The sequence below is a fragment of the Phaseolus vulgaris genome, chromosome 11 (genome assembly GCF_000499845.2).
Source record: "Phaseolus vulgaris cultivar G19833 chromosome 11, P. vulgaris v2.0, whole genome shotgun sequence".
In the NCBI taxonomy this organism is placed as follows: Eukaryota; Viridiplantae; Streptophyta; class Magnoliopsida; order Fabales; family Fabaceae; genus Phaseolus; species Phaseolus vulgaris.
The window spans coordinates 44,137,514-44,209,602 of NC_023749.2; the positions used below are offsets into that span (position 1 = coordinate 44,137,514).

At 34.8% G+C, this 72,089-nt stretch overlaps 4 protein-coding genes, 1 long non-coding RNA gene and 1 pseudogene across 12 annotated transcripts in view; 2 read left to right on the forward strand and 4 right to left on the reverse strand.

Annotated features, from left to right (window-relative positions):
* Positions 1-6,746: 6,746 nt before the first annotated feature.
* Positions 6,747-9,409, reverse strand: LOC137808236 (sugar transport protein 10-like; annotated as a pseudogene).
* A 10,302-nt stretch (positions 9,410-19,711) lies between these two features.
* On the reverse strand, positions 19,712-20,752 carry LOC137824196 (uncharacterized). The gene is made up of 2 exons (XM_068629713.1): positions 20,128-20,752; positions 19,712-20,043 (listed from the first exon to the last, which is right to left on the reverse strand). The coding sequence occupies exons 1-2, from the start codon at positions 20,599-20,601 to the stop codon at positions 19,804-19,806; spliced, it is 714 nt and encodes a 237-aa protein (XP_068485814.1). The 5' UTR covers positions 20,602-20,752; the 3' UTR covers positions 19,712-19,803.
* Positions 20,753-26,972: 6,220 nt separating this feature from the next.
* LOC137826596 (phytohormone-binding protein-like) lies at positions 26,973-27,636 on the reverse strand. The gene is made up of 2 exons (XM_068632622.1): positions 27,451-27,636; positions 26,973-27,370 (listed from the first exon to the last, which is right to left on the reverse strand). The coding sequence occupies exons 1-2, from the start codon at positions 27,629-27,631 to the stop codon at positions 27,078-27,080; spliced, it is 474 nt and encodes a 157-aa protein (XP_068488723.1). The 5' UTR covers positions 27,632-27,636; the 3' UTR covers positions 26,973-27,077.
* A 17,532-nt stretch (positions 27,637-45,168) lies between these two features.
* On the forward strand, positions 45,169-56,136 carry LOC137819296 (lysine-specific histone demethylase 1 homolog 2). 2 transcript variants are annotated; one of them, XM_068623101.1, is made up of 3 exons: positions 45,169-45,280; positions 45,394-47,156; positions 54,925-56,136. In XM_068623101.1, exons 2-3 carry the CDS (start codon positions 45,623-45,625, stop codon positions 55,623-55,625), a joined length of 2,235 nt encoding a protein of 744 aa, XP_068479202.1. In that variant the 5' UTR covers positions 45,169-45,280; positions 45,394-45,622; the 3' UTR covers positions 55,626-56,136. The 2 variants fall into 2 exon arrangements, with proteins under 2 accessions (XP_068479202.1, XP_068479209.1); XM_068623108.1 differs by having other exon boundaries at positions 45,217-45,280; positions 45,363-47,156.
* Positions 56,137-57,839: 1,703 nt separating this feature from the next.
* On the forward strand, positions 57,840-59,072 carry LOC137808260 (uncharacterized). The gene is made up of 2 exons (XM_068609292.1): positions 57,840-58,238; positions 58,290-59,072. Exons 1-2 carry the CDS (start codon positions 57,840-57,842, stop codon positions 59,070-59,072), a joined length of 1,182 nt encoding a protein of 393 aa, XP_068465393.1.
* Positions 59,073-70,158: 11,086 nt separating this feature from the next.
* Positions 70,159-72,089, reverse strand: part of LOC137822822 (uncharacterized) — a 2,765-nt gene continuing 834 nt past the window's right edge. For 2 of the 7 annotated variants that reach the window (XR_011082993.1, XR_011082992.1), the window contains 6 exons: positions 71,906-72,031; positions 71,460-71,806; positions 71,279-71,360; positions 70,749-70,851; positions 70,535-70,638; positions 70,159-70,250 (listed from right to left, as the gene is read on the reverse strand). This is a non-coding gene — a long non-coding RNA (uncharacterized lncRNA). Of the gene's footprint in view, positions 70,251-70,534; positions 70,639-70,722; positions 70,852-70,946; positions 71,204-71,278; positions 71,361-71,459; positions 71,807-71,905; positions 72,032-72,089 lie in introns of all 7 variants that reach the window. The other 5 variants (XR_011083001.1, XR_011083005.1, XR_011082995.1 and 2 more) reach the window with 5 other exon arrangements.

Sequence of the window (72,089 nt, forward strand, 5' to 3'; positions counted from 1 at the left end):
GCAATGGTTTAAGGGGATCCTAGATGGACACATAACCTCTTTCCCTAAATTATCTAAAATGTTTGAAGAGTAGTTCTCGGCCAATAAGGTCAACCCTCCACGATTGTGTGATCTATTCAATGTCAGACACAATGAAGGGCAGTCGCTTACTTGAATAGATTTTGTGCAATCTCAATAAGACTTTGAACTCAAGATGAAAAGATGGTGGTCGTCACTTTCGTACAAGGGATGACAACAAGCTCGTTCAGCGATTCACTAATTAGGAATCCGACAGAGACGTTATCAGAGGTGCGTGAATGAGTTACCCTCCATATCGAGGCTGAAGAGGTCGTGCTCAGGAAAAATGGCAACTCTTGTCAAAGAAGCCCAGTCACAAGGAAAATAGTCAAGATCGTTCCATCAGGAGCAATGAAGCATCCACCGAGAAGAGAACGGATATGAGGTATGTCTCGTATGTCTCAAAGAAGGATGAATCTAAGACAAAGGCCAGTGAGGAGACGATGATTAGACCTAGATTCTGAGTATACTATAAAAAGCTGTTAAGCATGCCAGGGGTGGCAGATAAGCTAAAATTTCCCCAAAAGACAAATCGATTATTGGGATCATGTAGAGATGCTTGGTGCGATTTTCACATGGCATTTGGGCATAGCATCGAATGATGCATAGCCCTAAGTTACCAACTGACTAGTTTAGTCAAAGAGGGTTTCTTGAAGGAATATCTCGAGACCAACCATGAGGAACCAAAAGAAGAAGCTATAGCCTTGGATCAAACACATGAAACTCCCATCCAAGGTGATATAGTCCAAGAACACAAAAAAATGACCAAGGACTCAAGAGACAATTCACACAGTGAGCAATCATCTCAGCAAACAAGTCAAGACCCCACCAAAGATCCGACAAACCTTATCCGAAGAAGAACACGACATACACCAGAACATCAACTGTTCTTTCTTCTAGTCTTCTTAAAAATAAAAACATGTTGTAAATAATTTGGGCTCACATTGGGGTTCCAAATAGTATAATAGGCTAGAGTAGGTTCATTTAGCATAATAGGAGGGTGTATTTATCGTTTTAGCTTGTGCCTAGTCCATTAGGGTTAGAATGTAGCCCTAGCTTCTAGAAACTATGCTTAAGGGATGGTTTTGACCAAGGTTAACACCGTAGGCAACCCCTCTCCCCTTCCTTTTCTACCCCTCACTCATCTTGCCCTCCAAATCACTCCTTCCTATATAAAGGGATCCTTCCTCCATGTATTGACACATTGAAATTTTAAGTAAAGAAACTCTGCTTGAGTGAATTGAGAGTCTGAGTACTCTTTTTATCTGGGTCTTATCTTAGGTGGGTAGTATCCTAAGTGGCGACTCTGGGTCTTATCTTGAGTGAGTGACATCTCAAGTGGCGGCTCTTGCGCCACGCATCTTGGAGTCCCTTTGCTCCAAGTGGCGTGAATTCCCCTTTCTAATCCATAAGTTCTTTTCATCCCTTCATTTTTTCCTTCTTTATTTGCACCATTATCCATTTCCATTTCATGTTTTTTAATGTACCTTCCATTCGGTCATTCTTAATCATTTTAGACTTGTTTCGTTTCCTTTTTTATGTTCTCTTCAATTCCGCACTTTTTTATCATTGTCACCATATTATTGTATTTTTCTCTTTGCCCTTGTGAAGTGAACTTTCACACTTACTTAACCACTTGGTTAAGTTCGTGTCCAGTGGAGATCTTATTAGGGTTCTCACCTTTAAATTGCTAAAATCCAAAATCTAAACAAAAGTGAAACCTTTAAAATGTGCAATCTAAAATCAACTCACATCATGTGGTATCAAAGCATGGTTCAACTTGTGCTTATATTGCTGAGTAGATATTCTGCCTTTATATTTCTGCACATTTTAAATTCTCGCTTTTATATTCAAGCAATTTAAATTTCGCCTCTAAATTCCTGTCATTTACAATTTTCGTATTTTTATTCATTAAGCACTTTAAATTCCGCTTTGTGAATTACATTTTCTGTCAATTTTTTTTTCTCTTATCGCTTTTGCTTGCGTATGATGTTCTTAGTGTTTTAGGAGTCTTTCATCTTTTTGCTTATTTTTATTTTAATTGTGAAGAACTAAAACCAAATTAGAAGTTGTTAGAGTAACGGTTGATTTAATTCCAAGCGTTCATATAGCTTGAATCCAGTATCTTATCTTTTTTTGAAAATTGAAAAGTGAATCTCATCTACATGCACAAAATCAACTGAAAACTTGAATCCGTCAATCTAGGACAAAAAGAACTTATCTTTTCTTGCTTGTCTTTCTTTGTTTTTTAAGTGTTTTTTGGGGGTACGTTGGTGAGCAAGTGTAAGAGCTTTGTCATCTTTCACTTGAGGTGTTGCTGCAAGTGTAAACCCTTTTGAGTGCGAATCTTTCTTGAGTGATACATGAGAGTGAGAGTTTAACTTGTAATTTTTCACTAATTGTTTGTTTCCTTGTGTAAAATTATGGCTAATTTGTCTTCAGGTGAATCTTCAAAGCTGCAATCACCTCAAAAGGCACATCTTTTGGGAGAGCTTGCGGATGCTAGAAGACGAATGGCCCACAACAACGAGGAAATAAGGCAACTAGCGAAAAGGTTGCAAAGATTAGAAGAGGCTCAAGTGAGACAAACTCGAGAAAGGAGATGGGAGTCGCGTAGAGCTACTAGAAACTACAAGCACTATGGGAGTCAAGAATACGACTAATATTGGAGAGTGCATCACTTTGAAGAGAGGCGTCATCAACACCAACCACCACAACCTTCTTTTACGTTTGTAAAATTACCTAGCTTTAGCGGAGAATGTGACCCCAAGGTTGAATCACAACTTTTAAAGAAAACATCTTTCAAAAATACTCATAATGATGGCTTCTATAACTCAACTTGGAAGGGTAAAAATTAATTTTCAAAACAAGATAATCCTTCCAACTCTTCTAGAATCCAGTCCACAAAAAAGAACATCCTTCTCCTTCTAGGACAAAATCGCCAACCAAAACCTCAAGTACTAAATGTTTTAAATGCTTAGGTTTTCGGCACATAGTTTCCAATTGTCCAATAAAACGAACCATGATGGTTAAGGGGGAGATAGTCATAAGTGACCATAGTGATCAATCTTCTCGATATAACTCCCCTTCCCCTTCAAAATCCCCTAGTGAAAATGAATGTGAATTTTCTTGTGAATGTGACTTATTGGTGATAAGGTGAATGTTGGGAACAATTCCAAAACATTTAGATGACACACAATGAGAAAATATTTTCCACACCTACTGCCTTATAAACAACAAGTTATGTCCCATGATAATAGACAGGGGTAGTTATGCTAATGTGGCAAGTACAAGAGGGTAGTGGAGAAGCTTGGATTACCTGTTATCTCTCATACAAAGCCCTATAAACTTCAGTGGCTTAGTGACGAAGGAGAAATCATGGTAAATAAACAAGTCCTCATAACTTTTGATATAGGAAAGTATCAAGATGAGGTTTTATGCGATGTTGTGCCAATGGAAGCAACACATATTCTTTTGGGAAGGCCTAGGCAATATGATAGACGAGTTCTACATGATGGTTTGACCAACAAAATGTCTTTTAACTTCCAAGGGCACAAGTTTATCTTAAAACCCCTTTCTCCCAAAGAAGTTCATGAGGACCAAATAAAAATGAAAAACAAAAGAGAAAATGAAAAAGACAACGAAAAAAATAGATAAATCGGGTCACAATATATCACCTTACATTGCAAAAACAATCATGTTGACCCGTGCCGAACTGCACCTCTAAGGTGTTCTTCTTCCTTCTCTTTTTCATTACCCAATAAATCTAAATACTTGACATCTGGGACATTGAAGTTTTGGGATGAAATTCAAACCCTTCCTAAAGGTTCTCACCTTCTAAGAGGATTTTCATCAAAAAGTTCTTTCATCCCCAAATATTCTTTCCCAACTTGGCTTGTATCTAGAACTTCCTCTTTTGAACTCCCCACGCTTTTGGAACATCAGTTTACTTCACATACCACAATTCGCAATATCTTATATGTGAACAAACTAACTATGTTATCTGCAGGAGTTCTAAATTTGAGGTCGAATTCTCTCCAACTTGGAGGGCATAATATAATCCAAGAAGACAAACAAATGACCAAGGACTCAAGACACAATTCACACAGTGAGCAGTCATCTCTGCAATCAAGTCAAGGCCCCACCAAAGATTCGACAAACATTACCAGAAGAAGAACGGGGCATACACCAAAACATCAATTGTTCTTTCTTCAGGTCTTCTTCAAAATAAAAACATGTTGTAAATAATTTGGGCTCACTTTGGGGGTCCAAATAATAAGAATATGCTAGAGTAGGTTCATTTAGCATAATAGGGGGTGTATTTATCATTTTAGCTTGTGTCTAGTCCATTAGGGTTAGAATGTAGCCCTAGCTTCTAGAAGCTATGCCTAAGGGATGGTTTTGACCATGGTTAACATCCTAGGTATCCCTTTTTCCCCATTCTTTTCTACCCTCACTCATCTTGCCCTCCAAGTCACTCATTCCTATATAAAGGGTGTCTTCCTCCATGTATTGACACATTGAAATTTTAAGTAAAGAAACACTGCTTGAGTGAGTTGAGAGTCTCAGTACTCCTTTTTCTCTGAGTCTTATCTTGAGTGGGTAGTATCCTAAGTGGCGACTTTGGGTCTTATCTTGAGTGAGTGACATCTCAGGTGGCGACTCTTGCATCACTCATCTTGGAATCCTTATGCTCTAAGTGGCGTGAATTCTCTTTCTAATCCATAAGTTCTTTTGATCCCTTATCTTTTTCCATCTTTATTTGTGCCATTATCCATTTCCATTTCATGATCTTTAATGTACCTTCCATTCGGTCTTCTTTATCATTTTAGTCTTGTTTTGTTTCCTCTTTTATATTCTCTTCAATTCTGCACCTTTGCATCATTGTCACCATATTATTGTGTTTTTCTCTTTGCCCTTGAGAAGTGAACCTTCACACTTACTTAACCACTTGGTTAAGTTCGTGTCCAGTGAGGATCTTCTTAGGGTTCTCACCTTTAAATTGCTAAAATCCAAAATCTAAACAAAAGAGAAACCTTTAAAATGTGCAATCTAAAATCAACTCACATCACATGGAAACATAAACTAAGATACAATAAACTACTCATATATTCTAATATGTGTTTCGTACTGGTTGGACGTGCTCGGCTCTTCGGCCCAAGCACTCAAGTGTAGTAAGCTCGATTAGATAAGTTATACTTATCTCAGCCTGGTGCAAGTATGGGCCCAACGACATGTTGCGAGGTCGACCAAAATGTTTGGTAGTCTATACGAAAAAGATAATTAAAGAAGGAATAACTGAATTAGTTAAAGCATATATATATTTTTAAAACAAATAAAAGTTGTTGGAATGACATGGCACTCGAAGATAAAGATGCACATTAACAAAATGTTCTTATTGTTGACTTATATTGTTAAGATTATATTCTTGTGGTTGAAATAATATTCTGCTTGATGAAAATTGTTGAAGGAATGTCTATAAAAGGGGTTTAAGACCCCGGGTAAAGGTACGCTCTTTCTGAATACTTTAGACTGAAACAAATTTTATAGTTTGAATGCTCTCACTGACTTGATCGTCGGAGTGTGATCAATAGATAGAGCCCCCTTCTGTCACAAATCAACAACATCTCAGAGCATCCATTGAAGACAAATCAAGCGGAGCTCACCATCTAGTCCGACCGAGGTTAACTAGCGTGAACATGTTTATTTCTTGAATTTTGGTTTTGGAATTTTGACTATTCTTAAATCATTTAATGTCTTTCGTATCAAACTAACTATATTCGTAGGTGGGTGGTACCTTTTTCATGGTGCATGAGACCACCTTGTATAAACAAAAAATGTATTAAAGTTGGACACTAAAGTTGATTTGTATTAGGTAATTTGGAGTATAAAAATATACCTTTTTGCTAGTGGGAAACTTTGATTGGCGACAATGTCCTCAATAGCTAATGACTCGATTATTGAGGAAAGGATTTTAATCCATTCCCAAAAGCATACAACCTGCTATGTTGTCTTGATAAGAGTTAATTCCATGATCTATATATGTTTTCTTCTAGTTTGCTAATGGTTAAACACAAAATGAGTTCTTACAAAGATTTTAAGGATGCAAAGAAATTTAGTAAAGTTTTAGCACTTGCAAGTAATGACTCTTTTCTCTTCTTCTCTTTGAAACATGTCTTTATATAGGCTTGAAGAGTGTTGTCGTTGCAATCTCTTTTATAATTTTTAGTAGCTTTGAACTCATTTGACTATATTCTTCTTCTATCTTCTATCAAGTTTGAACGTTAAGAAGCATTACATGCACTTCATGAAACATTAATTGTTCTTCTCTTCTTCATGCAACATCCTTGATAGTTGAACGTACATATCTTCCTCGGTAACAAAACCTTTTGCACAAAACTATGGTAAAAGTGCGCACTGTATTGGACATGTAGTTAGGTCAAGGTTGAAATACGCTTATGTCAGAATAATTGATGAGTAATGTAGATTTTAATACAATAATCGAGCAAAATCCAAGCAATGTTTTAAGAGAATATATCTAAATATATAATAAATAACTCTTTGATGGATTTGGTACAAATTATGAATAAATATAATTGTTACAAACCATAGGAATTACTTAATTACAATGAATTATTTGGAAAATGAGACAAATTTTATTTGTAAGATTAAATGCGTTCTTGGTCAATTCAAGCTGCGGCCATATGAGGATGTGCATTTATGACTACATCATCCGGAATGAACTTACCTCAAAACCAGTGTGACTTCCAAACTTTATTCATTTCTTCAATCCCAACATTTCTTGTCTCGGGCAGGAACAAGGCGACAAAAATGGTCATGATGAGCACAAATCCAGCAAAGAAAAAGAAAATACCAAACTTCAAGTGACAAAGCATGGTTAGGAAAACTTGAGCAATAACAAAGGTAAATAACATGTTTACAGCAACATTGGTGCCTTAACCTGCAGATCGAACCTCAAGAGAACATATTTCACTCGGAACCAACCACCCTAGTGGACCCCATGACCATGCATATGCTGCAACATATGCACATATAAAAAATAAGAGAACAGTAGCTTCTCCATTACTGAAATGTCCTTCACCACTCACTCCAAACTTCAAAGCAATCATGACTCCAACAGCAAGCTACAAACAATTTTTATGGCCTTCAAATTATTTGTTCATGTTAACAAATGACTTAAGACATAAAAATGTTATTCTTAAATATTAAAATAACATACATTGTTTATCGATTAAGATAAGGTTTTTACCTGATAAATAAGCATTTGAATGCCACCTTCGAGGAACAATATCCTTCTTCCAAACTTATCCACTGAGAAAATAGAAACAAAAGTGGCAACCACGTTAACACCTTCAGTGATAACAGAAGACATAAGGGAAGTATCGTTACCAAATCCTAAAGTTTTAAATAGTACAGGTGCATAAAACATTATCACATTGATGTCGGTGAATTGTTGGAAAAATGGAATGATAGAGCAAAATGTGAGTTGAGGTCTATATTTTGGTTGTGTAATGTTCTTCCATGGGTGTTCCACATCTTTGGCTATTTCAGTGGCATCAACAAGGGCTTGAAACTCCTCGTCAACATTATCCATACCACGAATCTTTTGCAACATTTTCTTAGCTGCTTCTTTCTTACCTCTTTCAATTATGGACCTATGATGAACATTTTGTTGAAGATGGTTGCTGCCCCTTCAAGATTGTGTTTGATGAAGACTTTTATGTACATTTCATGTGTATTTTGCTTTGCTTTAAGTGTGTCTTAGGTAGTGCTTAGAGGTTGTCTAAGAGTGGGCTTTTTGTTGAGTAACTCACCTCATAACCACTGGCCATGTGATAAGAACAAGCATAAGTTTTCTTAAACTGTTTTTCACATGTTTTACAAAAAACATGTTTACTGCATAAAAATAAATCTGTTCTTTTCTAAATAAACAGATTCATTTTTACACTGATGCCTTGGCTAAGTCTTGTGAAAATTAGATTTTGTGCATCATGTATTTTGACTAAGTCTTCTATCTTTCAAAACGACTGTGTTTCAAATAGTTAAGCTTTTCTGTTTTCGTTTTGAAAAATAAATCTGTTCATCTGTAAATGAATAGATTCTTTTTGTCTCTGGTGCCATATCTAGCTTAAGCGTTTTTCAGTTTTATCTCCGCACCAGAATGGTTGACTAAGTCTCCTCACTGAACAAATTCTCTAACTGCTTTTGAAAATAAATTTGTTCATTTTATTTTCAATTTGTTCATTTTATAACAACTTTAACAGTTTTTTTAAAATTCTGTTATAAGTTGGTTTTCTATAAAATGAAAACTTGTTTCTGAGTTTAAACATCGTTCATACATTTGTAAAAATAAGTTTTATAGCAGAGAATTAAGAGTTTACAAAGGATTAGCATTTGTTCTTCAAAGATTTCGAAAATCACAAAGTGCTTGTTCTTGGTTTGGTTCCAAAAGCTTGGTGTGAGGTGCTGTTACGGTTCTAGCAATCTTGCCTACTGGTTTAAGGCAGATCTTTGTATCCTCAATCAGGTGTAGTCGTTTCACTTCTCATTTCTTGTAATAGTTTGGTTGAACACCCTTCTTGATAGGTTTTCTTGAAGAGTGTGTGTCAGCTTAAATAGGTTTTTTCAGCAAGAGTACCTAAGTTCTTGTAGGTTTCAAGAACAGTGGGAATTGTGTTTGTTTGTATTGTGATTTAGTGAATTTCACCTTGGTTTTAGGTGAAGACTGGATGTAGCTCAGTTGAGTGAACCAGTATAACTGCCATGTGTTCATTCTCTCTCAATCTCTGCAATTAAGTTTCTGCATAATTGATAAAACAGCAAAGAAATAAATCTGTTCACTCATTAATAAATCTGTTTTTTTCTGGGCTCGTTTCATCCTGTTCTTAATTTCAGGAAAAGTTGTTTGAGTCAGATAAGAACATATAAAATTTGTTAAAAGCTACTGGAACAGATTGATTGTGATAGGTTGCTCAAGAAATTGTCAAAGCTATTAATTGAACCTTAAACAATTGCTTAAAATTGAAGCTTGTTGTTCTGTGATTCATTGTTCTTAATTTCTGGAAAACTGTGTCTTTCAAGAAGAACACTTATAATTTGTTAAAAGTCACTGGAACAGGTTGATTGTAAAGGTTACTCAATTAATTGGCATGCTATCAATCGAACCTTAATCATTTGCTTGAAATTGAAGTTTGTTGTTTTGTGTTTCACTGTTTTTCAAATCTAATATCAATGTGTGTGCATCTGGAAAATCTATCTGCATAATCTTGTAATTAACCTTGCTGTATAAACGCTTTTCAAACAAAAACAGGTCTGAAATAAATCTGTTCATTTTCACATAAATCGATTTATTTTCTGTAAACTGTGTTAAACACTGTTTCTACGAGAAAGTTTTAATAGGTCAATTCACCCCCCCTCTTGAACTTTGGCACTATTAAACCCAACAATTGGTATTAAGAGCTAGGACTTGTATTTTAATCAAGTTTGTTTGTAATAATGTCTGAGTTTAATGTGCTTTTTGCTGAAGGATCTGCTGTTAATAGACCACCTATGTTCAATGGAATGAATTATGCATTTTGGAAAGTTAGAATGAGAATTTTCATGGAATCTATTGATGCATTAATTTGGGAAGCTGTGGTCAATGTACCTTATGTGCCAATGCAGGTTGTCAAGGATGAAGAAGTGGTAAAGTCAAGATCAGAATGGAATGAGACCGAAAGAAGGAAGGCTCAACATGATCATGTGGCCAAGAACATCATAACCTCTGCATTGACAATGGATGAGTTCTTCAGGATATCCCAATGTAAGTCAGCTAAGGAGATGTAGGAAGTCTTAGAAGTCACTCATGAGGGTACTGAAGATGTGAAGAGGTCAAGAAAACATGCTCTCATCCAAGAATATGAACTGTTCAGAATGCAACCCGAGGAGAGCATTGCTGATGTGCAGAAAAGGTTCACCCATATTGTGAATCACCTCACTGGTTTGGGAAAAAAATTTGACAGAGAGGAACTCAACATAAAGATATTGAAGTGCCTCGACAGAAGCTGGCAACCAAAGGTGACTGCCATATCTGAAAGCCGTGATCTGTCAAAGCTGGGAACTTCTGCACTGTTTGGAAAGCTAAGGGAGCATGAGCTAGAGCTCAAAAGACTCAAAGAGCAGGAAACAACAGAGAGAAAACCCAAAGGTCTTGCACTGAAAGCAACTGAACTGGATGAGATCAAGGAGGAAAAAGAAGATGCTGAAGATGATGACACAATCAGCCTTCTTACAAAAAGATTCAGCAAATTCCTGAGGAAGAAAAGCAGAAATAGGAACCAGCAGAAAAGAAGGTATCCTAAACCCAATGATTCAAATTCCTCTAAATATACTTGCTTTGGCTGTGGCAAAACAGGGCATATCAAAACAGATTGTCCAGACAATCAAACAAAGGACAAATCTGTCAGCAAGAAATTTGAAAGGAACAAGGGAAGAAGAGCTTACATCTCATGGGAGGAAAATGAAGTATCTTCAACCAGCTGCTCTTCAACAGAAGATGAGGAAAACAATTTGTGCTTCATGATGAAGGATGAGGAGTCAATCTCTGATTCAGTAAGTGATTTCTCTGTGGATTCAGATAACTATGATCAATTGCTTGCTGCTTTCAAGGAAACTCATGATGAAGCAAATAGGCTAGCTGTAATATGCAATAAGCTGCAAAAGGTAAATAATGTGCTTGCACCTAAAGTAAAAACACTTGAGGAAGAATTTCATAAAGCCAAAACAGATTTGGTAAGCCTTGAACTAACATGCTTGCATGCCTCTATTAAAACCTGTGAAAACTGCAAAAAATTGGAAAAACAAGTGGAATATTTGCTGAAAACCCTTTCCAATTTCACCAAGGGAAGAGAAAACCTTGAGTCTCTCCTTGGATCACAGAATGTTGTTTTCAATAAGAATGGTCTTGGTTATACCCCTGGAAATGTAACCAATGTCAAAAAGCTTTCAAGTTTTTTTGTTCCAGCAAAATCAGTTTTTTTCACCTTTTAACAGTGGCAAAAAGGCATCTCATGTAACCTGTTTTTACTGCATGAAATCTGGTCATACCTTTAGGTCTTGCATTGCTAGAAAGCATCTTGTGCCTAAGAACTTAGCAAAATGGCTACCAAAGAGAAGGTTTTAATCTGTGTTGGACCCTATACTGAAAAGGGTACCATTTGTATCATTTTTATTCTGTTTTGCAGATTGGCAGCAAGAAAAATCAGTGGTACTTGGACAATGGTTGTTCCAAGCATATGACTGGAGATCTTACAAAGTTTACTAGCTTGAAGCTCAAAGCAGAAGGACATGTAACCTATGGTGATAATAACCGAGGGAGGATTTTGGGCAGAGGCACTGTTGGAACAGGGAACTCAACAACCATTGAGAATGTGCTCTATGTAGAAGGACTCAAGCATAGTCTTCTCGGCATAAGTCAGCTTTGTGACAAAGGATACAAAGTGAATTTTGAGTCAAAAGGCTGCATAATCTCAAGTAATTCATCTAGTAAGGTACTGTTTACTGGTAAGAGAGTGAATAACATTTATCTGTTGAATATCATGGAAACTAACTCTTCAAATGAGTGCTTGCTGTCCAGAAGTGATGAGTCTTGGCTGTGGCACAGGAGGTTAGCTCACATACACACAAATCACTTGAATAAATTGAAATATAAAGATTTAGTTTCTGGTTTGCCTAACATTAAATTTTAGGACAACAGGCTTTGTGATGCTTGTGTGAAAGGTAAACAAATCAAATCCTCTTTCAAGTTAAAGGATATTGTCTCTACAAAAAAGCCTTTGGATGTACTGCACATGGATTTATTTGGACCATCTAGAGTTGCTAGCTTGGCTGGAAATTTGTATGCTTTAGTTGTTGTGGATGATTACTCTAGATTTACATGGACTTTATTTCTTGCACATAAACATGATGCTTACACTGCCTTTAAGAAATTAGCAAAGATTCTGCAAAATGAAAATGGTTGCTGCATAAAATCAATTCGAAGTGATCATGGGGGAGAGTTTCAAAATGCTAAGTTTGAGAGGTTATGTGAGAAGCATGGGATAGCACATACCTTTTCAGCCCCTAGGACACCCTAACAAAATGGAGTAGTTGAAAGGAAAAATAGATGATTAGAGGAACTAGCTAGAACTATGTTAAATGAATCTAAGCTTCCTAAGTATTTTTGGGCTGATGCAGTTTATACTGCAGCTTATGTGTTAAATAGGACCTTAATAAGACCTATTCTTAAGAAAACCCCATATGAATTGTATAAGGGCAGAAAACCTAGTGTGAGCCACCTTAGAGTATTTGGGTGTAAATGTTTTGTATTGAATAATGGCAAAGAAAATCTTGGTAAGTTTGATGTTAAATCTGATGAAGGTGTGCACATTGGTTATGCTTTGAATGGTCATGCATATAGAGTCTTCAATAAAAGGTTGCTTATAGTAGAAGAATCAATGCATGTTGTATTTTATGAAACTGATCATAGCATATCTAAAACTGTTGTTGATGACCTTGACATTAATGAATTTAAATCTGTTTTAAATCAAAATGAATCGATTCATTTTGATACTGTTGATACACATGCTATACAAGAATGTACTGCAGCTGCAGGTTTGCCAAAAGAGTGGAAAACCCCAAGAGATTTAACCCTTGATAATGTCATTGGGAACATTGAGAAAGAAGTATCAACTAGGAAATCCTTGAACAACATCTGTGAAGCAATGGCTTTTGTATCTCAAGTGGAACCTAAGAATCTGAATGAAGCTCTCAAGGACAGCAACTGGAATTTAGCCATGCAAGATGAACTGAATCAATTTGCTCTTAATGAGGTCTGGACTCTTGTTCCTAGAATACCTGAGATGAATATAATTGGAACAAAATGGGTATTCAGAAACAAAATGGATGAGCACGGGGTGATTACCAGAAATAAGGTTAGGCTAGTGGCTAAAGGGTACAATCAAGAAGAATGAATAGACTATGATGAGACATATACACCAGTGGCACGACTAGAAGCTGTCAGATTGTTACTTGCCTTCTCCTGCATCAAAGGGTTCAAGCTATTTCAAATGGATGTGAAGAGTGCATTCTTGAATGGTTATATAAATGAAGAGGTATTTGTTTCACAACCACCAGGTTTTGAAGACCATCAGCATCCAGAATACGTGTTCAAACTCAAAAAGGCTCTCTATGGGCTCAAGCAAGCTCCTAGGCAATGTTATGAGAGGCTAAGTGATTTTCTCACCTCACAAGGCTATGACAGAGGCACATTAGATAAGACCTTGTTCATCAAGAAGAAAGGGGATGACTCAATTCTAAAACAAGTATATGTGGATGATATCATTTTTGGATCAAACAATGAAGAATTGTGTGAAACTTTTGTGGAAATCATGAAGAACGAGTTTGAAATGTCAATGATGGATGAGTTGAACTATTTTCTAGGCTTGCAGGTCAAACAACTCAAGGATGGCATTTTCTTGAATCAAGCTAAGTACTGCAAGGATCTGCTGAAGAAATTTGAAATGGACAAGTGTAAACCAATCAGCACACCCTTCTTAACAAGCTGTCATTTGGATCATGATGAAGCTGGAATTTCTGTTGATGAAACCAAATACAGAGGACTCATAGGATCACTACTGTATCTCACTGCCAGCAGGCCAGATATAATGTTTGCAGTGTGCATGTGTGCAAGATTTCAATCTGCTCCTAAAGAATCACACTACAATGCTGTCAAAAGGATTTTGAAGTATTTGCAAGGAACTAAAGAAGTTGGCTTGTGGTATCCAGGTAATATTTCATTAAGTTTAACTGGATATTCTGATTCAGATTTTGCAGGTTGCAAAATTGATAGGAAGAGCACAAGTGGAACCTGTCATTTGCTAGGATCAAGCTTGATCTCATGGCAATGCAAAAAGCAGGCTTGTGTAGCTCTCTCCACTGCTGAAGCAGAATACATTGCAGTAGGGAGTTGCTGTGCTCAAACCATATGGCTAAGACAGCAATTGAATGATTTTGGTATCTTACTTAACCATATACCTCTGCTGTGTGATAATACAAGTGCAATCAACTTAACCAAAAATCCTGTCATGCATTCAAGAACCAAACACATTGAAATTAGGCATCATTTTCTAAGGGAACACATATCTAATGGAACATGTGATATTAAGTTCATTGGTACTGATTTACAACTTGCTGATTTGTTCACAAAACCATTAGCCAAAGATAGGTTTAATTTTCTGCTTAATGAATTGGGTATTATAAATGTCAATTGTGCCTAGCAGTGAAAAATTAAATCTGTTTATTCGTAATTGAATGTGTTTATTTTTTGTACTGATACGCATTTATGACTAGGAAAGAGAAATTGTGATTTTTGACTGCTTGACTGACCTAGTGAGCATTAACCTATGTACCTTTGACGGTTTTGGTCATGGTTATGTAACCGATTTGATGGTTTGGGTGCTCAATAAAGGTATGAATTGTGTGCATCGTGACCCTAAATATTTGCTGCATATTTTCAAAGATTCTCTGCATAAATTCAGAGCATAAAATCTTCATGCATATCCACTCATAACTGCCATATCAACCCATTCATTTCTATATAAACCTGTGTGAATATCTGCTACCCACATTGGCTACCCATTTTCTGTTCTCACCATTTGAAACAAGAGAAAAATTCTGGTTCAACCATGGCTTCTTCTTCAAAGAAACAGAAAAATAAGGGCAAGCAAACCACCTTTCAAGGTGTGCTAGAAGGTTGGTTCGCTGGAAATGAAGAAGCAAACAATGCCTACATCCACGAAACAAGCAGAAAGCAGATTAATATACCCAAGGTGCTGGACTTCAACTGGCTGAAATCTGAAAAACTGGAAGAAACAAGGGCTGTGTTGAAGCACCAGAAACTGAAAAAGCTGCTGGAATTAACGGGTAATGTATATCCTGACTTGGTTAAGGTGTTTTACACTAACCTCACATTGGATGGAAAGAATGATGTCTCTTATGTGAAAGGGACCAAGATGAAGATCACAAGTGAGGTGTGGAATTCTGTGGCTGGAATAAAGTATGCTGGACTAAAAGTAGGAAAGGGAAACACCAGTGGAATCCAAGAATTCAACAAGCTGCAATACTATAAAAGCTGCATGAGGAATCCTACAGAGAGTATAAACAGGTTCCATGCAGGGCACTTGAACCTCACTCCACGCCTAGTTGCCTACATCATAGCATGGCAACTTATTCCAAGAGGAACAAACCATGCTGTCTTACATGAAGAGGATCTAATTCTCCTATATTGCATCATGAACCAGATTAAGGTAAACTGGGTTTTCATTATCAATGAACACATGCTCAAATCAAAAAGGTTGGCTGATTACCGATTTCCCTATGCTATAATTGTTTCCAAATTGATTGATTACTTTGGTATTGATGTTACAAATGAGAGAAACGACCCTATCAAGGTTGTAAGTGAGATTGATACTTCAACTCTCACCAAAATGGGTTTTCACAAAATTGAGGACAAGTGGGTGGTTCTCAAAGGGAAGGACCCTCAAGCAGAACATGAGGCATCAAACCTCCACAATGAGGATGAAGATGAAGCTGTTCCTATGGATGATGACTCACCTGCTACCCAGTCTGTGCATGAGGAAGTTGCTGCAAATGCCATAGTTGCCTATCAAGCTCCAAAATACCGAGGAGAACCAATGTCTATGTTTGAAAGGCAAGTGTTGTATCGTCTTGATGTAATGTCTGCAGAACAAAGGGCATACTTTGAGACTACTCATGCAAGGTTTCAACACCTTAATGATCAGATTGAAGGGGTTCAGGCACAACTTGCAGAGCTTTACTACAAGGATCAGTAGTCATCTGTTTTTAATGCTTTCTTTATCAGCTTTCAAATGTCTGTAATGCTGAACAATATGGTTTTCTTTCTGGACTATTATGGTTATGGTTTCTGTTTTATATTTTTTTCCCTATGCTTCTATGCTGTTTGATGAATCCAAAGGGGGAGAAAAATAGCTGAAAAATAGCTCACCATGCAAGGTGAAGCTAGCAGAAACAGGGAGTTAATTCTGCACCTTAAAACCATTTCTCATGCTATGCAATGTTGCTGTTTTTTTCTGGTTTAAAATCTGGTGCAGTGCAGGTGCTTAAAGCAACAAAGCTATGAGGTTAGCTATGGGGATTTGTCTCCATCAAACAGGGGAGATTGTTGAAGATGGTTGTTGCCCCTTCAAGATTGTGTTTGATGAAGACTTTTATGTACATTTCATGTGTATTTTGCTTTGCTTTAAGTGTGTCTTAGGTAGTGCTTAGAGGTTGTCTAAGAGTGGGCTTTTTGTTGAGTAACTCACCTCATAACCACTGGCCATGTGATAAGAACAAGCATAAGTTTTCTTAAACTGTTTTTCACATGTTTTACAAAAACCACGTTTACTGCATAAAAATAAATCTGTTCTTTTCTAAATAAACAGATTCATTTTTACACTGATGCCTTGTCTAAGTCTTGTGAAAATTAGATTTTGTGCATCATGTATTTTGACTAAGTCTTCTATCTTTCAAAACGACTGTGTTTCAAATAGTTAAGCTTTTCTGTTTTCGTTTTGAAAAATAAATCTGTTCATCTGTAAATGAATACATTCTTTTTCTCTCTGGTGCCATATCTAGCTTAAGCGTTTTTCAGTTTTATCTCTGCACCAGAATGGTTGACTAAGTCTCCTCACTTAACAAATTCTCTAACTGCTTTTGAAAATAAATCTGTTCATTTTATTTTCAATCTGTTCATTTTATAACAGCTTTAACTGTTTTTTTAAAATTCTGTTATAAGTTGGTTTTCTATAAAATGAAAACTTGTTTCTGAGTTTAAACATCGTTCATACATTTGTAAAAACAAGTTTTACAGCAGAGAATTAAGAGTTTACAAAGGATTAGCATTTGTTCTTCAAAGATTTCGAAAATCACAAAGTGCTTGTTCTTGGTTTGGTTCCAAAAGCTTGGTGTGAGGTGTTGCTACTGTTCTAGAAATCTTGCCTACTGGTTTAAGGCAGATCTTTGTATCCTCAATCAGGTGTAGTCGTTTCACTTCTCATTTCTTGTAATAGTTTGGTTGAACACTCTTCTTGATAGGTTTTCTTGAAGAGTGTGTGTCAGCTTAAATAGGTTTTTTCAGCAAGAGTACCTAAGTTCTTGTAGGTTTCAAGAACAGTGGGAATTGTGTTTGTTTGTATTGTGATTTAGTGAATTTCACCTTGGTTTTAGGTGAAGACTGGATGTAGCTCAGTTGAGTGAACCAGTATAACTGACATGTGTTCATTCTCTCTCAATCTCTGCAATTAAGTTTCTGCATAATTGATAAAACAGCAAAGAAATAAATCTGTTCATTCATTAATAAATCTGTTTTTTTCTGGGCTCGTTTCATCCTGTTCTTAATTTCAGGAAAAGTTGTTTGAGTCAGATAAGAACATATAAAATTTGTTAAAAGCTACTGGAACAGATTGATTGTGATAGGTTGCTCAAGAAATTGTCAAAGCTATTAATTGAACCTTAAACAATTGCTTAAAATTGAAGCTTGTTGTTCTGTGATTCATTGTTCTTAATTTCTGGAAAACTGTGTCTTTCAAGAAGAACACTTATAATTTGTTAAAAGTCACTGGAACAGGTTGATTGTAAAGGTTACTCAATTAATTGGCATGCTATCAATCGAACCTTAATCATTTGCTTGAAATTGAAGTTTGTTGTTTTGTGTTTCACTGTGTTTCAAATCTAATATCAATGTGTGTGCATCTGGAAAATCTATCTGCATAATCTTGTGATTAACCTTGCTGTATAAACGCTTTTCAAACAAAAACAGTGCTGAAATAAATCTGTTCATTTTCTCATAAAGCAATTTATTTTCTGTAAACTGTGTTAAACACTGTTTTTGTGAGAAAGTTTTAATAGGTCAATTCACCCCCCCTCTTGAACTTTGGCACTATTAAACCCAACACATTTGAATATTGATTGCAAAACCATTAATCAATGCACCAAGAAGGAAAAATAAACCACCTGCCAACATTGAGGTCTTGCGTCCCATCATTCTTGAGGTGGTGGAAGCAAAGAAAGAAGCTACTAATGCAGCAAGATATAAAGAAGAGGTAAATAAAGTAAGGATCTGGTTGTTGAATTTGCAATATTGACTCTCATGGTTGGACTCATCTTTCATTTGTCTGTAAACACTTGGAAAGAATTTTATCAAGAATGGTTCCATAGAAGTGACTCCTCCCGTAATTCCAAGATCATAACCAAAGACACTAGTGCAGATATGTAAAACAAATGCGGCTATTTTCAATTTACAAATGCGGTCATAGAACCGCATTTGATCAGCACGTATTCGTAAATCTGGAATTTACAAATGCGGTCCTATGACCGCATTCATAAATCACATTTACAAATGCGGTCATTTTAGGTAACCGCATTTGTATATTATTCTGAATTAGGGAGTGGGTTTGGGGTTTAGGATTTATGAATGCGGTCTTGGTAAAGACCGCATTCATAAATCACTATTTACAAATGCGGTCATTTACCAAGACCGCATTTGTAAATGCGAATTCACTATTTACAAATGCGGTCTTGGTAAATGACCGCATTTGTAAATAGTGATTTTTTTTTTAAAATACACTCTGTTTTGTGCAGAAACCATATATTTAAATAACCTGCATAATGATCAAACCCAGCCAGACAAATACAGAAATGTAGTGATCAATTGAAATCATCAAAATGTACATTTACAAGTGATCAAATTACATATAATAAAACCACTATTGTTTACCTATGCTAGAGTTATAAAAATTAATGAAATATGTGGACCAAGAATCTCTAACATATGAAATGCCTTCCTCACTCAATGGTGTTTCTTCTGTGAATAACTGCATTGCAAAGTTGACATAAATTAGTTTCTAGATATATATATGTTCAAGAATTATAAAAATGATTTAACATATACCTCTTTCCAACCAGTTTTAACACCTAGTCTTATAATGGTAATCATCCATTGCATAATGTAATAGCCACACTCATAGCTTCCTGGTTGTTTATTACACTATAATTCAATAAAAAGTAATATGTTAGTATATTGATAAACAATGATAATAGAGAAAGAAAAAAATTACAAACCTTTACTCTTATGTAGTTCAAATTATTTGAACTGGATCGACCTTTTAGGATGTTATATCCACGCCATGAACTGGTTAATACAAAAAACCTCGTTAGTAGATGGTTAATTAGTAACATACAAAGTTAAGTTTATACTATACTTACGTATCAATGATATCCTTAAATTTTGTGGGCATCTTCTTGTGTAGGGAACAGAACCACACAGCAGTCTTATCAACCATTGATAAGACAAGTAACTGCCAATGATGCCTATATGATCATTGAAAAGAGTTAGTAAATATTTAAAACATGAAATAATAATAATTGATGACATATAATTAAACTTACTCATTAATATAAGGGCATAAATAAATTTGTTTTCCCTCTTTTTCCAGGATGTTAGTGATGTATGCTTGAGTCTCAGTTGAGTTTGGTCCAACGGGATTAGTATATGTAGGATCTACGAATCCATACATATTTTCTTTCCCCTCAGTGATACAGACTCTATGCAAAAACCTACAAGTTTTTAGTTAAAGCATAATCAATAATGATTTAACATAAAGTAAATTGAATAATAGGTAAAGATACTTACATCATAAAAAATTGAATTATACTTATATTGAGCTCCTGTTTCCCAGATATAAATTCTGATAAATCTGTGTTGTAAATCATCAGTGGCAGTTCAGTGTTGATTTGAAAAAATGTATTATCCCACGGAACTGGAAAAGGATCATTGCCAATCTGACTAGCAATGAGACGTAGGGAAGCCATAGGATCGTCAACTGGAACCTCACGCTTCTTTTTCGGACTTGGTGGCTGAAAAGGTTTCTACAAGATAAACAACATTTGTATTAAATTATATGTAATATATAAATATAAATAAAAAATAATATAATGAAACGAAATTATTACATGAGGTTCGGGCATAGATCGAATGAGCTCTCTGGGCCAGGCAACGAATGTCTGAAATGCATCGGCCACAGTGGTTACCTCATCTGAAGGTAGTGGAACACGAGCATCAGGAAATCGTACTTTTTCAACTGTTACCTTCGCCACATCAGGGGACAGAGGAACGTTATGTAAGGTGGTGGCGTTTGTATAGACTTTTCCAAGTGCCACCACCCGAGGAAGTTTGCCGCCCACTACCAGTAGCTCACAATCCTCTGTCTGCCCATTGATATCATCCCCTGATGTTGGAGGAGCCGCACAACTCCCCTTTGTGCTCTTGGGAGTGGGACTAACAAGGGGTTCAATCGGCTCAGCACAAACTTGTTGCGATAGAAACTCTTGTCGCATTCGATCATTCTCCTTTTTCATCTCCAGCCACATCAAATCAGTCTCCTTTCTCATCTCCTCCATTATTTCTTCACGTAACTTACTCTTCATTTGAGTTTCCTTCTTGGAGGAGGAGGATGGCTGTCGTTCTGAAACTCCAAAATAAAGTTTAATTCCGACCCCTTGTCCAGCGGCACGAACACGACCAGAGTGTTCAGGTCGTCCAATTGCTTCAACCAGGATATCGTGACGACCTTCAGCAACAAATTTACCATCGGATTCCAAGGAATCCTGCAAGAGTACACAAAAACCATATTTTCAATCATTAATATAATTAATGCTTTAAAAAAATTGAAAATAACAAAAATAACTTACAATTTTTTCGATTATAACCCCGGATTGCTCAGAACTTGGTGCACCCGACTTCTTAATTCGGGCCCTCTTCCATTTTACATGGCGAAAAGGTGGTGATGGAGGAGAAGTGACCCCTGTTGAGATTTCTCCTTTTCCACCATCAGTGTTTGCTCAAGTTTTCTATACCCCGAACGAGACATAACGTGCGGGGTAAGATTCTTCAAAGCTATCTCTTGAGCTTTCTTCCGACGATCCTGTCATAATTGAAATAAACAAACTGAAGTAAATAAGATAAACTTATTAATGTTATATAATCAAAAAAGTTACTTCACTTACCATCCAAGCCTCATTTTCACGGCTTTCTCTAAAAAGACGCCATGTCTCTTCATCAATATGTTGGTACTTTAAACATGGATTTTCGTCTTTAAGGTCGCCAAAAATGTTTCTCGAAGTCAGTCTTGACTTAAAGGTACAAAATTTAAGTGCGATATTGGATAATATCTTTGATCGAAGCGGTTCCACATCAGGAATGTCAAAGTTTGCCTGGAAAATAACATCATCAAATTAAAATTAATTAATCAATATTAAAAAGCATTATATGATAACAATAATAATGTAAAGCTTACCAGAACATCCTCCCATAGCATGTTCCGATCAACCTCTGAAACCTCATCCCATGAATTAATCAAAATGGAGAGCCTCTCACGAGAAACAACTCCAAGATAGCTCATAAACTCATCTGCCTTAGGACCAAAAGCCACTCCAGTGTTGACGTCAATATCAACATGTGTCTTCTCACCAGCAGCACGTCTCAATGCAAGACGCTTCAATCTAGTAGGTCCTCTATTGCCTCGTCCAGATCGAGGTCTGTTTGGAGTCTGGTCGTCATCCATGTCTCTGTTAAAAAAATTAGGTAACAAACATTAGTTAATGTGAATCGAATTAAAATCATATAAAAATAATACAAAAAATTCTAAATGTTTATTTACATGTTGCATATGGGTTGAATGTTTATATGTAAATTCCTTCACTGTGGTCTTTACGGGTTGCATGTACATCATCAAGTACATCGTCATCTTTATTAGTTATCATTGGTGTGAATGAACGAGTTTCGCCATATTCAATATCATCTATGGCTTCCCCTTGTTTTTTCCCGTGTAAAACGACATACCAATGTTCTGACGTAGGATCTTTCACGTAGAAAACCTGAGATGCTTGTTGAACCATTATAAATGGCTCATCTCGATACCCTATCTTTCGAAAGTCCACTAGTGTGAATCCTGATTCATCAATTTTAACCCCACTTTTATTGTCAACCCATTTACACTTGAAAACTGGAACGAAAAACTTAGTGTAGTCAATCTCCCATATCTCTTCTATAAACCCATAGTATGCCATTGATCCAAGTACTGGATTTGTATCTTTCGAAGTCAAAAACTGCATTGACTCGGCTTCAAGAGTAACACCAGAATTTTGAATTGTACTCTTTTCATCCATGGACTTCGTGTAAAATATACAATTATTCACTTCGTACGCTGTACATGAGATGACATCAAACTTCAATCCAGCAGCCAACCAAGTTAAGGTCTCTGATGCCGTTGAATCCTTGAACACCTCATCTTTAAACCAAGGCATGAAAGTTCTATTATGTTCCATCAAGACCCATTTCTCTGCTTGTCTTGGGTTATTTGCCTTCACAATGACTTTATGAGCTTCTATGTAAGGTACAACTTCATCTGTGTTATTCAATATGTACAAATGTGCTTGCAAGACTTCTGATCGAGATTTGCTTACAATATTCACACCACGTAAACATTTAGTTGTAGAACGCCTGTGGTGCCATGAATTAGCTGGAACACCTATTGGATTTGCTTTTGTCATGTACTCTGAACAAAATTCAATACTTTCTTCAGCTATGTACCTTTCAATCATTGAAGCCTCTGGACGATAATGATTTTTCACATAACCTTTCAAAATTTTCATATACCGCTCAACAGGATACATCCATCTTAAGTACACTGGTCCACACAATCTAACCTCTCTTACCAGATGCACCACTAGATGAACCATGATGTCAAAAAAAGACGGAGGAAAAAACATTTCCAATTCACACAAGATAACAACAATTTCATTTTGAAGTTCATCTAGTTTTGAGGGATCAATGACTTTACAACAGATGGAAGAGAAGAATGAGCACAAACGGGTTATGGTGTGTCTAACATTTTTTGGTAAGATCCCACGGATAGCTACCGGCAACAACTGTTGCATCAAGATGTGACAATCATGAGACTTCAACCCAATTAACTTCAAATCTTGCATTGACACTAGGCTCTTCACATTTGAGGAATGTCCTTGTGGCACTTTCACACCCTTTAGACATTGACAAAAACTAATTTTTTCATCTTTTGACATTGTGTAACAGGCTGGGGGCAAATATGTACGCTTACCCATTTCTATGGGTGCCAACTCGCCGCGTATGTTCATCTCAATCAAATCTAAACGAGCATTTAGACCATCCTTCGTCTTCCCGTTAATGTTAAGAAGTGTACCAATTAAGCTATCACACACATTCTTCTCAACATGCATTACATCTATACAATGTCTGACTTCTAACCTCGACCAGTACGGAAGATCAAAGAAGATTGATTTCTTCTTCCAAATATTTGTCACGGATGACTTTTTTTTGGACTTACCAAAGGTGTGGTCTATGTTATTTACCTTTTGGTAAACCTCAACACCGGTTAATGGAGTTGGTGGACCACTACCCTCTTGGTGTCCATTAAAGGCTTTTTTCAACCTCCGGTAAGGATGATGACTTCTAAGAAACCTCCGATGCCGAAGATATACTGTTTTCCTTCCATGTTTCAATTGTTGAGAAGCAGTGTCTTCTTCGCATATTGGACACGCTTTGTGACCCTTAACACTATAACCTGATAAGTTACCATATGCCGGAAAGTCATTGATGGTGCAAAATAACATGGCATGAAGCTTGAAAGTTTCATTAGCAAATCCGTCAAATACTTCGACACCCTGGTCCCACATTAACTTCAAATCTTCAATTAGGGGACTTAGATAAACATCAATATCATTCCCTGGTTGTTTCGGACCGGATATCATCATAGACAACATCATGTATTTTCGCTTCATGCACAATCCAGGAGGTAAGTTGTAAATAACTAGTAATACAGGCCATGAACTGTGATTTGTACTCATATTACCAAACGGATTCATTCCGTCTGTAACTAAACCAAGTCGGATATTTCTTGATTCTTTACCAAATTCTGGAAAGTCATCATCAAATTTCTTCCATTGAATAGAATCAGCTGGATGTCGGTACATGCCATCGCATTTCCTCTCATCTGCATGCCATCTAAGATTCTTAGCATCGTCTGGGTTTGCAAACAAATGCTTCATCCTTGGAATGATGGGAAGATACCACATAACCTTCATTGGGGGTCCATGCTTTTCCATGTCATCAATAGAATCATCATCTTTTTATTTCAACTTATAACGTGATAAACCACACCTCGGACAACTTTTCAACAATTCAAAATCTTTCCGGTATAATATACAATCATTAGGACATGCATGTATCTTTTTGTACTCCATACCCATTGGACAAAGAATCTTTTTGGCCTCGTAATTACGATTAGGTAGACTATTTCCCTCTGGAAGCATATCCTTCAACAGCTGGAGCAATTCCGTGAAGCTTTTATCAGTCCATCCGTTTATTGCCTTCAAATTCATCAATCTTAACACCGCCGACAACCGTGTGAAGTTAGTTGATCCAGGATACAAAGGAGTTTCTGCATCTTTTGACATACTTTCATATCCATGCGCTTTTGCAAAACACTCAGCTCCCACATCACGAATCATGTCCTCCAATCGATCATCATCTCCATCATCGTGTACTGTTTCATCCATGGTAGAACCCACATATTCCTCAGTTACGGAAACACGTGGTAAATTTAATAATTCACCATGCCATGTCCAAGTTGTATAAGATCGAAGAAACCCATCACACAGCAGGTGTTCCCTCATGATATTCACATCCAGTATCCTTCCATTCAAACAGTTAACGCACGGACACCTGATCTTTGCTCCATCATGACCACTAATAATCGCGTTACGCTGCACAAATTGTATAAATTCCTCTACTCCCCTTTCGTACTCATCACTTATACGAACAGCATTAATCCAACTTCGATCCATTATATATTCTGGAATATAGTTAGGATTTTCTAATAATTAGTATTCTATTCAATCTCACACATTTGCCGAGGGTCGAACACCCCCGGACTCAATCCAAACACGATATTTCTATTCTAAAAGTAACAATAACTAACATAACATAAAACTTTTATTAAAATGTAATTAACAACTAACTAAATATATAATATAAATTTAAGAAAATAGAAATTATATAATACAAAAATTCAAAATACACACAAATATATAAATTATTAGTTATTAGTTATAAATTCCAAGTTGTATTAGTTATTAATTAAATATATATTATAATACAGAAAAATAACAATTCAAAATATTAAATATAAATTTAAAATATTAAATATAAATTTAAAATATTAAATATAAATTCAAAATATTAAATATAAATTAAATACAACACCAACCTTTAGGTTGATGGTGATCGGAGTGGCGCAGGCGGTGATCGGAGAGGCACAAAACGAAGACGAGGACGAAGACGAAGACGAAGGCGCAGCGGTGGCGGAAGTTTTCGACTATGACAGTGGCAGTGGCGGAGCTGAAAAAACCGGCGAACCCAATAGAACAGTAACCACCTATATGACAAAAACGAGTTAGGAAACGAAATGACAATGCCAAGGAAGTGAATAATGACAATGACAAAAACGAAAACGAAAACAAACGTTGGAGCGGAAGAGCGGAGAAGCTGAAACTTACAATGCAAAGGGAGAGCTGAAACAGAAGACGAAACGTTGAAACGAAGAGCGGAGAAGACGAAAGTGAAAGTGAAAACTAGTGGCGCGCTTCAATTTTTAGGGTAAAATTGATTTACAAATGCGGTTCTAGGGTAAGACCGCATTTGTAAATCAATTAAAATGATTTACAAATGCGGTCTTTACTATGACCGCATTTGTAAATCATTCTGAATTGAATTACAAATGCGGTCTTACCATAGAACCGCATTTGTAAGTCAATTTAATTACAAAAATGCCACCGCATTTTTTACAAATGCGTTTAAGCGCAAAGCCGCACTAAATAAGGGGTCGTTGTTTTCATATTTTGTACTAGTGAGAGTAAACCGTCCATGGCTGCTACAAAACATGTCACCAACACATACATTGTTATCTTACTTTCGTATTGTCTTCCATTTTCTAAAGTAGCAAAAGTTCCACCAGCCATCTCTTAAAATTTTATATTTTAAGTGGATATTTATATGTCTCAACTTTCCTTTCTTTTTCTACATTCTCATGTTCAGTAATAACTTATTTTATAATATAAAATATGCTAATAATATCAATGAGTTATATCAATGAAATAACTTCTCCAACAATATTATATCTTTTAAGTAATTTAATTATCTATCATGCTATTAATATCCTAATTTATGTGTATTGTTGGTTCAGTTAGAACTAATATGTTATTTTAAGAATTTAAGACATGTTTTATAAAAAATAGTTTATTTTGACCATTAATTAGTGATGTAATCTACTTATAATTTAAGGAATATTAACTAACAATCAATTTATATTTTCATATTTATTAATATTGTGTTCATAAATACTTATAAAAAAATATAAGGTTATAACATGTAAAAAAAACAGCACCAATTACATGTAAATCAATATAGTGGGATTGAGATTTTGAATATGGTAGGAAAAGTTTGTATACACAATTTACTTAAGACGGAAATGAGTATTTTTCATTTGTCTCTAATATAAGGAAACATGTATATTAGACTTCTAGTTGGTGACCAACCACATTTTCTATTGGATAGATGTATTTTATTGATAAAGTAGTACTTTCACTTGTATATATTTCAACTCTTCTTCCCATGTTTATATGCTTATTTTTCTTCCACCATTTTCTATAGTTTCTTATTCATGTAAAACTGTCATGCATAACCATCCACTAATAAATCAAGGTTTGTGGCATCATGAACTGTGATTCTAGTAAGAAAAGAGCCAACAAAGTTTATTTTGGTTACAGAAAACATTGAAATAGTAGAAAGCATAACATAACATTGATCATCATGTTGAAGCATCATTCAACAAATATGATTCTAGGCATCGCAGAAAGAACAAAGCAGACTCCGCTGTCTTCACTGGTTTAGCACTTTCTTCTGTCTCCGACTCACACTCAAAAGAGATCTTCACCTTCACCAAAGTCTTGTCCTCTCCCATTGCAGATAGTTGAAAACTTATTTTATAGTATGAAAAACCTTGCTCCAGATACCCTCCCTCAACCACTTCCAACACAATTTCATGACAATTTTCATCAAGCTCTGTCATCTTCTCCTTCTGGTAACTCACTGGGGTCACACCTACAAAGAGTTTGAGTGCCACAGTTGAATAATGCATGAAATTTTTATGATTAAAGAAAAGCTTGAAAGAAAAATCTCACCAGGGAAAAAAGTGAAGAGAAAGATTGTTCCTATCCCTCCATCACCTTCCACCACTTTCGCATCTTTCACAATATTTGGGATAACCTTCACAATTGTCTCTTCCAAATCCTTTGACAACCCTTGCCACAGGGCTTCCAACCCTACACTCACCTCGGTTTTCTCGCTCAATTCCTTTCTCATGTCTCTTCTCAATGTCGATTCTGTACAAGGAAGGTCGTTTGTATATATATATAGACACTTTAGTTGGCATCACGTTAACTCGAAAATGAAATATAATGTTTTATTAATAAAAGAGTTTATAAAATGAAAGTATGAAAAGTGTCAAATAAATTTATATATATATATATATATATTAGTAGTAGTGTAGTTTTTTTGAGTAATTTTATCCCAAAATTATCAGAACTGATAGATCTGATAAAATTAAAGTACAAGTTATCGACTCTGCTACGCTGAGGAAGTGGACTTTGGTCTCTACACTTTTATGTTTGATTTGTGCCCAAGTTTTGCATAAAAGAAGTGGACTTTGGTCTCTACACTTTTATGTTTGATTTGTGCCCAAGTTTTGGATAAAAGCTTAGGCTTGGTTAGTTATTATGCAGGGTTTTTTTTAGTTTTTGTTTTTATCATGCTTTTTAGACTAGCGGTTGGTGTTTGTATCAGGATTGAGATATCTCTGAAATATCATCTTTCATTTATTTTAATTCTTTGCTGATAAAAAAAAAATAAGTTATCGACTTTTTTAAAAATTTTAGGATTTAGGGTTTAGGTGTGTTTAACATCCTGCAAGTTAGCTTTTTCTGTTATTGAATAAGTCTCCATATTTTTAGGGATTTAATTATTCTGTTTTAACCACTGGTTGGTTTGTTACCATATTTATTTCCTGTTTTTTAGAACAACTTTGTTCATTCTCGTACAACTTTGTTCGTTCTTGTACAAATACATAGCTTTCTAGCTTTAATATATCATCTTAGTTGATCAATCAAATATTTGTTTTGTTTTAAGACTAACAAATTGGTATCTAAGAGCACTTTTCTTAAGGGATCCGTGAGGTCAAAATGGAAGGAGAATCAAGTTTTTCAGCTATTGCACCACCAGTCTTCGATGGAGAAAATTATCAAATGTGGGCAATTCGTATGGAGACTTATCTGGAGGCTTTGGATCTTTGGGAAGCAGTAGAAGAGGATTACGAAGTTCCTCCACTTCCAACAAATCCTACTGTTGCACAAATCAAAGCACAGAAGGAGAAAAAAACCAGAAAATCAAAGGCAAAAGCTTGTCTATTTGCAGTTGTATCTCAAATGATCTTCACACGAATAATGTCCCTCAAAACAGCAAAGGAAATTTGGGATTACCTCAAGGATGAATTTGCAGGAGATGAGAGGATTCGTGGAATGAAAGTTCTGAATTTAATTCGGGATTTCGAGTTGCAGAAGATGAAGGAATCCGAGTCAGTGAAGGAGTACTCTGACAGACTTCTCAGCATTGCCAATAAGGTGAGATTACTTGGTTCTGTGTTTATTGACTCTAGGATTGTTGAAAAGCTGCTGGTCACTGTTCCTGAGAAGTTTGAAGCCACCATTACTACTCTGGAGAACACCAAAGACCTGTCAAAAATCTCTCTTACAGAGCTCTTGAATGCTTTACAAGCACAAGAGCAAAGAAGGTCTATGAGGCAAGAAGGGGTGATTGAAGGAGCTTTACCTGTCAAGCATCAAGACAACAACTGGTACAAAAAGAAGAAAAACTTCAAAAAGGAAGGAGGTTCCAAAAAATCCTACCCACCTTGCCGCCACTGTGAGAAGAAAGGTCATCCACCATACAAGTGTTGGAGAAGACCCGATGCCAAATGCTCCAAATGCAATCAACTTGGACATGAAGCTGTGATCTGCAAAGTCAAAGGTCAAGTGCAAGAAGTAGATGCACAGGTTGTTGGTCAAGAAGAAGATCAATTGTTCGTGGTCACTTGTTTCTTAAGTAGAGAATCAAGTGAGAGCTGGTTGATTGACAGTGGGTGCACAAATCATATGACATATGACAAGGAGCTTTTCGAAGAATTAAAAAACACTGAAGTTAAGAGAGTGAGAATTGGAAATGGTAAACTCTTGGAAGTCAAGGGAAAAGGCACAGTAGCAATAGCAAGCTATGAAGGTACAAAATTTGTTTCAGATGTTTTATTTGTACCTAAAATTGATCAAAATCTCTTAAGTGTTGGCCAGCTACTTGATAAAGGCTATAAAGTGTTGTTTGAGAATAAACAGTGCTTGATTAGAGATGCTAGTGGCAAAGACTTGTTCAATGTCAAAATGAAAGGAAAAAGCTTTGCTTTAAATCCAATGGAGAAAGAACAAATGGCCTTCAAGTCCAGAGCTAGTGCCACTGAGATTTGACACAAAAGACTTGGGCACTTTCATCATCAAGGATTGTTTCAGATGCAATCAAAGAAGCTGGTTGAAGGACTTGCAGACATTGATGATAATATTCCTCCTTGTCATGCCTGCAATTTTGGGAAGCAACACAGGCAACCTTTCCCTAAACAAGCTTGGAGAGCTTCAAAATAGCTGCAGTTGGTGCACACTGATTTGTGTGGTCCTCAGAGAACACCTTCATTAAATGGTAACCTCTACTACATTATTTTTATTGATGATCTAACAAGAATGTGCTGGATTTTCATGTTGAAACAAAAGTCAGAGGTTCCCAATATATTCTGGAAATTCAAAACCAGAGTTGAAAATGAAAGTGGATGCTCAATTCAGATTATAAGGTCTGACAATGGCAAAGAATACACCTCTGATGCTTTCAACAAATTTTGTGAAGAAGCTGGAATTCAACATCAATTAACAACACCATATACTCCTCAACAGAATGGTGTTAGTGAAAGGAAGAACAGATTCATTATGGAGATGACAAGGTGTATGCTCCATGAAAAGAATCTTCCAAAAGAATTTTGGGGGGAGGCAGCAAACACTGCTGTATTCCTACAAAATCGAATTTCTACAAAAGCCTTGAAAGATCTAACACCATATGAAGCTTGGTATGGCTACAAACCTTCTTTGAAATTTCTTAAAATATTTGGTTGTCTTTGCTTCACATATATTCCACAGGTCAAGCGTGATAAGCTTGATAAAAAAAAGCATAAGCAGGCATCTTTGTTGGATATAGCACTGTATCCAAAGCTTACAAAAAATTTCAGCCACAAACTGGTCGTGTGATTGTAAGCAGAGATGTTCATTTTGTTGAAAATGAGCAATGGGATTGGGAAAGTTCAACTAAGGTGAATCAAAGTCCAAATGCTCCAAACAGTTCAACCCTTGAGAGCATGACTAAAGAATCTGAAGATGATGCTGCAGTTGATGATGCACCTGTCAGAGGAACAAGACTGTTGTCTGACATCTATCAAAGGTGCAATGTAGCTGTTTGTGAGCCTGCAGGATTTCATGATGCAAAAAACAGTCAACACTGGATGGCTGCAATGCAGGAGGAGCTTTCTATGATTGAGAAAAATAATTGGAGTAAGATGGGTTTTCAGAACCAAGCTAAGTCTTGATGGTTCTATCAACAAATTCAAAGCAAGACTTGTTGTGAAAGGATATGCACAAGTTTTTGGTGTTGATTATTCAGAGACATTTGCACCTGTTGCCCGGCTTGACACTGTAAGATTGTTGCTTGCTCTTGCTGCTCAAAGGAGCTGGAAAGTATACCATTTGGATGTTAAATCTGCATTCTTAAATGGAGATTTACAAGAAGAAATTTTTGTTGAACAACCTGAAGGCTTTGTGAATGAGGGCAATGAAAATAAAGTCTACTTTCTGAAAAAGGCTTTATATGGATTAAAGCAGGCTCCACGAGCCTGGTACAGTAAGGTTGATGATCATCTGGTGCACCTTGGCTTTCATAAAAGCCAATCTGAACTCACATTGTATGTCAAACATCAAGGTACAAATATTTTGGTCATTTCTCTTTATGTGGATGACATGTTAGTTACAGGAAGCAATGTTGAAGAAATCAATTGGTTCAAACTGGAAATGAAAAAGGTCTTCGAAATGACAGATCTTGGTCTTATGTCATACTTTCTTGGCATTGAGATCAAACAGAATCAAGATGAAGTTTTCTTAAGTCAAAGAAAATATGCAAAGGAGATACTCAAGAAATTTCTTATGGAAAATTGCAAAACTGTGAACACTCCCATGAATCAAAAGGAGAAGCTAATCAAAGATGATGGTTCTGACAAGGTTAATGAATCTGAGTTTAGAAGTTTGATAGGTTGTCTGATGTACTTAACAGCAACCAGACCTGACATCCTAAATGTTGTGAGTATTCTTTCAAGGTTCATGCATTGTCCAAACGAAACACATATGATAGCTGCAAAAAGAGTTATCAGATACATCAAAGGAACTTGGAATTTTGGTGTGAAGTTTTTGAAGCTAAAAGAAATGAAGCTGATTGGTGGTTTCTCTGACAGTGACTGGGGTGGATCAATTGATGACATGAAGAGCACATCTGGTTACTGTTTCTCCCTTGGATCAGGCATGTTCTCTTGGAGCTCAAAGAAACAAGAAACTGTTGCTCAATCCACTACTGAAGCAGAATTTATTGCTGCAACAGTTGTTGTTAATCAGGCCTTATGGTTAAGAAAGATTCTCTTTGATCTAAATCTGGAACAAAAGCAAAGCACTGAAATACATGTTGATAATCAAGCTGCAATTGCAATCTCAAATAATCCAGTCTTTCATGGAAAGACAAAGCATTTCAACATCAAGCTTTTCTTTGTTCGAGAAGTCCAGAAAAACGGTGACATAATTCTTTGTTATTGCAAATCTGAGAATCAAATTGCAGATGTCTTTACCAAGCCTCTTCCAGTCAGCAAGTTCGAAGATTTCACAGCTAAACTGGGAGTTTGCAGCATTTAAACAAGGAGGAGTGTTAGAATAATCTGTTTAACATCCTGCAAGTTAGCTTTTTCTGTTATTGAATAAGTCTCCATATTTTTAGGGATTTAATTATTCTGTTTTAACCACTGGTTGGTTTGTTACCATATTTATTTCCTGTTTTTTAGAACAACTTTGTTCATTCTCGTACAACTTTGTTCATTCCTGTACATATACATAGCTTTCTAGCTTTAATATATCATCTTAGTTGATCAATCAAATATTTGTTTTGTTTTAAGACTAACAGTTATCGACTCTGCTACGCTGAGGAAGTGGACTTTGGTCTCTACACTTTTATGTTTGATTTGTGCCCAAGTTTTGGATAAAAGCTTAGGCTTGGCTAGTTATTATGCAGGTTTTTTTTTTAGTTTTTGTTTTTATCATGCTTTTTAGACTAGCTGTTGGTGTTTGTATAAGGGTTGAGATATCCCTGAAATATCATCTTTAATTTATTTTAATTCTTTGCTGATAAAAAAAAATAAGTTATCGACTTTTTTTAAAAAAATTTACCTTAAAATCCAACAAGATGTTAACATTTTTTATAAGAGAAATGATATTTGGACAACTTATATTAGTTTACAATTTCATTTTTTTTTAAATTCAATTTTTTTTATTAAACAAATACTCTTTCTTCATATCATCAATCACAGGTTAAATACTCTTGTCAAAGTATCATTACTCTTAAATTAATTTTTATATTAAAGGAAAGTGATGTACTGGAAAAGATAGTTTTATATTAAAAAAAATGAAATTATATATGACAAATAAGACTTTAGTTATCTTATTTTTGTATTGAAATTGTGTTTAGTAAGGATGTGACTTCTTTACCATTTTAGGAAAGTGGATAAAACATGTTGTAACAGCGCATGATGATTGTGGAACAGTTATTTAAAATAAGTATACCGAGATGGAGCAAGAGTGGAATAAACACAAGTGAAAAAATAAATGCATAAATATAATTTGTGAATATTATTGAATAAATAAATGTGTATTTTGTTAGGTTTCAATGACTAGGAAAAGAAAGAGAGATACATGTTTTAATTTTTGAAGGTTTGTTTTATTGTAAAAATAGTGATATCTGCAGCTCTTTAAACTTACTAGAGTGAAGTCATGAAAAGTTTGGAAAAAAGATTTGGTACATTACTTCATATTATTATGAATTTGTTATATTATATATTATTATTATAAATAAAAAGTAATAAAAGTCGTGAACAATATACTTTGTTTAAGTATCACCATTAGTCTAATCAACGTGGTGGTCATCTATGAATGTTTTTTTTTAGCAAAGTCCTCTTTTATGTTTTATTTGAATTAGAGAGAGGAATTGAGAAAGTGATTTTGAGATGATTTCAAGAAAAAATACAAAAAAGTTAGAGTGTTTAAATTAAAATAAATAAAATGAAAAGTTTAAGAAAAGTTGATGAAAGTTTACAAGTGATGGTGTGATTAAAATTGATTTTTTTTAATTGATAAAAATGTAAGTTTATATATTTGTCCTTATATTTAAAAATTGTTGAAAAAATAATTTGATTGATTATTTGTGAATTATAATTGTTTGAATTAAAATATTATTTTTGGTAATTGAAATATTATTTTCAGTATTTTATTAGAGATAACTTCAGAAAAATATAAATGATGTAAAATTTTCATACCATGTCTATGATTGTCAGAAACTTTGTTTAGAAAAAAGTTGTAATTGTGATTTATTTATTTTTTAATTATAGTTGTATGCAATTAAAAATTATTTTTTAATTATAGTTGTATGTAATTAAAAGATTATTTTTGTTAGTGTGTTGGAGCATATTATTTTCGATAATGTGTTGGAGCTAAAATTTGATAAAGCAAAAAATATTAATAAAATAAATATTAATGCAATAAATTATAATTTAAAGCAAAATTTATGGATAAAGTCCATGCATAACAAATATTATAAATGTGCATAGAATTTGTATCATAATTAAGATTACAAATCCGAAAAGAAAAACACATATGCATAATAAAAGACAACCAAATTTTTACATAGTTTAGGAATTCATAGTCATTATCTTCACAAACTTTCTCATTCGTCGTTCGAGAGGTAGGCCAACAAAGAGTTGTTTCACCTCATTAGAATGACCACACAGGAAGTCATAACAGTTTTCCAACAGATCTTTATCCTGTATGTTCATCTCCACAAACATTTCCCAAATATAAGATTCAGAGTACTAAAAAGTCGATGTACGGCGGAGTGTGCGTCTATGTTCACGAAATATGGAGTTTCGTTCTTTTTCTGCAACAACATGGCATCTGTTATATTGTAGGTTTTCTTCTGTAGCATTAGTCACTCGCTCTGATGACAAAACGATAACCTCAGAATGGCTTGTCACTCAGCAATATGACATAACCTATGTGACTGATCGCTACCCCTCTCAAGGATATTAGTTAATCCTTCAAACCTTGTATTAAGCCTTTCCAATTGCATATCAATGACGTCTACCATGGGGGCTTTTCTTTTTCATCCCCTAGAAGAAGAAGTACTACCTGATGGTTGGGATGACTGAGGTGGCATCAATGGGGGTCTCAGATTAGGGTCAGGACTGTATGAATCGACATTAGGACTAGCTGAGCGAGGAGTTTCACATTGGGTCGCATCAATATCCGGCTCCTTTAGGATGTACTCCATATTGTGATCGTTATGGTCTACATTAAAATGATGAGATTAAGTTTAAGTTGATGACTGTAGTGTTGTTCTCCCACCGTGGCTGCTAGCATGATCAAGCCTCCATAAGTCTTCCATCAAGTTGTAGTGCTTGATGGGTTTATGCGCCACTTTGTAGTTGTGGGTTTTTCCTGTTCATTAATGAAAAAAATACATTGATATTCATAATTACTGTTTAATATATACGATAAGTCAACATCAGGTTGAATACGTTACCTTTATCAACGCATCCCACACTTCATCATCAGCCTAAAAAATATTTTAGCTTTGATTCCAAGCGAAACGACTTAGTCCACTAAATAGATCATGGATCTCATGGCATCTGTCCTTAAGGCTTTTCTACCTGTTCTTCACATGATTTTTTGTAATCTCTACCAATCCACTTTGATGTAGGGATTTAACGATGTTTGTGTAACCCAAGGTCGTCCCACTACCGTTAATGCGATTACCCATAGATGCCTCATCAATCATGGCATTCAGCAATCGGAAATCCATGTCGGTAGTCCATTTTTTGTGTTCATGGATACCTGCAGATGACTCTGGAGCAATACCCTTCCCGCAATCCATGTATCAATACTTGTTGTATTTGAATGTATATTTTGCTTTGAAAGAGAGACTATATTTATAACTCTGAAATGTAGTTGTTTATTGCAGTTTTAATCACTGAATCGGTTAAAATAAGTTTTCAAAAAACTATTATGAAAACACATATTTAACCGATTGAAACCACAATTTAACCGGTTGAATGAGTCTAGCAGTTGCATAACTAATTCAAAAATTAGTTTCAAAAAACCTCAAGCCAACTATGTGACAAACAACTGATTATCCCGATGATTCAACCGGTTGTTTTTCCTTTGCTTGGAAAAACACTTTGTTTCTTTTAAAACTGATTGATCAAGCTTTGTGTAGGAATTAAAACTGATCTTAACAAAGATTCTAAACAACCTAATATAAACCCAAACCAAAAAGCAACACAGCTTCAGGCTTCATATGGATTTGACACATCAAAGCTCTCATGTTCAACAACGATATCTTTCATTATGGACCAAGTACGACGTCAATTCTTGTTGACGACGCTCCTTTTGTGGAACCAACTCCGGCATAGCACTATGTGTCTTCGTTGACACACGTAACACATCCAATCATGCAAAGGATTGGCATTGCTGCTACTTGCGTTTGCAAATTTATTTACTCTTGTATTTGTGAAATTAGTGTGAAATCAACACCCATAACATCGGGATTTATGTCATTGTGCTAGACATCTCCACAATGTTGAAATACATAGATTAATGGTTATCGTTATCCCTGGTCACAAAACCTTCACAGTCATATAAGTTTAACTATTAGGTCTAAATAACCATATTTAAAAAAAAATAATAGTTTGTAAAATAAAAAATTAAAGTATATAATTAATTTATAAGATCTTAGCGTAAAATTATTGTAGAGTTTAAATTGTACTTTCTTCACTTCTAAGTTTTTTATTTTAAGTTCTTTTTACTTCATTTCAAAAAAATATTATATGTACAGTAGTATTTTTATACTTATAATTAATTTATAAATTCCAAATAATATTCTTTATACTTATAACTATTTTATAAATTCACAATAATATTTATCAACTTTTTTACTTCATTTTTTAGAAAAAATTAAATATTATATCTAAAGTATTTGTAAAATAGTATTTTCAAAAATTAAAATATTTTTTATACTTGTAATTATTTTATAAATTCAAAATAATATTTATAAAGTTTTTTACTTGATATTTTTTTTAAAAATTTGTCTTGAACAGGAATGCTCAAGACCTCGGTCCAAATACTTGGGGGAGGTAAGCTCGGTGTTTGGGTCTAAGAGGTGGGTCGTGAGCTCGGCCCAGATGTTAGTCAACCCATAAAAGGTAGTTAAAATGAAAGATATAATTGTTATTATTTAAATTTGTTATCATATTATTCTGAAGATGAAAGATATAATTATTATTGTTTAAATTTGTTATTAGTATAATATATTTTTTAATGTAAAAGATAAGTGTGTATGGTTATTAATTTACGTAAATATATGCATACAGTTGTTGGTTGAAAGGATAAAGTTGTTAAATAAGAGAAGCACCGTGAGTAAGGGTGCACACATAAACATAATATTTTCCTGTTGTTAGCACCTGAAGATAAGTGGTGCCCCGTTAGCAGGTGGTTTTTCTGTTATTATTTTATGCTTTCAGTAGAGATAAGATTCTCATGAGCGAAAGTTGTTACAAAAGTAGTTATAAAAGGGGCTTGAGTCCCCCCGGTAAAGGTACGATGTTTCTGAATACTAGACTGAAACCGAATATTTATCTTATTTTAATAAGTTCTTGCTGACTTGATCGTCGGAGTGTGATCAACAGGTAGAGCCTCATCTGTCCCAACAAAGCCACGTTCCAATGCAGCAAGAAGATGTAGAACAGATTCCAGAGGAGATAGATTAGAAGTGGAGCTTCTCACTAGAGTCAATCGACGAGAACATTTGGCGCCCATCGTGGGGCCCGATAAAACCTGATCTCACCCACATTCGTGTTTAAAGCCTTGTAACGTGAAAAGGAACACTAAACATGGACCGTTGGGATTCGAAGGAAGTGACGCCCCCTTTTTACAGCAACTCATGGAGATCATGAGGGCTCTCTAGGAAGCCAATGAATAGTATAGACAAGAGTATAAACAAATCCAGCAAGAAGCTAGATCCGAGCAAGAGAGGTGATACAATCCAAGTAGACAAGAAGATGACCAAGGACTCAAGAGACCATTCACATTATAAGCAGTCATCACAACAATCAAGTGAAGACTCCATCAAAGATCTAACGAACCTCACCAGAGGAAGAACTTGGCATAGACCAGAACACCAAATGTTTTTTCTTCTGGTCTTCTTAAAAATAAAACATGTTGTAAATAATTTAGGCTCACTTTAGGGGTCCAAATAGCAAGATAGGCTATAGTAGGTTCATATAGCATAAAAGGGAGTGTTCTTGGTGAAATGGGCTTGTTCCAAGCCCACTTTTTCAAGACAAGGCATCTAGGTTTAGGAAAGTTGACTTAGCTTCTAGAAGAACAAGCCTAAGGTGCGGTTTTGACTTAGTCAAACCCTAAAAACCACCCATCACTCTTTTATAATCATACCCTTGCTTATCTTGTTTTCCAAGGCACCCATTCCTATAAATAGGAATGGGTTCCTTACTCCATGTATCCTCAAGTTGAATTTTGATATAAAAAGTAAAACTTTGCACAAATTGTGTGAGGCTTATGTTCTCTTAACTTAGGTCTTATCTTGTGAGAGTTGAGAGCTCTTCAAGTGGCGGCCCTCCACACTTATCTTGGAGAATCCACACTCCAAGTGGTGTGTTCTTCTTTTGTCCATCACCATAAGCATTCTTTCCTTCATCTCTTCTTCCATTGTTCCATTACGCCTTTGTTCTTTATAATTGTGTTCTTGCTTTTGCTTCCTTTTTCCATTTCGGTTTCCTCCATTACATTTGTTTCCTTTCATGAGTTTCAATTCCTTAATATGCATCATCTTCACCATTTAATGTGTTTTTCCATATGGCAGAGATAGAGTTTTCTTGTGTAGCCAATGAGGAATTGCGCAAGACCGACGAGAGAAGTAAGACTCTACAGCAGTGTGACCGACGAGGGTTGAAGGAGTACCTTGAGGCTGATCATGAAAAGAAAAAGGGAGCAGTTGGCCTCAGGGACCAAGGACATGAGATACCAATCCATGGAGAGATGAACACCATCTCGAGAGGATTTTCTGGAGGAAGGAGCTCTACTTCCAAGCGTAAGCGATATGCGCAGGTAGTGATGTACCTGGAGGCGAGCAGACCTGACCATCCATCAGAACCCGATCTCTTCTTTGTGAGCTCTGACTTGGAAGATGTGGTTTCGCACGAGGATGATCCAGTGGTCATATCTGTTATCACCGTGGGAAGAAAGGTACACAAAATTTTGATCGACCAGGGGAGCTTGGCTAACGTGATGTTTTGGGAGACCTTAGTCAATTTGCAGTTAGCCCCTGACTTAGTAGGTGCCTTGTGTGTAAATTGATTTTCTGTTGTTAGGTAAGATGACCTGTCTTAGTAAGATGACCCGAGTAGGCGCCCTGCGTGTAAATTGATTACCTGTTGTTAGGTAAAACGAATTGTCCCGATAAGATGATCCGAGTAGGTGCCCTGTGTGTAAATTGGTTATTTGTTGTCAGGTAAGACGACCTTCTTCTTGAATCCATTTTTGCTCTCATCTGTGCACCTCATTCACCTCTTGGAGGGCCTTCATGGAATCCATGAGTTGTTGTAAAACGGGGGCATCACTTCCTTCAGATCCTTGCGGGCCTTGCCTTGTGTTTCTCATCACGTCAGAAGGATCAATCACGAATACGGATGGGATCAAGCTTTATCGGACCCCACGGTGGGTGCCAAATGTTCTCGCCGGTTGACCTCAGTTGGACTGGATGGAGAGCTTCGCTTTTGGTATGTCTCCTCTTGATGCACTGGAACAACGCTCCGCTAGGACAGAGGGGTCTCTACCTATTGATCACACTCCGACGATCAAGTCAATGAGAGCATACAAAATAAGTATTCATTTGCAGTCTTAAGTATTCAGAAACAACGTTCCTTTACCGGGGTCTCAAGCCCCTTTTATAGATTTCCCTTCAATAGCTTCTACTAATGAGACCACAATCTCAACACAAAGCATATAATCATGAAAGAAAAACCACCTGTCAACGTGCACCTCTTATATTCGGGTGCTAACAATAGGAAAATATTTTGTTTACACGTGCATCATTATTCTCAGGTGCTAACAACATTATTCTCAACAGCTTTTATTTGCATTTTAATTAGCGTATGTGTTATAAACAAACAAAATATTTCTTTTATTTTAACTATCTTTTTGAGTTGTCTTACCAGCGCTTGGGCTGAGCTCATGGCCCACCCTTTGGGCCCAAGTTGGCCTAAAAACTGAGCTGACCATACAAAAGTGCTTGGACCAAGGTCCCGAGCACTCCTGTCTAGTACAGTTTCTTCTTTCAGTCCCAATGTGAACGTTGATTCATTAATATTGTAATCTTTGGGTATCCGTCATTTTCGTGCATTGTTCATTTTCTTTTTCATGTCAGATGCTGAATATGGCAACTTTTGCTTTGATTATATTCTCTACGTCTTTAAGTATATGAAAAAATTTGAATTGTTTCCTCTCTGATATGAACATTAACCCTTTAATGTATGTGACTGATTCTTCAATCATATCTCTATCACAATTGCTTCACTATAATTGCCTTGGACATTGATTATGGAAATAATTGTTATTTAAAAAAAAAAAATACTGAAAAATCACTCATTAAATAACCAAAATCGATCACTAATTTTATTTAAAAAATATTATTATAATTTTATCATTATTAAAACTATTAAAGTTAATATTAACGCTTTAACGGAGGAAGGAGTTGATCGTAGGTCCATTGAGTAATGAAACTATTATTATTATTATTATTATTATTATTATTATTATTATTATTATTATTATTATTATTATTATTAATAATAATAATAATAATAATAGTATAATAATAACAATATCATTAATGTTACTATTAATATTATTTTAATTATTATTAATACTATTAATATTAATATTATTGATATTATTATTATTATTATATTTATTAATATTATTAATGCTAACATTATTATTATTATTATATTTATTAATATTATTAATGTTGATATTAATATTAATAATATTACTATTATTATTATTATTATTATTGATATTAATATTATTTTTATTATTATAATTATTATTAATTTTATTAATATTAATATTATTATTACTTTTATTATAGTTATTAATATTATTATTAGTATTATTATTAGTATTATTTGTTATTAATATTGTTATTAATATTACTATAATTATTATTAATATTATTATTGCTATTGTACTAGACCAGAGCGCTCAGAGCTCAGATCTTGATGTATGGCCCAGGCAGGTCAGCTCGGTTGTTGGACCAGTATAATGGGCCATGTGATTGAGTTCAGTTTGGACAATACACTCATTTTTGGTATAATTGAGGTAACCTTTTATACATAAATATAACGTTGTTAATAAAAGGTATTTGTGGATCTAGGGGTACGCTTAGTGCATGTGGGGTCTAGGTTAAGTAAATATTTTCTCCTAAACAGAATTTGTTTCTCCTGTTGAGTGTGCTTTTAGTTGAGATTAGATTCTCGTGATAGAAAGTTGTTATAAGAGGTAGGCTATAAAAGGGGCTTGAGACCCCAGATTAAGGTACGTTGTTTTCAAGACTAAAACTGAATACTTCTTAAATTCTAGTAAGCCCTTTACTGACTTGATCGTCAGAGTGAAATCAACAGGTAGGGTCCCCTTTGTTTCAACGGAGCTACGTTCCATAGCAACAAGAGATAGAACAGATTCCTAAAGAGACAGACGGAGCTAGAGTTTGTCACTAGAGTCAATAGACGAGCAAGACAACTGACGATAACAACTATAATTATTATTAATATATTTAGTATTATTAAACTTATTATTATAATTATTAATATTATCATTATTATTGTAATAAATATTAATTTTATTAATATTAGTACTATTCAACAATGCTAATATTAGCGTGGAAATTGGAAGAGAAAAGTATACATAAATTTTTTGGAAATAAATTCTTAGTAAAGTCACCAATTTTGTAACTGCTTTTATGACTGATTTGGTGACTGATTTTTTGACATATTTTATATGACTAAAAATGTTGTTATATTGGTCATTAAATCATAAAAATAACTTTTTGTCACTAATTTGGTCACGGATAGTGACCACATTTTTCAGTCACTGATTTTGTCACTAATAGTGACCACATTTTTCGGTAATTGATTTCGATCATTCAACAATTTTCTTGACTTTGTCATCAACTATGCATCTCTGCCATCTGTAATTTGCCAGAATGTTCTCTTAAGTTATTTCTAACTTTGTTGTAAATTTGAACATTGGATGTAATCTTGGATTTGCTTTGAATCTCGATCTCCACTTGAGCTCTGTTGCATTTGACATTGATCAAGAAAGGTTTTGGCTTGTGTCTTTAATGATTTTTCTTATTTGAATTCTTTTAATTGTATTTCTTAGAAATTCTCTTTCTCTTCGTTATTTGCAACAACTTTGAATGCTCTGCAATAACTTCATTAAGCCCGTTGGATGCTCTATAAGAAAACTTGTGCACATTCTCCTTTACGTCTTTATGGTTCCTAAAATCATATTTTGAAACCTTTGTGATTATTAATATTTTCAATATGTGAGAGCAAATGTACCATCAATACTTTCCGTTCTTAGATATTAATTCAATTCACTATATTCAAGTTTACTAAGAACAAATATAATCACAACTTTTCTTGAATAAATTCCATAAAATGTATTTCAAAAAAACATTAAATGAATAGGACACGTGTGTGCTCTGTTTTTTTGAAGTCTTTTTCAAACATAGATTTGGAATATCTAATTAAGCACACATGTGTTTGTACAAAATATTCTTCATCTAACATTCAAGACAAATTAATTTTGCTCAGTGTGTTTCAAAGAATTTTTTCAATATTTAGACAATTTAGTCACATGATATATTCGATGAAGTTCATTTGAAAACCTTTTAGATCTTACTTAAAAGTTGCGCTTTGATGCAAATATAATTTATATGATTTAGCTTAGTCAAAACGAGTTCAGAAAACATTTGATAAACATTTAAGCACATATAAAGTGAAATGATTAAGTTTGGAAACTTCCCTGACATTTAATCGCCCAACACATAATCATCGTCTGCCACGTTCATTTGATCATCGTTTGCCCTATGTAATGCTCATGCTTTAAATGTTCTTCTCATATTATCGTATAGCGCATCCAAATATTTTTTACGCATTTAGCTTTGGGCATTTGTGCGTTCGTCTAACACTAAAGTATGACGCTTAGTCCATTGAGTTTTGTTATAGATATCGTCTGTCAACTTGATAAGCCCTTAGATGTAACTCATATGATATGTCCATTTCTGATGCTTCAATGCTTATTTTTTATGCGTCTGATGCATTATATTGTTTTGTTTTTTGTTTACACTGTTCTTATCATTATAGATTTTTGTTATCATCAAAACATGCTTGAAAGTTTTTACTATTAAATAGTTTAAGACTGAATTGCCTTAACACAAATCATCTCAGTAAATCCATGCTTTATTAAACGTAAAAAAACAATATAGTATTGTATCGTCTGACCGACAAGTATCTTCCATGATCTATTGTTAAATGAATACTATCGTTTTAGAGACGAAGTATGACCATGTTTTATACTTAATTATTTTCAACACTTAATCCAAACAATGAATGTTGAACTTTTTTTCTAAGATATACTAATTACATGACTTATAAAAAAAATTTATAAAAATGATAAATATAAAAAATTAACTAAAACTAGAAATATCTTTTTTATCACTAAAGTAGTAACATTTGTTATTAGAAACTAGTGACAAGCCCTTTCATATGTGTACTTACTTTTTATTACATTAAAATTTAATACATATATAATTTTACAAAAGTGATATTAAAAATATTAAAATAATATAATATACAAAATATATAATTTTGTAAGAATGCTGTTAAAAATGTTATGTGGTAGTTATTTTTAAAAGAGAAATTATTTAATTATTTTTAAGATAAAGAGAAATTCTTCAATTAAATATTTTATTAAATAATTAATTATTTTTTATTTATTAAAAGAAATTTTTTAATTAAAAAATAACATTAAAGGAAGTTATATATTTCCTTTATAAAAATGGTATAGACGATAAAAAATATAACTTAAATAAATGAGTAAAATGTTGCAAAATAATACAATTTAGATAAATTAGTAAAATTTTAAATGTTGGTAAATAAATGTTTCCAAATATACAAAATGTAGTGGTGTGAAATGGTAAGATTATTTAGTTTTTTTTAATATAAATAATGGAAGAATTTATATTTTAACTTTTATTAAATCTCTCTAAACAATTTAATGTCATTTATATAATTATAATTTTTATTTAACCAGTATTTTCTAATTTTAACTAAAGTTCCTCTCCGATCAAATTGTTAAGAACTGTGATCCATACAAAATAATCTGAACTATAAATCGCTTAATTTATCTGCAGAATTTAAATTAAATCACAATCAACTAAAATATTAAATTTCACAATAAATGCCTTCAGCTACTTAAATAAACTGTACTACTCATAAAAGAAAAAAAAAAAGAATTAATTGTGCACTGCATCACAATTTTCATTTCATTTAATAATACGAATTTGTAAATTTTTAATCCTACCATTTTTTCACACCAAAACGCGTTAAAAAATTTATTCAATTAAATGCTTTAAATATTTTTTTAATGTTCACTGCATCACAATTATTAATTCATTTAATTTTTAATTTTTTAATCCTACATTTTTTTTCACACCGAAATGCGTTATAAATTTACAAATCTCTCCAGTTAAATGCTTTAAATATTTTTTATTTTTAATTTTAGAAGTTGGTTTACCTTGATAATCTTGTAATTAGCTCAAAAAAGTTTCTATCAATTATTTCAACCATATATTCCTTTTAATTTGCATTCTTTTAAATTATTTTTTTTTAACAAATTTATAAAACTTTTATAATTAAAAATAACTTTATACTATTTAAATATTTTTTATTTATCATGGATATTTTAAAACTTTTATATGAAAATATTTATCCAGGATAATCAATTAAAATACATTTACTTAAATAATTCAAATATCCGAAAATTATTATAGAAACTAAGTTGAATTTATGGTTGAACTTTTATTTATGCTAATATGTATTCATAATTTGAATTTATGTTGAATTCATTTTGGAAAAGTAGGTACATTACAAAATCTAAAAATATATTCTACTATTACTGAAATTCAAGATTCGAGATATATTTTCGCATTCTAAAATGGTAAGATCTTAAAAGGATGAAAACATAGGGTACAAAAAGTAATTTCTTTTGTATTGTGTGTTACAATAGCCCAATAGTCCCAATAAAAAAGTAATATATATTCTATCCTTTTTAATAACAAACAGTTATATCATTTCTTTGCTCCCTTTACAATGGTGCCCTTCTCACTGTTGCAGGCGACTCCATAGAAGAGCTTTTACGCCCAATCACTGTATGCCCTTTTTCTATCTTTTTCTTCCCTTTTGCATTCTTGGTTTTGTTATGTTTCTCAGTGGTTTCAAACACTTGCACAGTGATGTAAAGCTTTTCCTTTTTGCTGCGCAGAGGAATGATGTAAAACTGTTACGAAGGTTCTTCCAGAAAGAAGAGTGGAAATAATTGGGATAGGATTGTTTTGTTTGGCGTTGATTGGTACTGGTGAATTGTGCATACCCTTTTGCACAAATCTAGCGTAGTTTGCTGTTCCATGCAGTTGTGAAAACAGTTGAATAGAAGGATAGGCACATTATTGGGTTTGGGTTTCTGGTGATTTTTGTGAACTCCTATCATAATAATGGAATCCCCGGCTTCGAACGGATCGGTTTCGAAGCGTTCGCTGAGGAGGAAAGTGAATTTGAGGAGCTATGATGAGGATCTGATGGATGAGTTGTTTGAGAAGCAATTGGGGGGTGGCTTGAAGAAGAGGAGTAGGACCAAAGAGGATTTGGAGAAGGAGACTGAGACTGAGGCTATGATTGCGATGTCGCTTGGTTTCCCTATTGATGCTTTGCTTGAGGAGGAGGTTAGGGCTGGGGTTGTGAGGCAGTTGGGTGGGAAGGAGCAGAATGATTACATAGTGATAAGGAATCATATATTGGCTCTGTGGAGGAGGGGGAATGTGAGGTTGTGGTTGAGTAAAGGGATGATTAGGGAAACTGTGAGCAATGAGTATGAGCATTTGATTAATTCTGCATACGATTTCCTTTTGTATAATGGCTACATAAATTTTGGGGTTTCACCTGCATTTACTTCTCAATTGCCCGAGTCAAATGAGGGGACTGCTGTTGTTATTGGAGCTGGCCTGGCAGGGTTGGCAGCAGCGAGGCAGCTGTTGTCGTTCGGTTACAAGGTGGTGGTTTTGGAAGGCAGAAATCGGCCTGGTGGGCGAGTTTATACTCAGAAGGTAGGGCGTGAGGGAAAATTTTCTGCCATTGATGTTGGTGGGAGCATTATCACTGGCATTCATGCTAACCCTTTGGGAGTTCTGGCTCGACAACTTTCTATACCACTTCATAAAGTCAGAGATAATTGCCCTTTATATAAGCCAAATGGGGCACCGGTTGATACAGAAATGGATGCAAGCGTTGAATTTGTATTTAATAGGTTGCTTGACAAGGTTATGGAGCTGAGGCAAATTATGGGTGGGTTTGCAAGTGATACCTCACTTGGTTCGGTATTGGAGACTCTTAGGAAATTGTATAGCGTGACCAGAAGTACTGATGAGAGGCAGTTGCTTGATTGGCATCTTGCAAATTTGGAATACGCAAATGCTGGGTGCCTTTCAAATCTTTCGGCTGCCTATTGGGATCAGGATGATCCGTATGAGATGAGTGGTGATCACTGCTTTCTTGCTGGAGGGAATACGAGATTGATAAAAGCTCTATGTGAAGGAGTTCCTATTTTTTATGGAAAGACTGTGAATACTATCAGATATGGGAACGAGGGTGTTGAGGTCATTGCTGGGGACCAAGTCTTTCAAGCAGATATTGCCTTATGCACTGTGCCTCTTGGAGTTCTGAAAAAGAAGGCCATCAGTTTTGAACCTGAATTACCTGAAAGGAAACTGGCAGCAATTGAGAGGATGGGGTTTGGGCTGCTGAACAAAGTTGCTATGGTTTTTCCTCATGTATTTTGGGGGGAAGATCAAGACACATTTGGATGTCTCAATGAATATAGTCATCAACGTGGGGAGTTTTTCCTATTCTACTGTTACCACACAGTTTCCGGAGGCCCCGCGCTTGTTGCGCTGGTGGCTGGTGAAGCCGCCCAAGCCTTTGAATCCACAAATCCTTCCATTTTGCTCCATCGCGTTTTGACTGTTTTAAAAGGTATCACATTTATTTGATGAATGTTAATAGATACTTGAATGCCTGTATTATTATTGTATTTATTTATCCAATTAGGGAAGTGTTTTGTAGGCATATTTGAACAGGATGAAACTTAACATATATTTTCTGTCTTAAAAATATAGTAAAACTGAGCATGGGCTTAAAAGAGTGATATAACATGGTTCTATTAAAAAGAGTGGAACTATATAAAATAGGATAGAATAGCTTCATAAATATTGTTTTAATTATAAAAACAGAGTTGTTAAATAGCCTTAATAACTATTGCGTTACCAAACTACTTGGATATTGAATAGCGGCCACTATAGCATTGCGGTTGCAGATTGCATTCTTCATTTGCCTGACATCTATGGCGAGTATCTGACGAATTAAACTTTGAGTTATTGTCAATTTGTCATGCATTTTATTTTTATCTGTATGCCATTTTTTATACATATATAATTGATATATGTCATACAGTGTTATCAATAATCGGTTATGGCGTCGGCCATTGGCAAGACTCTGCCATGTGGAATTGAAAAAATCCATTCCTTGCAGATATTTTTTTGCCACAAATTCATACTCTCTTCATGTAACACCATCAAACTTTGAAGCTTTCATATCTAGGTGTTCTTTTCGCTCAGCACCATGAAGCTTTCTCTTTGTTTAGGACATTTGGCTGCCACAACCTCTAAGACACCCTTTTGATGGCTTCATCTATTTGAGTCTTTTGATTACTGCAACTTACTTGCAGATCCTCATGCATGATAACACGACTGAATATGTTATTTATTTATTTTGTTTTGGGAATGTGAAATGGTGTTCATTTGGGTTGTGTTCATTTGGAATTAAACCTTTCCATTTAGTCTTTAATTTGGATATCTTTTTTATCTTTATATAGTATTGCCAAATAAATAGATTGAGATTTAATACTACTACTACTACTAAATAAATATCTAAATTATTGCTTAACTTGTAATGGTATTATTACATGTATGTATTAGTTAATTATATTCTCATACTTTGTGGAATTTATACTTTTATATTCATGGGATCTTACTTTGATTGAAAATAGCATGCTATAGTGGCATGATGCTGCTATTTGAAGATTATAGTGTAGGGTTATGGTGTCATGGTCGTTGACCACTACCGTAGACAAGATTGCTGCTTGTGCACATATTGGTCTAAACATAGCAATCAACATGAAAATGCTCTTAAATTATAAGTTTTAACATTGTGGAACTGTATTTTAGGGGGGTTTGAATGTAGCAGGGGTTTTCTATAGAGGAATAACATAGTCTTTTTTTCTTTCCTGAATCCTGAAGAGATTGCCTCTTGCACAACCCTCTATCTCCTCTACGTGTCCTCACATACATTTTCTACCTATCATCTTTGTTTTCTGGCCAGCACATAGTAGTTTGTGAGAACCCTCATTGTTAATATATTTTTCCCTTCTTGTTGCTTCTCATTTGTTGTTCTATTTTCCCATTCACTATATAGCATGCTGGTATAACCCACTTGCTCGTCCCTTTCTCTCTCTTTTTTCTTGTCTGAATTGTTTAACTTGTTTGAATAGTTATCTTGTTAGAATAGGTTATCTTATCAGTTTTGTATTACCAATTTGTTAGAATTGTTTAACTAATTTTAATATGCTAGCTTGTTAGATTAGGTTAACTTATCTATTTATCTGTCACCTATGTGTAGGTTGCGAGTATCTTTGATGAAAGGATCCATATTATATGAATTGGTTAAGAGATGATCTATCTCTTAAGCATTTTTTCTATTTTCACTCTCAAGTTGGTATTAGAGTGGGTCAATCCTACTCTTTGTCCCTCACTCGCTGTTGACCATTGTCATCTTCTCCTCCAACAAACACATAGCTGTACATCTCATCAAGTGATGTAGAACCTTGTATTTTTTAATTTAGTTTTGTCCCCACTTGCTTTCAATGCTAACCCCTTTTCCTATGGTTTCTCTATCAAACCTCAAGTTTGTCTGCCTTGTCTAGCATGACTCTTTTAAGTTGGCCCCAAAGTTAGCAATGACCTCAACTTTTTTTTCCCTGCTTGGAAAGTGGGTCCAAGTCTATGAAGCTCAGATACGCCTTTTCGATTACATGTCCTTGTGCCCGACACGTGTGGACACATATGTTACATATCATACACTTTTCTGAAGTACTAGATTAAAAACATTTTTTGAGCCTCTAACACTCCTCCGACACAATGCTAATGAGGCTAGGCACTGTGAATTTTTTTAAAAGTTAGAAACTCAAACTTATTATGTAAGTTTGCTTTATAATTATAGAAATAAGAAGTGAATTCTATGTAATAAGGAATATTTAGATTATATATGTATTATGAAGAACAATTTTATTTATCCACATATCATATCTTTATATATTGTAGAATTCTTTGAAGTTGTTAATTTGTCTTTAGATGAATCTTAACTAGAGTATCCTTTTTCAATGATGAAGATGATGGTCAAGAAGGGAGTGAAATGTCATAAATGAGTTAGATTTGTTTACTTTATGACTTTGAATGGACAAATTAAATTCACTTTTGTATTTGAGTAACAATATCTTTGAATTGTTATATTTGACTAACGTTTTTGTCGATACTTTTGAATATATAAATCTTGATTGTTTATTTAAATAATTCATAATAATGTTCAATGTAAATATGTATATGTATATATTTATTTGTGTCATCATGTCTTAGATTTTGGAGACCATAAGTATCCCAATGTGAGTGTCGTGTATGTGTTTGTGCGACATAGGTTTGAGTTCTCCTTGTCCTTTGAGTTTAGGTTTCTTATTGTTCTAGCAACAAGGTCATTTTGGCCCTATTTTTTCGGTTTTCGAACTCCAATCATAATTTTAAAGAAACTCAATGGCAAAAACTATATATATCTTGGTCAGCTTCTAGGGTACTATGGTTCCTTGGTCAAGGATATTGCGATCATTTAGAAAAAATTATAACTGAAGTGCTATCAAATAGTCAAGAGTAATGGAAAAATCTTGATTTCCAACTATGCCTTCTTGTGGAAATTTGTAGAGCAACATTTTAGAACCTTAAAGACCTTCAAAACCTGCAATTCCTTCTGTAGGAAGGTTCAAAATATTTGGGAATGATATTCAACAATTATATGATTTAGCTAGAAAGTTGACATCTTTCAAGCAATTTGATAATGACATGGTTTCTTTTTTTGCTCAAGCCCAAGCCTTAAAAGTGTGTTTGGAAGCATATTTTGTTTGATAAAGGGAAGAAACTTGATAAGTTGTGCATGGTGTTGGTCTTGAGTGCTATGGATTCAAATTTTAATAGGTCAAGAAGTTCCTTCAATGGAAAACCATATGACATGTCTTCTTCGTGCTCCAACACTGAAAATCAGTGAGTTTTGTTAGATCTTGTTGAATCTTCAATAATGGTGTTTACCGAGGAAAAAAGGAAGTGGTGGTAGAAGTGGTACTCCCTAATGTTCATATTGTAAAAGGATGAGACATACTTAAGAAACTTGTTATTCTTTGCATGACTTTCCTGACAAGGCTACACATATATCTAAATTTAAGCTAACATTTTCTGATGAGGAATTACGACATCTTTGGAGAGTGTCTCAATAACCTATATTTCTCAATTAGTGGAGAGTTATGTTCCATGGGTTTTTTTATTCAAGTGCTTCTGTTTATATTTCTGATAACATTTCCCGTTTTCATTTATTTCTTCGCCCAAATTTCCTCTCCTCGTTAACACCCCCTCATGCTGAGACTGACAATTCGTGCATGGGACTATATATTTATGAGTGGTCTGATAGCGGTCCGATAACGGGTGGCCTGATAAGCCCAACTAACTCTCATTAGGATAGACTCTAAATGATTCTAATACCGATATTGGATTGTGCTATCTCAATCTCCAAGAAATATCTATCTGAGTTTACCAAGATCTTTGGTCGGATAGTGTTGACAAAGGTGTTGTTTTACTTGTGAGATGACATGGTGATCATTGCCTATAAGAACAATGTCATCAACATATACTACGAGATAGATACACCGAACACTCGAGTGATGGTAAAAAACGAAATGATCTTCTTGACTGTGAGTCATACCAAACTGTTGAACAACATTGTTAAATTTTCCAAACCAAGCCCTAGGATACTACTTGAGGCCATATAAGGATTTGTGCAGATGACATACCAATCCAGAAGACTTCCCCTAAGCAACAAAATCGGGAGGTTACTCTATATAAATTTCTTTTTGCAAATCCCCATTAAGAAAGACATTTTTGACATCCAGTTGCTAAAGAGACCATCGTTGAAGAGCAGCCATCAAGGTAGTCAAAATCGAGATCTTACTTAGGATCGGATAGATAAACATGATTGTAAATCGGAAATCGTAACACGGATCGTAAGATCCTACAAATTTTATGAAATTCATAATTGAGTCTCATAATATATAAAAGAATACATAATTAGGTGTAAGGAAAGGGGAGAGAATAGTAGGAGTCGTGACTGCAATGAGGAAGTTGAAAGGGAAGGGGGGAGGAGAGCAGGATTCATGACTGCACTGGATTAAAAAAATTAATTTTGTTGGAGAATTTGTAACATTTCAGTAAAAAATTAAATTTGCAGTAAGTAGTTTCTTTCACTGTGCAGTAAGTAGTTTCTTTCACTGTGCAGTAAGTGGATTCTTTTCACTTATTTGGGCTTTTTATCTTATTGAGCCCATATGCTACTACTGCAGCCTCCTCCATCTTAAACAAAAACCCTAATATCAACTACTCCATCTACTGCTGCCACACCACAGCCACTGTGCCACTCGCCGTCGCGACACTGTAAATGTTGTCGCGCCACCGCAACCATGTAACAAGCGCTGCATGTGGCGATTTCCAGCATCGCGAAACTCGACGATCCCACGTGAGTTGCGATTTGCAACGCCGATCCCGCGCGATCCGCCGGAATCGTATTATTCTGGTGATCGCAGATCGGCACCATGAGTATATATCATAAAATCGTACGATCTTACGATGCAACTCGCGATTTTGACTACCATGGCAGTCATGGCTATGAGGAAGCGAACATAAGTCATCTTTGCCACAGGAGAAAAAGTATCACCATAGTCTAAACCAAAAATTTAGGTATAACCCTTACCCACAAGGCAAGCTTTGAGACGACCAATGTGCCATCAAGATCAATTTTGATAGCAAAAATCCACTTGCAACCAACAACAAATTTCCTAGAAGGTAAAGGAACAAGTTTCCAATTTCCATTATTCTATAGCGTATTCATTTCATCAAGCATGGCCTGACGCCAACCAGGATGACTAAGTTATTACCTACAGATTTTGGAATGGATACAAAAGAAATAGATAAAAGACAGGTATAAAAAAGTAGAGATAGTCTATGGTAACTCAAAGTAGTATAATGTGGAAAGGGATTATGGGTTGAACATATACCTTTACGGATGGCAATGGGAAGATTAGGTTCAACTGTCGAAGTCGGAGGGGGTGGAGGTGTTGGCACTAGAAGAGAGTCAATGGACAATGGGAAGTCTGATGATGACTATAGTGGAGGTGGTGAATCTTTAGGTGCACTAGGCAGAACAAGAGGATCACAAACAATAAGAATATTAACTTGATTAGATGAAGACACATAAGGAGAAGGAGAAGATTTAAAAGTAAAGGGAAGACTTACTGAAGGTGACATCTGCTGAAATAAAATAACGGTTAAGAGAATGTGAGAAACATTTATATCATTTTCGTGATCTAGTGAACCCTAAAAAGACACATTTGTGCAACCTAGGAGATAATTTATCAAGACTATGATTAAAATTATGAACAAAGCATGTGGACCCAAAAACTTTGGGAGGTAAGGGGTGGGTGGAGAGGTTCATGTGGAAATAAAAGAGAATGAGGAATTTTTCATCTAAAACTAAAGATAACATGTGATTAATGAGATAACATGCACTAAGAACAACATCACCCAAAAAACGCTGATGAACATCACTATGGATTAAAATAATACGAGTTATTTCAACAAGATGTTTATTCTTGTGTTCAGTTGTCCCATTTTGTTGAGGTGTATAAACACATGAAGTTTGATGAAGAATACCATGAGAAACCATAAAAGTTTTAAAAGAATGAGAAAGATATTCACGCCCATTATGAAGTTTACCCAAATATTTCGCCATTGCACCATCAAGACGTTTGGGAGCAACAACTATGAGGAGATTTTGACACACCATAAAGACGTTGAGTATCATTCGTGTATAATAATTTTTCCTTGTTCCCAAACTTCTGAACATGTCTCATAGGTACTAAAAAATTGTTTTAAAGATGAGTTAATGGTAAATTTGATAATAATGCATAATTGAACATCAATTTTCAACCAATGGGAAACCTCATTTTCAACAACATGCGGGTAAGATGATCAACATAACCTTGACTCTTATGTCATAATTTAATATCCGAGGCCCAAGTGTCATAATTGGTTCCATCCAATTTGTCAATGCAGAGATGAACATTGACATAATTTGTATAAATAGACAGATCAGACATAGTGGCAATGGAAGAAGCCATAGATGATAAGGAGAGATTCAGTCACCTGCCAATTGGCGATGATGGCGGCAACTCCAACGTCGTGGAGGCGGTGGAGCGGTGACTGGAAAATACCGGTGAACAGTGGGTTCACAAAAAAATTGAACCCTAACCCTATGCTCCAGATACCATATTAAAATAAAGTAAGAAGAATAGGATAGATCCCTTGTGTATATTAAACACATAGGGTTATGCTTATATAGAAAAAAGAAACATACAAAAAATATGGACTAAGTCCATTACTTAGATAGAGATATCTAACAATATCTCATAATATCTAGCAAGAAGCAAGTCATGAATGGTGAGTTGATGATATTCCTAGAGTTGAAACAAAATGTAGTAGCAAGATCAAGTGCAAAAGCAGAATTTAGAGTCATGGCTCAAGGGGTTTGTGAACTATTATGGATGAAGATCATACTCGATGATCTCAAAATAAAATATGAAGCTCCTTTGGGTTTGATGTGTGATAATAAGTCTGCCATCAGTATTGCACACAATCCAGTTCAACATGACCAAACAAAGCACGTAGAGATAGACCGACATTTCACTAAGAAGAAGTTGGATAATGGTGTTATAGTCACCGAGTACATCCCTTCAAGACTTTAAATTGGCAGATATGTTTACTAAGGGACTTCCCGCAAAACAGTTCAAAGATCTTACTTGCAAGTTGGGAATGATAGATATACATTCACCAATCTGAGGGAGAGTGTTGCATAATTAGGAGATAATTATTTCATAATTAAGTGCAGATTTCATTTTCTATTTATTAGGACAAATTTGATATCTTTTAGTGATTTGATTTGTATAGCTTTAATTACCTATTATTTCTTGTTTTCTTTACCTATTATTTCTTTCCTTAATTAGGTTGTAAACCGTCTATAAATTGACAGTGTAATCACATTTGTAAATACATCTCAGAAATATATTTAATCTATTTCTTTCAACTATTGGTTTTGTAGGTACTAAACACATTAAATGGAACAATAATGTCCCATTCCATTTTTTTTTCTTTATGTTCTATTCGTGTCAAATGCTACCTTTATAATATTGAAGTCCTTGTTCTTGAAATAGTCTTTATATCTATTCTCCTTCTCATGCTGTCATGTATTTTTCCCATTTTGAATACTATGGATATTCTTAATTGCTACCTCATATGCCTTGTTTCAAATGTTCCTTGTTCTGCAGGGATATTTCATCCTAAAGGCATTATTGTACCTGATCCAATTCAGTCAATTTGTACGAGATGGGGAAGCGATCCCCTTTCTTATGGTTCCTACTCTCATGTTAGTGTGCATTCATCTGGTGACGATTATGATATACTAGCCGAAAGCGTGGGAACCAGACTGTTCTTCGCTGGTGAGGCTACAAGCAGGCAGTATCCTGCAACTATGCATGGTGCTTTCTTGAGTGGCTTAAGGGAAGCTTCACGCATATACAGATTTTCACGTCTGCAAAACAATACTAAGAAATATATGCCTAAGAATATTGGACCAAACCATGATATACTCCTTGAATTATTTAAGAAGCCTGATTTTGAATGTGGGAAATTTGCTTTCATTTTTTATTCTTCATCAGAGAGCCTGCCTTCAATGGGGCTTCTTCAAGTAACTTTTGGTGACACCGAACAGAGTTATGAGGAGCTGTTAAACAGCTACCAGAATTCAACTAAGTGGCCATTGCAGCTGTACACTGTACTATCCCGTGAACAAGCGCAGCAGCTACAACTAGTTGAGGGAGGGGATGAAAGCAGGCTATCATTTTTGGTCAAAAGCCTTGGCTTGAAGCTCATGGGACCAAGTGCCTTGTTTTCAGCAGGTAATACATTAGTAGCTAACATTGCGTATTCTCGAAAAGGCCGTGGGAGGAACCGCTTAATTACTTGTTAAACATCATATATCTTAAAAAGGATGGTTTTTGCATCTTGTCTTCAACTGAAACCTTGTGCTGTAGAGACACCCTTACAAAAGAATTGCTTGGAATTATCTTGACTTTTCTTTTCTGCTTCTGGGGTGCAAAGTCTGTATATAATAGACTTTCGTAGATCATTGATTTGCTGCTAGAGATAGAGAGGATTTTTGAAGGCTTGACTAGTGAGATGATTCAATTTTAGAAGACAAGTCTTCAGTCATCGATCAGTTATGTAATCACAGGAAAATTAGATGAAACTTGTTGACAGAGAGGTATTGGCAGTCCAAAAGGGGTGTGCAGAATTTGTAAACAGAGGGGTACTATTCCCCCAAGTGTATCATGTATTCAAATTTGTGTTCATGTATAAGTAGTGCTTACCTATACCACACCCCACCGGACATCACTGTTGTTATTTTTTTTGTAATTTTTTTTTCTGGAGGGCCTTTGTGCCTAACTTGTACTTGTATAATATACTAATTCCTTCTTTTACTCCTTCATTGGTTCCATACATTCATGAAAGCTTTGTTTTTTAGTATAATTGCTTCATACGATTCTTTTACTAAAGATTACAATTTCACTTATTAATTACCAAAATGGATAATTTTTTTTAAAAAAAATACTAAAATAGATAAGTCGTGTAAAGGTGATATGATTTTAGTTAAAATTTGATTACATTGAAGATGTGTTAACGTGATAGACTAATTGAAGTCATATTACCTAGTCATGACTTACTTATTTTAATAATTTTTTGAAATTTTACCTATTTCGATAATTATTTTATGAAATTGAAATGGTAAAAATCCCTCCTTCATACCTCCAATGTGTAATACTACTAGCTGGAAGAAGAATGTGAGGGAGTTACTTTTAGAACTTCTTTTTTCACGTTTGGATTGTTCAAAGAGTTTTAAGATGAGAAATGTGGCTTTCAAAAGAAGAAAAAAGTGGTTATGTTTAATATAAGTCAGGTTATTATTTGACTAAATGGAACAAAGAAGGTTAAAATATATTTTGTTTCATAAAGTTTAGCTTTCTATTTAGTTTTGTTTATGTTTTTGGTCTTTAAAATCTATAAAAGTGATGGATTTTGTGTCCTAGTTGAGGATAAAAAATGATCTCTTTTTAAATGTATGGATTAAAAAAGTAACTGTGACTTTGTTTAAATAAAGTTATCTACAGTTATATTAGAAAATATAACTGGAGCGTGAAGGCCATTAGGAGAAAGACCACTGGAACTGGAAGGATGAGGTACTTGCGTCACGTACCTCGCAGATTCAAGAGCGGCTTCAGAGAGGGTACTGAGGCTGCACCCAGGAAGAGGGGAGCGGCTGCCAATGCCTAAGCTTTGGAAGGTTTGCTCCTCGCCACAGCGTAGCTTCTACTCCTCGGATACAGATCGGCGGCGAAACCTCCTTCCGCCTCCACCGCTTTATCCTCGTCGATTCTCGCCATCCCGACGCTGCTAGATTTCGGCAACACTATCGAGACGTGGATTCGATTCGCCAACGTCGTTCTCGCTGACGCGGCTCTCACGAGCTCCGTGTAATCCTCGTCGCTAACCTAGGACCTGACCGACGAGGACGCCACGCTTTGGCTCCTGGAGAACCTTCCAGCACCTTGCTCACGTGCTGGCCGCCGCATGTTGTGGTCGAAAGGGGAGAGGGTTCTAGATTGGCGTGGCTCTGGTTCGTCAGAATTGGGTTTTTGGTTTGCTTTCAAAGCCAAATTGCCTCACTTCACCAGCGGAATAGCTGGAGGTGCGGCGCGGAGTTCTTCGCGGCAACTTATTAGCCTTCTAAAATGACGGAGGGTTCTGCGGGTTTTCTCATACCATGGGCTTGTTTGATGGATCGGGAAGTATGTCCTGATAAAAAAATATATTCTATATCCGGTCAAAGGAAGACTTTTGCTCAGGCTTTGGGAAATACATGTGACATTCCTTTGTCCCAGCTACCTACTCCTTGTATTAAAGGTGACATGTTTGTTGTCTGGATTGATGAGGCAGATTACTTGGCTGGTCTTGAGGATTGCAAAACTCATCTCCATGGTCGGATTATTCTATCTAAGGGGGATAAACCTCTTACACACCTGGATTTAACTAAAAAGTTGCAGCCGGTGTGGAAAGCTCTTGGACCATGGAAAACAATTCCTCTTGGAAAGGTTTCTATGAGTTTGAGTTCGCTTCTATAGAAGACATGCGATGGGCCCTCGGGATGGGTTCACTGAAGTTATCTCCTGGTTTATTGAGATTGTTTGCCTGGACAAAAGACTTTGTCCCAGCTACCATGAAGAATACCAAAGCTCAGACATGGGTTAGAATCTACCATTTGCCTTTGGAGTATTGGAAACCAAATACAATATATTCCATCGTTAGAGGCCTTGGTACTCCTTTGTCTTTGGATGAGCATACTATGAGAAAGAATAGGGGTATGTTTGCTAGAGTGTTGGTGGATATTGATCTTCTGTCCCCTCTCTCCGATCAACTTTTGGTTGAACGTCCAGACTTTGCTTTTGTAGCTGGTGTGGAATATGAATGGCTCCCTCCTTTTTGCTCTCATTGTAAGATGATTGGGCACGAGCTTGCTCAATGTCGGGCAATCCATGACCAGGGTCGTGTTCTTGGGCCTCAACATAAACCTTCTTAGAAGGCATCTTCTGATGAAAGGGACCAAGGGAGGACCGTGATTCCTAAACAACGTAAAGAATATAGGGAAAAAGATCCGGAGACAAAACTCGTGGAAGGCCTCATTGATAAGTTGAAAGTTGATGAAACTGGTGGAGGGGAGGATGATTTTGCAGATATGCCTCCTCTTGAGGATGCTTCAGATCATGATAGGTCCTCACCCAAGCAGGGGTTGTCCACTCCCACTTTGGATTCAATTGTTGTTATGCAAGCTAAGGACTCAGAGTCAAATTCAACAACTTTTATTGATGATCATCATGTGGAGGTATCTGTTCCTGTGATTGTACCATCTCCGTTGCGTACTACCTCTCCTCGGAGGGTTAAATCACATGCGGATACTAATGCACCAGTTCCTAATGTGAAGGTCACTGCTATTGTGACTGTACCATCTCAGTCGCCTCATACCTCCCCTCGGAAGGCTAAATATCTTGGGGATGTTAAAGCAATATCGTTGGTCCTTCAAAATCACTTTTCTTCTCTTGATGGTTTGGAAACTACAGATGTGGGAGTTGATTCTCATATTGGAGCGTCAACTATTCCCCCTACCATTGTTGGAATTAATTATGATCATATTGAAAATCAGGTTGTTTCAAAATTTTGGGCTGACTCTAATGACATGGAGGAGGATGACAGTGATAATGGGGAGGAAACAGTTCGCACTAAAAGAAAACCAGGGAGACCACCTAAGGGGACTGGTAAATCCAGGAAAACTGCTAAGGCAGTTCTCTCTACAACGTCGCAATGAAGGTCTCTTCATTTTTTTGGAATGTCAGAGGATTGGGGAACCACAAAACTGTGGAGATGTTGCTTAGTTTACTTAACCTACATAAACCTCTCCTGGTTTTTCTTGCTGAACCCATGATGCCGTACACTAATGCTTTCGACGTCCTTTTCAAATCTGTTAATATGCATTTGGTGGCTACGTCTCCTATTGTTAATAAAGTTGCTAAGCTTTGGTGTTTGTCGGTTCCTAATCTTGTCCAAAATTTCTTGGTTAATGATCAATTTATCTCTGTAACTTGTCGTCTGCAGGATAAAAGTTTTAGCTTTGCAGGTGTTTATGGTGCTAACACATACTTGTCTAGACGATTTTTATGGAGGGATCTTAGTTTCTTCACAGGGCCTTGGTGTATTCTGGAAGATTTTAATGCTATGCTCTCGGCGGATGACTGTAAAGAGGGGGTGGCTCCTAATCAGGTTTCTTGTAATGAATTCCTGGACTGGATTAATACTAATGATCTTTCTTGTATGCCTTTTACTGGATCTTGTTATACTTGGTGTAACGGAAGGAAAGGGTTGCATAGAATTCACAGAAGACTAGATAGGGCTTTATGTAATGGAGTGTGTCTGGATGAATGGGAATCTTGTTCTTATCAGGTTCTTGTTAAAAATTGTTCTGATCATTCCCCTATTCTTGCTAGTCTTGCTAGTAATTCTTTGCGGAAGGTTAGCAATTTTCGTTTCTTTTCGATGTGGTTTCAGGACACTTCGTGTCTAAAGCTTATTCATGATTCTTGGGCTAATCAGGTTGTTGGTTGTCCTATGTTTATCTTGCAACATAAGTTAAAAAGGTTGAAACTTGAGCTTCGAGACTGGAATAAAAATTCTTTTGGTAATGTTCATAATGGAGTTCTTCTTAAGCAGGGCATCCTTCTTGGTATTCAAAAAAGCTTAGAGACTGCTAGTTTGTCTGATAGTGATGGACTTCTCTGTCAAGAAAAGATTGCTAAGGAGGAGCTTGATCATGCTCTTCACTGTCAATATTTGTTTTGGAAAGAAAGGGCTAGGATGTTATGGTTCAAGGATGGAGATCGAAATACTTCTTTTTTCAATGCGGTGGTCAAAAGGAGATATAATTCTAGTGGGATTCATCGTCTACGGATTGATAATGAGGTTACGGAGGATCCTAAAATCATTGAGGATCATATTTTGGACTTTTATAAAAAATCTTTATGCTGAGTCTATTTCTAATGTTCTGGATACTGATAATATGGAAGATTTTATTGGTACTTATATTCCTGCGATGGTTTCCTCTGAGGAGAATATGATGTTGATTAAGTGTCCAGATTTTTCTGAAATTAAAAATGTTGTTTTTAATCTTAACGGTAATAGTGCTCCTGGTCCTGATGGTTTTGGTGGTGTTTTCTATCATTCTTGCTGGGAAATTATTGGGACAGATGTTTGCAATGCTGTTCAACAGTTTTTTAAACAAAACTGAGTTCTCCCTGGAATGAACAGTAATGTGGTATCTCTTATTCCAAAGGTTCAGGGTGCTGATTCCATTAAAGATTACAGGCCAATTGTTGTTGCTAATTTCAAGTTTAAGATTATTTCCAAGATACTGGCGGATAGGCTTGCACTTGTGGCTGCTAGAATCATTTCTCCTAATCAATATGGATTTATGCAAGGTAGGCAGATTCAGGATTGCATTGGTATTGCTTCTGAAGCTATTAACCTGCTTTCTAAAAAGGTTAGAGGAGGTAATATGGCTTACAAAGTTGATATTCATAAAGCTTTTGACACTCTAAGTTGGAAGTTCTTATTATTAGTTTTAAAACGCTTTGGTTTTCACCCCTCATTTGTCGGTTGGATTAGTACAATTCTCCGTTCAGCTATACTTTCTATAAGAATAAGTGGTAGTTTGGTGGGTTTTTTTCCTTGCAGTCGAGGGGTAAGACAAGGTGATCCATTGTCTCCTTTACTTTTCTGTCTTGCAGAGGAAGTTCTTAGTAGAGGTCTCTCTAAGCTTGTGAATGATAAGAAGATTTTCAATATGGCCAGTCCGCACGGTTATCTCACTCCCTCTCATATTTTGTATGCTGATGACATATTTATTTTTTGTAGGGGGGATATTAAGTCTCTTAGAAATTTGAGTTCTTTTCTTAAAACATATGGTGATTTTTCTGGTCAATATTTTAATAACTCTAAAAGTAGTTTCTTCACCATGGATAATTCTCCAAGATTTGTCACCAAAATTCAAAATATTCTTTCCTGTAGTCATGGTTGTTTGCCTTTCCATTATTTAGGAGTGCCTATCTTTGTTGGTGCTCCAAAGTGTCGTTTCTTCAACCTTTGGCTGATAAAATTAAATTGAAGCTAGCATCTTGGAAAGGTAAATCTCTTAGCATGATTGGTCGAATTCAGCTGGTCAATACAGTGATTACTGGATCTCTAGCTTATAGCTTTAATATGTATAAGTGGTCTGTTTCACTTATTAAGCAAGTTGAGCAGTGGTGTCGGAATTTTATTTGGACTGGTGATATTCTGAAAAAAGGTATTGCTACCGTTAATTGGGGGAAAATTTGTTCACCTCTTGAGGATGGAGGCTTGAATATCATTAATCTTCATCATGAAAATAATGCATATCTTCTTAAGCTTGCTTGGAACTTTGCTTATAGCGACAAACCTTGGTCTTTACTCTTGAAAGCCAGGGTTCTTAAATCAAAATATGAATTTCGAACGGTTTATAGATCTTCCTCTCTCTGGCCTGGAATTAAGCAATTTTATTCTACCATTCTTGACTATACTTATTGGACTGTTGGTACAGGTTCTTTTATTAATTTCTGGAATGATAAATGGTGTTCTACTACTTCTTTAACAAATATTGCAGGGTTATCTGATGGTGTTAGCATTCCGGATACAGTCTCTCAATTTTGGACAAGTTGTGATTGGAATATTCCCTTCTCTTTACAGCAGATGCCTCTTTTTTTTAATCATATCATGATTAGAGAGGAACAGGATATTCCTAATTGGATTCTAAATGAGTCTGGTCGTTTCACTCTTAAATTGGCTAGGATTTTTTTCTTGGAACCAGAAGTTCCAGGTGGTTGGGGTAAATTCATTTGATCTTCATCTATTCCGCCTTCCAAAACTCTAGTACTCTGGAAAAATTTTCATGGGCGACTTCCTACAGATCAACATATTCAGAATAAGGGTTTGCATATATGTTCTATGTGTTCGCTTTGTGAAAAGCAAGAGGAATCTATTCAACATCTATTTTTTGATTGTTCTAACGCATTGCATATTTGGAGTTGGGTACGACAAATTTTTCTTACTTCTCATTTCTCTAATAAGGATGGTCTACTTTCTTTTATTAAGAGTGATGGTAGTCCTTTGGTTAAATTGATTAAGCTTTCGGTGATAACCTTTTCTATATGGATGATATGGCAAATGAGGAATTATTCTATATTTCAGGATAAGATTGGGGTTTCTAAGGCTATTTCGCTAATTAAAGATTTAACTTGTTTAGTGGGAAATTCGTCTAAAGCTTCAATGAAGAATGATATGTTGGACTTCAACGTGATTAAGTTTTTCGGTATTAAGACTCGTAGTGGTAAAGTTTTTCGTCCTCTTCCTATTAGATGGGAATTTCTTTCACCAGGTTGGGTCAAAATTAATACTGATGGGGCTGCTAGGGGGTATCCTGGTCTTGCTACTTGTGGAGGTATTTTTCGTGGGAGTATGGGAGAATTTCTTGGTGCTTTTTCAGCTTTTCTTAAAGTTCAAACTGCTTTGGTTGCTGAGTTTTATGGAGTTATACATGCTATGGAGGAAGCTCAAAAAATGGGACTTACTAATGTCTGGCTTGAATGTGACTCTGCCTTGGTTTGTGCTGCGTTTACTGCTAGGACTAATGTTCCGTGGATGCTTCAGAATCGATGGAATACTTGTCTTAATTTTTGTGGGACAATCAGGTTTAGGCTAACTCATATTTTTCGTGAAGGGAATGCGTGTGCTGATAAGTTGGCTAATTTAGGATTTATTCATAGAGAATCTTTTCATTGGTATAATAGACTCCCAGCTAGTCTGTTCTTAGAATTCTTTATGAATAGGTATAATCTACCTATGTATCGTTTGTGTTAACATATGGGTTTTGGTCTAGTCCCCCCATATTTTTGTATTTTCTTTCTTTTTTCTTTTTTTTAATAATATTTTTTTTTCATGTGATGGCAGATGATTGTTGTTACTTGAGGTGTCAGCTTAGCTGAGATGTCAAGTTGCATAGTGATGCCTAACACGAAAACTTTATATAAAAAAAATAAAGTTATCTATAAGTTACTTAAAGAAAAGAAAAAAAATAAAATAAAATGCATTAGTCAATTTTTATAAATAAAATTAATTTATGTATTTTGAAGTCGGGTGGTTGATTTTAATTCTTAGAAAAATTGAATTTCTCTTTGCTTTCTATTTATAAAAGTTCATAGAGAATTTATATTTGTAGTATGTATGCATAAATATGAGTAAAAATAATCCACATTTGCAATCTTATCATTGGGCATCTTTGTCCATTTCCTATGTGTAAATTTTGAAAAAATATTATGGATTATAGAATTCACAATAAATATTTTTTGAATTTTATAATCTAAGATGTAATTTAAAAGAAAAACATTTTAGTTTGTTGAATCTAAAATAGATATACTTTTTTTAATTCTACCATCTAGAATATGTAAATAAAAAAAAACATTCTAAATTGTGGAATTTAAAATATATTTTTTAAATATAAAATTATCTTTTGGTCTGACTAATAAGAGTGTGAAGAGAAGGAGGTGCAGGAAGAAATGCCTCTTGATATAGAATACATAAACAACAAGATTACTATAGATCTATAATGACAAATTTAGAAGTGAATGCAATTATTATTTATCACTTTCGCATTTACTAATTAATATATATATACGATTTTATAAAATAAAGATCACAATCTAATCACTAATAGATACTGAAAGATCAAAACTATTAACAATGAACGATTGTTGAAAATTGGTAAAAGGTTTCGTACTTTATAAATGGGCATTGATATTTTGACAACTTGATTTCAGTTGCTTCAAAATACAACATTTTGACATGATGATTTTAATATTAAATAAATTGTGTGTGGAAATTTTATAAAAAATTTGCATTTGAAATGTGCATTTCTGAAATGGGATCTGCGAATGAAAATTGTTTGAAATGTGAGTTTGAAAGGTAGGAGGATTCTCGATTTCGAAGGAAGAACATTTCGTTTGAGGGTTGTGGATTGTGAAGGTAGACCATTTATGTTTGAGGGTTCTTGGTTGTGAACGAAGAGGTGCGATTTTGAGGGATTAGGGTTTTCGATTAGGACGTTTTCGATTGTGGCAGTTTTTTAAGGGAGAAGGAAGCATAGGAGAGGTGCGTTGTCATCTTGAGGGGTTTAGGGTTTTTGTTTAAGAGTGTGATTTTGATTGAGGTATGTATTTTGGTTCGTTTGGTACAGGGTTATTTGTTTGATTCTTTTGTTATTGCTTTGATTTTAGTTTTTTAGCGTTGAGTGTAGTGTAATTTCGTTTGTTTGTTTGGTGTTGTGGTTTTTGAGTTTTGAAGTTTGAATGGATTTGGATTTCATTGTTTTGTACTCTGCGATTTTGGGACTGGTTTTGAAGTTTTTGTGTGTCCAAAAGGTTTGGGATTGAGTTACTCGTGATAGAATTTATTGTGAATGCTAATGTACTGAATTAGTGACACTGACATGGGGAAGTGGTGACCCTTTCTTTTTTATGTGGTGACCTACTAAGCACTTTTTGCACTGTCATGTTGTCTTACCAGTGTTATGTTTGCATATCCTGTTTTGGTGTTGTGAGGGTTGAAAAGAGAGTCCAGTGAAGTGATTGAAGGTTAGCCAATTGATTATTGTAAGGGTAGTTTCAAATGTGGTATGTGTAGGTAAGTGATGACCGCTTTTTTTTTATGTAGTGACCTATGGAGCACTTTTTGCACTGTCATGTTGTCTTACCAGTGTTATGTTTGCATGTCCTGTTTTGGTGTTGTGAGGGTTGAAAAGGGAGTGCAGTGAGCTGGTTGAAAGTTAGAGAATTGATTATTGTAAGGGTAGCTTCAAATGTGGTATGTGTAGGTATTTATGCACTGATATTTTGGTTTTATGAGGGCTGAGATGGGCAAGGGGTGACCTATGTGGGAATAGGTGGTGACCTGCCACCACGTTTTTGCATAGTTAAAATTTGTATGCTTTTTATTATTTTCTTGCATGTATTTTGCTGGGGCAGTATTTATTTTGGTTTTTGTAGAATTGAATTGTGGTGTTCATGGTTTTCAATTGATTGAGTAATTACGTGTTCAGGATATAATGTCAAGTAGCGGATGTTCAGATGAGGACGTTGTTACGATTGATCGTCATCCTAAGCCTCAAGCTAATGTTTGATTGAAATGATGATTTTTTTTTAAAGTAGACATGATGGTATATTTATTTTTTGACCATTTTATATATTAAAGTGTATTTGTATTTGATTTGATATACAGGTGTTTAGGCATAATTGCAAGTCAAAGTGTTTGGGTCTTGTGAACAACAACTTAAGTTTGGGACAAAAGTCTATTATACAGTCCACCCCATTTGGATGGCTTATGTTTGTGCGTGAGAAGATAAAATTGAGTCGTGGACTTTTAAGTAAGTTATGTAATGCTTGGGTGGAGAGGAAACATCGTTTTGAAATTCACTGTCAATTTGTGTCGTTTAGTTTGTTAGATGTGTGTTTAGGTATAGGTCTAAGAGTAGTTGGTACAAAAATTTATTTAAGGAAAACTATAATTATATCTCGCATTAGGAGTTTTTTTTAAGAAGGCGATGTAACTGTGGAAATTATTTATTCTGAAATTTTGAAACGTGACAACGATATTTTAGAGGACTTTTGTAAGTTGTACATCCTGTTAGGATTGTCGAAGTTTTTTTTGCCTACTAGAATGGGTTTAGTTCATGATGGAATGTTTCACATTGTTAATGATTTAGACAAACTAGGTACGTATAATTCGGGGGGATTAGTGTATGAGATTTTGGATGACCCAAGAAAATATGTCGTCTATCCATATGAATGGTTGTGTTTACCTGTTGCAGGTAATATGAAACATTTTTGTTATTGCTAAGTGTTTGTAATAATTGTGCATGTCTTTGACTTCGTAATAAAAGGGTTTTTTTATTCATTCTTCAGATATGGGCGATGGAGCATTTGTTCTCTTATAAGCGTCATGTACCTATAAGTGGAAATAAATATTCCAGTATCATGCATTGGATGGATGTTAGAGTTGGTGACCATGAACTTCGACGTGGTCTGTGTAAGAATATGGTATGTCGTTTTTATTGAATTTGTATTACATTAATGTTGTTCGAAATGTAGATAATTAAGTTTGGAATTATATATGTCAATGAACAGGTTGTTGTTGAGTTATGTGTTTTGAATGAAGAATTTCACAATGAATTTTTTTCAAGAAGCTTTTCACCAATTTGGTTGTGGAATTAGGAAGAAGAAAGCAACAAAGGATAAAGTTTGTACAATGATGGTGATAGTTGTTGAACTAATGCGCAAATGTGAGGAGCAGGAGGTATTAATCACGAGTATGGAGAAAGAGGTGAAGGACATACTTGAGTTAGTTGCAAGCAGAGATTTTGTTCCTTACGATACTCGTTCCGAAATAGTTGAAGTTGAACCTCTTTCAGTGGATTGTACATACTTCAAAAAGCCAGAAAGTAGTGATGAAGATGTACATGAAGAGAAAGACTTACATGGAAATGAAGACCGACCAAATGAAGAAGTCAACATGTTTTCTAAAATGAACCGTGAACCCAGAAAATGTTTCAAGACTACTGTTTTGAGAACACCTTGGAGAACATATTCAAAGAGGAAAGGAAAAAACCTAAAAAGTTATGCTTAAGAAGTTGGTCAATTGATATGTTTTTAGGTTTTTCTGGTTTTAAGTTAGTGGGTTTATGGTTTATTGACATTATTGATACGATTGTAATTTATGTGCTATTGTAGAATTTATTTTCTTATGAAATTGTCGTAACAAATATTTTTGTTGAGGACTTATTTATTGTGGAAACTCGGATTGTATGAGTGGATTTATTTTGTGATTCATTGAGCATTGTTTATTGACTTTGTAAGCTTTGCAGTTAAATTTGGTGACTTGATTGTATTCTTGTGTAGTACTCTTTGTTCAGATGGTTTTGTTGAACTTTGTAGTCAATATGGTCAATTCTATTGTGTGTAAAACTGAGTTGAGTGGATGTGATGATAGTAATTGCAATGCGTCGTGGTCAAGTTGTGAATACTTTATGCATAACTTCTCAATACTTTAGGAAATTGAATACTGCAAGAGTACCTTGAAATGTGGTATGTGAATGTAAGTGGTGACCACTTCATTTTTAATTGGTGACCTGTGAAGAACTTTATGCATTGTCATGTAACCCTACAAGTGAATGTTTGCATGTGATTTTTTTGGTGTTTTGAGGGTTCAGATGGGAGTCTAGTGAACTCATTCCATGTTAGGACATTAAATAGTGGAAGAGTAGCTTGAATTGTGGTATCTGAATGTAACTGGTGACGCCTTTGTTTTTAATTGGTGACCTGTGAAGAACTTTATGCATTGTCATGTAACCCTACAAGTGAATGTTTGCATGTGGTTTTTTTGAAGTTGTGAGGGTTGAGATGACAGTCTAGTGAACTCATTGAAGGTTAGGAAATTCAATAGTGAAAGAGTAGCTTGAATTGTGGTATGTGAATATAAAATAATATTATTCTCTTCCCTATGTCTTAAAACAAAATAATCATCTCACAAGCCTTGTTATAATAAACAATAATTATGCACACAAATAGAATTATAATAGCAATAAATAATTACAATAATATTAATAATATTATTATTAATAATAATATTAATATTAGTATTATTAATAATAATATTAATATTAGTAGTTATTATTAATGCTATTGTAATTATTATTAATATTAAAATTACTATACTTAAATCTATTGTAATTATCATTAATATTTCAATTATTATTATTAATCTTAGTTTAATTATCATTAATTATTATATTTATTATTATTAATTTTATTTTAATTATCATTAATATTATATTTATTACTATTAACATTATATTAATTATTAATATTAAAATTATGATTCTTAATATTATCGTAATTATGATTAAAAATAAAATATTTATGTTTAATATTTTTGTAATTATTATTAATATATAAATTATTATTATTAATATCATTGCAAATATTATTCATATTATTGTAATTATTATTTATAATAAATATATTATTAGTAATATGTTTTTGATCATGATGGGGTTATTTTTTTTGCTTTTTACTAAAATGGGGTCCGTTTAAAAAAAAATTACAAATTTAGACAAGTTGTACCAATTTGGCACGACTTCATATGCACAAATCGTTCCAATTTGACATACTGAAGTCGTGCCAAGGCGGCAATGTCATCAGGAGTTAATGGCTCAAAGTTTGAATAAGCTGATTATCCAAACATGATGCATACACGATTATCCAATTTTTTGTTCCTTAAAACTAACACTCTTAGAAAATTATGTATCAAATTAATTTTTAACATTACATAACTTACTACCCAATATATAAAGAATAAATTTTTTTTTAAAAAATATGACGTGGCAGAAGTCGTGCCAACTTGGCACGACTTCAGTATGATATGACAGAAGTCATGCCAAGTTGGCACAACTTCAGTATGACAGAGCAGAAGTTGTGCCAAGTTGGCACAACTTCAGTATGACAGAGCAGAAGTTGTGCCAAGTTGGCACAACTTCAATATGACATGGCAGAGTCGTGTCTAATTGAGACGATTTGTGCATATGAAGTCGTGTCGAATTGACACGACTTGCCTAAATTTGTAATTTTTTTTAAACAGACCCCATTTTGGTAAAAAGCAAAAAAAAAACCATCATGGTCAAAATCCCATTATTGTAATTATTATTAATATTACAATTATTATTATTATTATATTAATTATTATTAATATTATTATAATTAATATTAATATTATTATTATTAAGATTACATTTATTATTACTAATATTATCGTAATTAATATTAAAAATAATCTCTTTCATATTATTATTACTAATAATTTCATTATTATTATTGTGTGAAACCAATGAATATCACTGTCCAGTCATTCATGAACCGAAATACAGCTAGAGACTTTTACAAGTTGACTTTATTGCAAGTGTCCCAATCTCGCTAAATCCACAACACATTGGCATGACCATGCAGAAACTATGTCATGGGTCACCACTTATGAACTCATAGGTCACCACTTACATTACAAGGTTTCTTATGACCACCACTACGTGGGTTCACCCACCCAATTCACGTTCATACCCTCCACCTAGGTCCCTTCACACACATCATTCACTTCCAAGTGGTGAATCCCAATAACCAACATAAAAAACATGACCATGCACAAACATTGTCATGGGTCACCACTTATTAACACATAGGTCACTACTTACACTACAAGGTCTCCTATGACCACCACTACATGGATTCACCCACCCAATTCACATTCATACCCTCCACCTAGGTGCCTTCACACACATCATGCACTTCGAACTCATGAATCAAATAACCAAAATGAAACACATGACCCTGCTGTACAAAAGTTGGCATGGGTCACCACTTATAGAAACTAAGGTAACCATTTACCTGTATGTCCAACACTACCAATAAATGTTTTCACTAAAAAAAACACTCAATATCGGTGAATTTATTAACATACAATTTTACATTTGTGGCATCCAATGACACATTTGTGCCCAAAATATGATATATAACAATACTACACTATGTATAGTGCATACTTGCTTACACAAAAAAGAAATTTCTTGCATCCCATTTAAATATACATGAATTAAATAACTTAAATCAAACTCAAATTACTTTCATTCATCAAACAAATGTATATATATTGTCCACGTGTACTCATAATAAGTAACATTTTTGTAAATAAGAACGAAAATGTACAATTACAAGAAAAATATGTCATCATTATCCAAATTTGTCAAGACGGTTTCTCGTTCAACATTACGCTCATCCAACACCCAAGAAAAAAGCATTTCTTGACGAAAGCTTAGGAGGTCCTTCTGAATAATATATCATGGAATCAGTTTCCAATTACCAAATTCTAAATTAAAGGTGTAAACTCATGAAAATAGTTATTACTGTGGTGTAATTGGGAAAGGTTTTCCCATCCAATTGTTGTGAACCATCCCACAACTCGATATATTTGACAACTAAAATGTCATAGTCATAACTGCATAGAACAAATAAATTTTTAACTCTAAACAAAAATTCAAAATATTAAGTCCAAACCAATTAAAATACATATAAAATCAAAATAAATAACACTATTACTTTCAATACTAACCTATTTGGTTGTAATGGAATCTTTTGTTTTATCAATGAAATTTGAGGACCACTCTTTCCTAAGAAGTCGTCAAGAATTTAAAAAAGGTGATGGAGTCGATTAACCTACAAGATGCAATTTAACAAGAATGACAAACAAATTCAAACCAAATGAATTCATTAACTATTAAAGAACATGCAATTATTTACCATTGCTTTATCAATCTTCTATCGACCTTCAATTCCATGACCAATGGAGTCCAACACATGCAATTGCCTCGTCCGAAAATTGAATGTGTACAACCACCAATGGTCATTGAACACGGTTGGCACAAAGATCTACAAAACAATGCAAAATTTAAATCGACAGTCAACATCAACATTCTAAACAACACCAACAAAATTTGCACAAAACATCGCCAATATTAACTTACAAAATCACAATACGATATTCCCTGGTATGATAATCAGAACTGGACCATGAAATTTGTCCCTCATTCATGTTGATCTCCTCAATTACACGAGTTTGTAACAACCAACTCTTATTATTACTATTACCAAAAACTTAAAACAAATAACAAGAAATTTAAATGCACACTAACCGCAAAAAGCGGATTGAATGAAAACTGATTCAGCACTCTAAATTTCACAATTTGATTCAGATTTAACAACCGGTTACAAATAACATAACCTACAACCACATTCAACATAACTAAGTAAATAATATAAGTACATACAACAAACACAGCAATATGAAAATTTTTACCATGTTGTCAACTTTTGACCGCAGCCTTAATGATTGCAAATCCAGCTTTGTCAAAATATTATTTTGTATGTCCACAATAACACTACAACAACATTTAACATCAACTCATCAATCATGCAATAACAACAAATCAAGTAATAACTAAAATTACTTATGTTGCACATTAAGTATAGTTACTTACCGTTTTATGTTAAACTTAAAGGCAAAATTTTTTTATACATCTTCAAAATATCCAAACTAGATGAGCTTGGACCGACACAGGTTGCACTAGCAGAGTTTAGGTTGGGTCCACATGCACAAATCCAAGTGACCACTGCTTTTCTTTATGAAGCAGTTGTCAGACCTCTTTAAGTTGTTTATCCAAATCAACAATTCTATTTTGGTTATTTGCAACTTTCTTCTCACAAACTTTATGTTGGTCAAGTAAGTTCTCCCACTCACTTGTACCATCACTAGATTCCCCAACTCCCTCATCTGAATCTGCTAAGGCTTCTTTAACAATTTTTATACCTTCCTCTTCAGCGGTGACTGGTCAATCCCATACAATATGAAAAAAACAATAATTTAAAATTACTAAAAAATTATTGCAAAAGTATGCACCAAAAACTTAACCAATCCAAAAAATACCTCAGCAGATAAAAACAGTTTATGTAACCTTCTTCCACGATTATTTACATATGGTTAGTGCAAAAATCGTGAAAAACCAATACAATCGACATGGTCACCAACACCCACATGGTGAACTGCCCACACCTATTTCCAAAAAATAATACACAAGTAATTAACATTTAATCAAAATGACCAATTCATT

What these genes read in the sequence shown, in the direction of transcription:
- LOC137819296 (XM_068623101.1), top strand. Translation starts at nt 45,623, where the DNA reads ATGGAATCCCCGGCTTCGAACGGATCGGTTTCGAAGCGTTCGCTGAGG. An exon ending in CGTTTTGACTGTTTTAAAAG is followed by an intron (nt 47,157 to 54,924) that starts GTATCACATTTA and finishes CTTGTTCTGCAG; the next exon opens with GGATATTTCATCCTAAAGGC.
- LOC137826596 (XM_068632622.1), bottom strand. Translation starts at nt 27,631, where the DNA reads ATGAGAAAGGAATTGAGCGAGAAAACCGAGGTGAGTGTAGGGTTGGAA. An exon ending in TCTCTTCACTTTTTTCCCTG is followed by an intron (nt 27,371 to 27,450) that starts GTGAGATTTTTC and finishes AACTCTTTGTAG; the next exon opens with GTGTGACCCCAGTGAGTTAC.
- LOC137808260 (XM_068609292.1), top strand. Translation starts at nt 57,840, where the DNA reads ATGCGATGGGCCCTCGGGATGGGTTCACTGAAGTTATCTCCTGGTTTA. An exon ending in ACGAGCTTGCTCAATGTCGG is followed by an intron (nt 58,239 to 58,289) that starts GCAATCCATGAC and finishes AAACCTTCTTAG; the next exon opens with AAGGCATCTTCTGATGAAAG.
- LOC137824196 (XM_068629713.1), bottom strand. Translation starts at nt 20,601, where the DNA reads ATGAAGAGTAAGTTACGTGAAGAAATAATGGAGGAGATGAGAAAGGAG. An exon ending in GATCTATGCCCGAACCTCAT is followed by an intron (nt 20,044 to 20,127) that starts GTAATAATTTCG and finishes TTTATCTTGTAG; the next exon opens with AAACCTTTTCAGCCACCAAG.